Source organism: Arvicanthis niloticus, chromosome 4 (genome assembly GCF_011762505.2).
Source record: "Arvicanthis niloticus isolate mArvNil1 chromosome 4, mArvNil1.pat.X, whole genome shotgun sequence".
Lineage (NCBI taxonomy): Eukaryota > Metazoa > Chordata > Mammalia > Rodentia > Muridae > Arvicanthis > Arvicanthis niloticus.
Window position 1 is genome coordinate 121,169,076 of NC_047661.1, and position 72,089 is coordinate 121,241,164.

The 72,089-nt window shown below is 41.1% G+C and overlaps 2 protein-coding genes across 4 annotated transcripts; one reads left to right on the plus strand and one right to left on the minus strand.

Annotated features, from left to right (window-relative positions):
- The first annotated feature begins 7,980 nt into the window (after window positions 1-7,980).
- On the plus strand, window positions 7,981-39,106 carry Odf2l (outer dense fiber of sperm tails 2 like). 3 transcript variants are annotated; one of them, XM_076933330.1, is made up of 17 exons: window positions 7,981-8,240; window positions 12,307-12,471; window positions 13,412-13,538; window positions 14,324-14,452; window positions 16,518-16,577; window positions 16,700-16,771; window positions 17,534-17,650; window positions 20,119-20,304; window positions 23,391-23,500; window positions 24,307-24,442; window positions 27,418-27,528; window positions 30,768-30,872; window positions 31,819-31,977; window positions 33,524-33,609; window positions 33,867-34,029; window positions 36,327-36,452; window positions 38,618-39,011. In XM_076933330.1, exons 2-17 carry the CDS (start codon window positions 12,365-12,367, stop codon window positions 38,744-38,746), a joined length of 1,923 nt encoding a protein of 640 aa, XP_076789445.1. In that variant the 5' UTR covers window positions 7,981-8,240; window positions 12,307-12,364; the 3' UTR covers window positions 38,747-39,011. The 3 variants fall into 3 exon arrangements, with proteins under 3 accessions (XP_076789445.1, XP_034356271.1, XP_034356272.1); XM_034500380.2 differs by lacking the exon at window positions 31,819-31,977 and having other exon boundaries at window positions 38,618-39,106; XM_034500381.2 differs by lacking the exons at window positions 30,768-30,872; window positions 31,819-31,977 and having other exon boundaries at window positions 8,097-8,240; window positions 38,618-39,106.
- Window positions 39,107-49,646: 10,540 nt separating this feature from the next.
- On the minus strand, window positions 49,647-50,093 carry LOC117707460 (endogenous retrovirus group K member 7 Pro protein-like). Its single transcript, XM_076933469.1, has one exon. It carries the CDS (start codon window positions 50,091-50,093, stop codon window positions 49,647-49,649), a length of 447 nt encoding a protein of 148 aa, XP_076789584.1.
- Window positions 50,094-72,089: the final 21,996 nt, after the last annotated feature.

Sequence of the window (72,089 nt, forward strand, 5' to 3'; positions counted from 1 at the left end):
AAACCCCAAAGAGAAGAGATAGAAGGACAGTGACTGTAGCAATCTGCCCAGCTGGAACTGTCAAGCAGCTATGCTGGCTTCATGGTTCTTTTCCTTCCCAGTGGACATGTTTGTACCAGTTGTATGTGTGGTTGTGTGTGTGTGTGGTTGTCTGTGTGTGTGTGGTTGTGTGTGTGTAGTTATTTGTGTGGTTGTTTGTGTGTGTGGTTGTGTGTGTGTGTGGTTGTGTGTGTGTGGTTGTGTGTGTGTAGTTATTTGTGTGGTTGTTTGTGTGTGTGGTTGTGTGTGTGTGGTTATTTGTGTGGTTGTGTGTGTGTGGTTGTGTGTGTGTGTGGTTATTTGTGTGGTTGTTTGTGTGTGTGGTTGTGTATATGTGTGTGTGTATGTGGAGGTCATAGGACAGCTTGTGGAAATCACGCCTCATTTCACCATGTTCATCCCAGGGATTGGACTTAGGTCCTCAGGCTTGGTCACATGCCCTTGCCCTCTGAGTCATCTCGCTGTCCCGATTTTGCAGTTTTCAAGGAGCTTCTACAAACCTTACTTCGCAAGGCACAGAGACCTGTGATTTCCCACTCTGAGTAAATTAATTTAGGTAGTTATCTTTTCTGAAGGTCATTTTAATGAGGCTGGTTTTGAGCTGAAGGGTTTCTCTAGGCCATTCTAGAAAAACCAGTAGAAGGAACCATGTCATGTGAAAAACAGGAAACATTGGTTGTACTCATTTTTTGCAGAAGTCGGGTCATACCAGGTAAACTACTGAGACTTGGACCAAAACCAAGAGATTCACTACTTTATAGAATTAATTTCTTCCTCCATCCCATTTTTTCATTTTTTGCTTATTTTACTATGGCAATCACTCATTAAAACACACACACACACACACACACACACACACACACAGAGAGAGAGAGAGAGAGAGAGAGAGAGAGAGAGAGAGAGAGAGAACAGAGACAGAGACACAGAGACAGAGACACAGAAAGAGACACAGAGAGACAGACAGACAGAGAGACAGAGAGAGCACACACAAAATTTGCCAAAATGAATGGTCAGTAAACTACTATTAGTAACAATTTAATACGGAGAATTAGAAAAATGATATTAAGTAGTACCATTTGCACGTTTGCAAAGCAGGCATAAAATTACTTTCTATAAAATATTCCTATCTCCGTTTGAACCTGGTAGACTGTAGCATCGTATGGGTATAAATGTTGCTAATATCACTGTAGATACTGATCAGAGGTGAAAAGCAAAGAGCAGGAATGTAGGGGATTTGACAGAGATAGAGTAACCAGAGAGACAGAGAGCAGTGTGCAGAAGCAGCGCAAGGTCCTCTCTACTCTCCAATTCAGTCTTCTTACTGCTCTGACCCTGCCCTCAATATCTGTGGCTTTGCCAGATTCCTAGCTGCCTCCACTCCCACCAAGAAGCACTTTCTCCCAGCCACCCCTGTGAACAGTCAACCAACTAGTTGCAAGACCTGGAACCTGGATTAGGGCTCCCTCCTCTGTTCAAGAGGCGCAGGTATCCTTGTCTCTGAATTTTCAGGGCAAATCTTCAGCGCCAGGAGCTGAACCAGGGACTTCCCTGCCGTAATGCCACAAAACAGATTTCAAGCTTTTTAAATTGTATTGTATTTAAAATGATCTCCTCTTCAAATGCAAGATCTGACTCTGTAAGTCAAGGTGCGTATCAACTGAACTTCCATAGGTCTCCAGTATAAGTGTATATTACTTTATGACTACCCTCTAAAGAGGAAGCATGAGTGAAAAGGAGGTTTTGTGTCTCATCTCTAGTCTCATCTCTAGTTAGTGATCCCTGCCAGTGAAGACCAGAGCAACCAGTATGTAAACACATGAAATGCATGTGTGTGCTGGGGTCTGTAGGTCACACTGGGTGGAGTCTCTGGATCAGAAGAACACTGTGGGGTGGGCACATGGGCACAAATGCATTTCCCATTGTAACCCAGGCACAAGAAGCAGTCCATACTGCTTTAAGTAAGAAGCATCAGCTTACACTAATTTAGAAACTGATGGAATTTAATGTAGCATCATCACATCGCTCCCAATTTCTGTCTTCCCCTCCGCTGATCGTCACCTGCCTCCCTAATAGTCTTCTTTCTACACTTGTGGTTTGTTTGCTTTTTTTTTTTTTTTAAATCTAGATTCTACACGGGGATAATATCTGATATTTTTCTTTGTGAGTCAAATCTATTTTGCTTAACACAACAATGTCTAGTTCTGCTCATGCTTCCTGCAAATTACACATTTTCGTTCTGCAAATCACTATCCTTCTAATTACATAAATTTATTTTCCACAATGCAAAAACACCATTGTGTATATAAACAACATTTTCTTTACCTTTTCATCCATTGAAGGGCATGACTATTTTGAATAGTGCCGTGAGAAATTTGTGTTTTCTACGTGCAGATGTGCAGTTTATCCAATACCATGTGCTCATGGTTTGGTAATTTTGCTGAATCAAATGGCTGTAGATGTGTGGTTTTGTTTCTATTCTACTCCATTAGTCTGCATGCCTGTTTCTGTGTTGGCACCATGCTGTTTTTGTGACAGCCCTGTAGGAGACCTTTAAATCAGATTTTGTGGTACCTCCAGCACTTCTGTTCTTGTTCAGGGTTACTTTGCTATCTGATGTACTTTGTATTTCCCTATGGACTATTAACTTCACTGTCACTGGAGTTTGAATGGGGACTACATAGAAACTGAAGGCCATTTTAGTTGTATGGTCATTTTGTATCATTCAATCTGCCAGTCTATGAGTATGGGAAGTCCATCTTCTGGAGTCTCATTCAATTTTACTCTCTCCTGTCTGTCACATCCTTGGTTATGCTTATTACTAGGAAGTTATTCCTGAGGCTACTGTAAAGGTGATTATTTTAAAGTATCATTTAAAAACACATTTTACCATTTATCAGAAAGGGCTATTTCTTCGGTACTTGCATTGATTATTGATTTTTTTTATGGTGGCATTATTTCTTAAAACTCTGTAAAGAACTGCAGAGTGCCACCTTAATACACACACACACACACACACACACACACACACACACACACACAAGGGGGAGGAGGGAGAGGGAGAGGGAGAGGGAGAGGGAGAGGGAGAGGGAGAGGGAGAGGGAGAGGGAGAGGGAGAGGGAGAGGGAGAGGGAGAGGGAGAGGGAGAGGGAGAGGGAGAGGGAGAGGGAGAGGAATTTTTTTTTAAGACAGCTTGGCCCAGAACTCACAATCCTCTTGCTTTTGGTTCTTAGTTGCTATGATTACAAGTGTTCACCACCATGTGCAAGCAAGTTTTAGAATATTAAAATTCTATTTTTAACATTTTGGTTGTGAGGTCTAGCCTTTAACTGCCTAGCCATCACTCACAGAGCCCTTAAAACTAATTATTTTTTAAACTTTTTATTCTTTGTGAATTTCATATCATTCACCTCAATCCCACTCATCAACCTGTGTTTTCATCTTTCCTCCCGTGCAACTCCCCTTCAAAAGAAAACCAAAAATCAAGCAAAAGAAAAACAAAGCATCTCACCACGAAAGCTGCAGTGTGTCACAGTGTGCCACATAGTACACCTTTTTGCTTAAACAGCTGTACTTGTGAATGTTCATTGCAATGAGTCTCGGGTCTGGATTGAGGCCTCTGGGTTCTATTATGTTATCAGTACTGGATCCTCAACAGGACTCCTTTCCATTATCCTGTTGTTGCCCTGTGTCATGGACATCCTGCAGCTTTGGATCTGAAGGACCAGCTCCTTCAACACACTCCAGCAATTCATAGATGGGGTAGATGTTGGGGTGGGCCAACTCAGAGCCCTGGATCTGGGCCTGGGTGGATGCTGAGTTGGTCAGACTGTCCGCTTTTCTGCATCCAAGCCACCAGGGCAAGCTTTTCTGCTTTGCTGAGGTGAGGGGTGAGGCCACTTCTCTTGCTGTCCTGTGCTGCCAAGGCCAGGCTTGGGATAAGAGTTAGGGGACTGGGCTAGATCTCTTCCCTGCCTCAGGTGATGAGGGTTGGGGTGGGGTATTTCTCCCAGGCCCATACCCTCCAGCTGCTCCACTGTGCTGCCCAGGTGAGTTTCAAGTCCTGCTCTCCCAGTCTCCCAAGTGCTGCAGCCAGTGAGGGGTGGGGCCAACTCTCCCATCTGCCATAAAACTCTATCCTTAATGTACTTCTGTATCGATAAAGTCATACTTCAAAGTCAGTGTATTTATTTATTTTTAAATGGACACATTAGTCTTTTCAACGTCTTTCATTTTTTTAGTAATTTTCAACACATAGCCTCTAGCCAGTAACTCTGAGAGATGTGTCTCATTCATGCAGGGAATTCTCCCATAAATCCTTTTCATTTCCTCACTCATTCATTTAAAAATAAAATGTGCTGACCAGACATTATTTAAACTGTTAAAATAAAGGCAGGTCTTCCCAGCCCCGGTCACTGTTGTCTATGAGTGACAGCAGTTAATTACCCTATGGTCTTGCTTTCATGAGATTTCCATTCTAGAGAAGAAAATAGAAGAGACGACAACATATAAAAGGTGACATCTAGTTGGGAATGCTGGAGGGTTATGGGGAGATGAACAGGTGGAAGTTGGGTTATATGGACTTGTATCAGGTGGTCCATGAACACCTTCTGACAGTCTCATGAGTATCCTAGGGAATCTCAGATAATCATGCCATTATCTGAGAGAAGTGTCTTATGGGAGAGATGGGGCCGAGACCTGCTAGAACTGGAGTGATGTGAACACAGGGATGCACACCATACTGAGAGTGAAGATGTCTCAAGGGTAGCGGGCTCTGTGGAAGGGGGGATCCTGGAAGGCACAGGTCCCGTGAGGCCAGATGCTTAGACTGAAGTTCATGAGACGGGAAAGCTGTGGCTTTGGCTGCTCCCTTGTCAGGACCACTCTAGCTGCTGTGTGGACAATGGGCAGGAGAAACCCATTCGTGAGGGTGGAGCAGAGGCCAGCTGGTGTCTTAGGTAAACCACATCATCTCTGTAAGCAGCTTCAGGTTTTCTGATTGTGTTTTCACTCCGAATTAGCAGGATCCTTGGGTTGCTGACTTCTAACCTTCCCATGTCCCCTTAGTTGCCCCATCCCTGCCTTTCCAGTGGCGGGACCTCAAAGCTCAGATCAGCTCATTTCTATTTCTCCCTTCCTGAATCCAATATAAAACACCAAGCTCCCCTTTCCCCCCTGTGGCTGACGAATGCAAATCTCTTTTCCTTCTAACTGGTTACAGCTAAGGTCTTCCTGTATCCTGCAGACTCTAGCACTCCATGTGACTTGTTTTCTTTCTCTTCTTTTATCTTTTTCCAGTTTTCTTGAGTAACCCACTACTGTGATTATTTTAACAGCTTTGGCAGCAGTTTTGATGGCTTTTCTTTATTCCTTATTACTCAGCAATTCTTTCTGCATCTTCTGTAAGTTTTTCTGTTATCCAAGAAAGACAGAGAACAGCTTTAAAATACATAGCATGTCTCCTTTATCACAGAGCTTTTTACAATGTTCTTTTCATTAGACTATAACTGGATTGGGCCAGGGAGATGACAAGTGAGAACAAGAAAAACACCTGCTGTAAAAGAATGCCAATTGGGGTGGAGTATTACTGGCAGCTGAACACACACACACACACACACACACACACACACACACCATCATGTCCACTACCTGTCCAAATGCATAGACACATAAAAGGGATTTAAAAAAGAAAGCAATGGGACAAATTTGAATAGGAATTCTTATAGTTACATAGATAGGAAACATAAATCAATTAATTCTTTCATGTAACGTTATAGTTGGTTATTAAATAGAATCATTAGAAAAAAGACAGTGACAGACACATCTTGATCAAGATCAAACATTTAAAATATAATATTAAAATATTATTTTCTTTGTAAAGCCATCATTTTGGACAACTGCTAAATTGGGAAGGGGCCCTTTTTCAAGGATCGTTTTGTCCTTTATCATAATGAGCTTTTATGTCATAACCCATATTACATTCACATCTTATCTCTTCTTGGATTGTTATAACATAGTAGCAATGAATCATGCATTGTAGCTTACTTACTAGACTGGGGAGAAAGTAGAAATTTTGAAATTCCAGTATCTAAAATTACATCTTTTTTGTTTGTTTTTTGTTTTTTAAACTTCCACCCTTTCTGCTTTCAGTTACAAAAACCCCTTTTGGCATTTACCTACTGTTCTTGGACAGTTATAATCAGGTAAAAGACGCTTACAGATGTGGTTGAACATGCTGAGAAGTGATAGTGGGAAAATAATAAAAATCTTTATTTTCCACAATTAAACCAGTACTGGGAGACCTGCCTTCAGTGAAGGATCACTCTCCAGCACGGAGCAGCATGCAGCTCTGCCGTGGAGAGTGTGTCCCTTCCTCCCACTAACCCTCACTGTGCAGACAGGTGGCAAGGAGGCCTTAGGGGCTGATTACAGGGGGAGAGTCCTCAGGATGACATCAGTGCCCTTACAGGACACAGGTGAGACCTTGCTTCTTGCTCAATACAGCAAGAAGGCTTCCAACCATCTGTAAGCCTGAGGAACATACAACTCGTTAGCAGGTGGATTGGTTAATTCTTGACTTTTGTCTTCTGAGAGTCCAGAAATGTGATAAATATGTTCTTGTTATTTAAACCACACAGTCTCTGCTGCCTTTTTATACAAGGCTGAATTAAGATGCCTATTAACACTCTGTCTGTGGCTATTCATGTATCCAGAATCTCAACACTGAATGTCCTAGGTACCAGAGAGAGGAGTTTCTTATGCAGAAGAATGCATATTGAAGTGGCTTGTTATTTTTTACTCTGTAATATCATTCCATTGTATTGAATATGTAATCAAGTTTCCTGTTGATAAACATTCAATCTACTTGCCATTTTTAGCTATTTTAAATAAACTTGCTATTTATGATGCCATTTTTATAAAATATTTCAGAAGCATGTATTTTCATTTTCCTCACCCAGGAAAATGCTCCCTATGGAAACCGCATAGGAAGCATAGCATCCATTTGTAAAGCACTTGTACCAGACGTACTGAAGGCTCTACAGTTCTGCTCCTTGCTGCATTCATCACAGCTACCATTTGACTTTATTTACTAGTACTACAAAAGTATGCGCTGCTTCAATACGGTGTTCATTTTTATATTTCTTCCTGTTTAGTGCTCTAATGGTCTCCACTTAGGAGAGTGGAGCCTAAGAACGAGGCAGACTAAACAGCTCGTGCAATAGCCAGCTTTATTCAGAGCGCTAGACAGTTTATGCCCTGAGGGTAAAGAAAGGTCGCTTGAGTATATAATCATAAGGATAAGCTGCACATGGCAAAAACATGATTTTTGCCCATAGAGGCAAATAAATGGATAACAATAGCCAGTTGTACAAATAATCTGAAGTAAAGTCACTCCTATTCAGTATACCTGGAGGAGCATGAAAACACATTCCAAGAACAATGACAAAAAACCCGAAATCTCATAAGGAAAAAAAAAAAGCACTACCAGGTCCTCCCTTTTCCCACTAAGATCTCATTTGGCTAGTTCAGCAGTTTAGAAAGCACAGCAGCTATATCTACGGAACTTGGAACTTGGACAGCATATTGGAGAACTTGCTGACTATGTTATTTAAGAGGAAAAAACCCCAGAGGCCCAGAGAAGGGTCGAGGATAAAGTCATACACTGGAAATCAGGAATCTTGGATATTTTTCAAATCGTATCTGCTAAAAAAGCAAAAGCAGGGAGGTCGTTTTTCGTTCCAGTGTCAAGATATTCGGAATGTACCTTCCTTCCCTGCTAGGATGAGAGAGGTTGAGATTTTCGGTAAGTACACAAAAGCCATGCCTTTTCTCAAAGAAAAAGCTTAGAAAAGTCTCATCAGGGAAACCGGAGCACAGACAAACGCCCCGCCGGCCACGCCCCCTCGCTCCCACCAATCACAGCAGGAACGGCGCTTGCGTTCTAGAGCCCCGTCCAATAAGCTGCGTCGGGGCGGGCCGACGAGGGCGGGGCGTCCGTTTCCACAGAAGCCGAGGGCAGGTTACTAGCAACGTTTGGCTCCAAGGTGGACGCGCTCTGGCCACCGCTGCCTGTTTTGGTGACTCGTCGGCTTCTCCTTCCGCGCTCCCTGCCCTTCCTTCTGGCTTCTTACTCTTCCTTCCGTACTCTCCGCCTGCCGAGGCGACCCAGGGCGGGAAAGACCTCAGAGGCTCCTCGGGCCATTGTAGGTAGTGGCGGCGGCTGGGGATGACGTCAGGGCGACGGGCGGGCGCGAGTCCCGAGTGGGCTCGGAGGGCAAGCCGCGGGTGACCCTAGGCACCCGGAAGTGAAATGTGTGGTGCCTACCCTGCCTGAACAGTGTGTCTTTGGCTTTCCTTAGAAACTCTTGCCTATGGTACCAAGCCTCAGTTTGTATTATTGCCTCTTCAATCCTGAGGCTTCCACTACAATGGAGGCTGCTCTGTCATCAGTGGTTTTCGGGCCTCTGTGCTGGGACTCCAGTCCTGCCATATGATGCCAAACCTCAGCCGCTCTCCGTGATCTCTTTACTCATTCAAAGCCAGAACCATGCAGGAAACTCTTCACAAATTACTAAGCTTAGCTGCTGCCTTACCGCTGGCCACTTATTAATTATAGCTACTTTTACAGCCTCAGCTAACCAGCATCCATTGTAAAGGAAAGATTCTGTTTCAGTGATGTTTAAATGTTGACTCTTCAGTCCCAGCTGACCAGAGCCACAGTCTCTCTGAATCATAAATATCACCCTGTTCCCTCATCACACCCAATCATTTTGATAGCCTTTACTTAGCCTACTTTGGTCATTTTTGCTTACCTGTTTCTAAGTTTCACATTTTTTTTTTTCCCCAACAGTGAAGTCTAAAATGCTATGCAATTACTTTGATGAGTTTTGACTAGTTTCCAGAATACAGAGAATACTTTGTGTTTCCTGCTGGGTATTTCATGGAATTTTTGGATGTTGTTTTAGTAGAATCTGCATACCATTGTTTGAAGTCACTGAATTTTGATTTTCAGGGTTGGTGTTTAGCAAAACAAATAAAAGCTTACAGAGTTCTATGCTTTCTTGTCAGGGAGAGTAGTTTTTAACCATCATTTGCCTAAACTGGTCTAGGTGCCACGATCTTTCTTTTCTAATGTCATTGTTCTTGAGCACCCATTAACACACTTATTGATCAAAATAAGATCAAACCACAGTTCTGTGGTTGTGGCTATATCACCAATGCCATGATCACCCTTGACAGGTTAAAAAAATTCAGACTACTGATGCTTAAGAATTTGCTCAAACTTGTGTAGGATGGGTCTTTGTTTCGCCACTAACAAGTTGTACAAAAGTTCAGTGTTTGTCAGTTAACTGTACCTTGCACATAACTGAAAACTGGGGCAGAACACTCAGTTTCTATACAAAAATGCCTTTAGTGAACTGAAATGAGAGAATATTTTACAAAGATTGGATATTTTATAGATTAAAGAAAAGTGTACCATTTGGTTCAGCGGGCAAGCATTTTTATTTTAAGGAAATACACTTTTTTTGGTTCTAGAATTGTCACAACACAAAAACAGTGACATGTCTTTAGACATGTGCAGTCTTTGTCTTGGAGAGTATGACTTCTCACTTCTGTGAGAATATATGAAGTTCGCCCATTTCTCTGCTTTGTGTTCTGAGGAATCTGGAATGATAATAGAAGTCATTCTTAGATCCCATCCTGCTTTGGTTTCTCTTGCTGTGATAAAATGCCTCAACGGAGCAGTTTTAAGAGAGAAATGGTTGTTTGACTTAAAATTCAGATTACCGCTCATCATCGTAGCCAAGACTGCAGGAGCTTGAAGCAGTCAGTCACACCAGCAGTAAGGACCAGAGGAGACTAAATGCATGCATGCATACTTCCCTTTTCTCTCTGTTTTATTTAGTGCCCAAAATATAGAATAGTGCCACATACACTCAGGATGGTTCTTTCCACCTCAGCCCAACTAAGAAACCCCTGACAGGCATACCCAATAGCCAGCCCAGTTAAGGCCGTTTCTCACTGAGACTGTCTTGCCAGAATTCTAGATTGTGTCTAGATGATAATTAATCATAGGTCCCCATTTCTACCACACTTTAACATTATTTACAATTTAAGATGTAGTTAATATTTATAGGCGATGAAGCAAAAAAAATTGATTTATAATTTGCGATAAAATTTTTAGAATAGTTGTATGTTTGTGTGTGTTTGTGTGTGTGTGTTGGCACATGCACCAATATCCCAGAACTCAGTAGATGAGAACTCACTTAAATTACTGATGCCAAATGATTTTCATTTTATAAAGTATTTTCTAAGAATGGAAGATCCTTAACTTTTCATGCTGATTTAAAATTTTTCTTCTAAGTATAGAAACATCTTTTAACCCCTCAGAAAGGTCAGTCAAGGGATGGATATGTGAAAAGCAGTCATTTATCATATTTGTTGAGAGTATTAAGCCTTGCATACTTTCCAGACATTGCTTAATTCTCCAAAGCTTGTAGGTGTTTAGGATCCAACTATAAATAAGACATTCTTTCTTGAGATTCCAGCCTGTGGAGAGATAAATATTTAAACAGGTGAATGAGAAATAGATAAATGCTAATCCCCCGAGGGGCTGAAGCAGTTACAAAGCAAACAGACCACAGAGGAGTTGGCTGTGACTTCCCAGAGCTTGCTCTTCTTTAGCCTTAGTTTGGCTTTTCATGTGACCTGTGTATTTAAGGTTCTGCTGGAGTGTAAATATCTCCATGTATTCTCTACAGTATGATGTTGTAGTAACAGACGTTACACGACTCAACAGCAAGAAATCCAGGATGAGCAAGCATCACAGGCCTCTGGGTTATTCTTCCTTTTGAATTTTAGCTGCTAAATATTTGTCTCTGCATTGTATATTGAAACATCAGACAAAATTTGATGCATGTTTTGCAGGTTTTCTGGGAGGTTTGTGACTTTGTAATTAAATATTTTGAATAGTTTCAACCTATCATTTCACATGTACCTAAACTAATGAAAAATTCTTGAAAATAATGTATTTTAATATGGAAATCCAAGACTAAATCTTAAATATTTGAAAGCAATGTAGGAAACTTGAAACGTGTCTTTTAATCTTGTATGAACAACCACAACAAAAGCACATATGAGCACTTCTAATGAGAGTTGTGACAACTTAGTCTCACTGTTGCTGATGTGTTCATTCATCACTTTACATGGGGCAATTTGGGAGGAATTCACGTATGAACAGTTACTTGTAAAAAATGACATTTCAGGACTAAATGAGAATTTTTTTGCTAAAGTTCAGAAGTACTTCATTTTTAATTATTATCTTTACCAGCAAAGAGTATTATTGATGGAGCTGGAAATGGGAAGGAAGAAGTGTAACAAGAGAGATGACTTGCAAAATAATGTCTTATTTTCTCTCTGGTGGTTGTTGGGAAGTAAGTACAAGTGTACACTGAGTTTCTGCAGTTGTAAGAGGAAACAGCAGCTTCTGTTGCCGAGGCTAGATGGAACTAGTACACATGCCGTGGTTTGCATATTTGTTTTCTACTCCTTTCAGGTGATTATTGAAGGATTGCTATAATACTTCAGGAAATAGACCAATAAAGTTAACTACATTTGGGCCTGGAGATATAGCTCAGTGGTTAAGAGCACTTGCTGTCCTTGCAGAGGACCCAGGTTCAGTCCTAGTAGCTATGCAAGGTCACTCACAACCCCTGTGTAACTCCAGCTCCAGGGGCCTCTGATCTCCATGTTGCCAACTCCCTAGAACTCATGAGTACATACCCATGCACAGATACAGGATGAAATATAAATCTTTAAAATGATTCTGTGTATGTGTATGTATATATGCATGTATATATACATATGTACATAGACATGTATATGTGTGTGTGTATGCAATCCTTTTGAAAATATGTATGGAAACTTGAAATTGGTAAATTATTATGCAACGCAATTTTGATATTATTTTGAGCTACTAGAATGGTGAATGAGTAGCATTTATAATTTTTTAAGACAGGGCCTCACTATGTAGCCCTAATTATCCTGGAGCTTGCTAGGTAAACTGGACTAGCCTTAAACTCACAGAGATCTGCCTCCTTCTGCCTCTTAAGTGCTAAGATTAAAGACATGCACAACCATGCCCTGATAACAGTTATAATTTGATACTGCCTTTGAAGTGTTTATATATGATTGGGATCTCTAAATCACAGAATAATGAAAGGAAAAAAGCCCTCCTGAAATGATAAATGTGTAACATATGCTTCCTAGTTTTCAGCGACTGTGGGAAGCCTGTTGCAGAAGCGCCTGTACAAGAGTCTCTGAGTTGATGGAGATGCCTACTAGTGATGGAAGTTGTTCAGAGGGCCTGCTTTCCTATCTCATGCAGGAGAGAGGACCTGTCCCACAGTGTGCCACTGAGAAGCACCCTAGCAGGTATCCTTGGTGTTGGCAGAACAAATCTCATCTAACTTGTTTAGTAAATTGTGGTAATCATTCATGACTATCCCTGTCACATTTAGTATTTATTCATTAAAATATGCCTACATAATCTGATTATAAAACTACATATTCAGCACGTTAGAGCAGTTGTCAGTCTTTATTACTTGTTTGTTTGCTTTACTTTTTGAGACAAGGCTTCACAAGCAGCTCAGGGGTTGCTAAACTCTCAGGCTACTTTCCTCAGCCTTTCATGCTCCGTGAATATAGGTGTGTGGTTTAACATTTTCTTTTATTTGTAATGAAAGGAATTGAAAAATCAACCCAACCTATTATTAGCTTGTAAAGTGAATATTATTGTCTGGTATATTGCTGTGTAACAAATGATATCCTATTTTGATTCTTTTAAATGGGAAATATACTTGTTATTTGTGTGAATTAATAACCCCCACAATAGTAATCTTAAAAATGTCATTATTGCTGTTATAGGTTGTATAGACTAGCTTTTCGTTTAGTTTGCAGAAAATGGAAAATGGTATTTCATCAAATATAATTGCTAATTTTTGTGCACATGGTTTTGAATGAATAACACTTATTTATCATAAGCTTTTTACTTTAAACTAGTGGTACTTATGAATAGAATCTTCTCTTTGAAATATCTGTAAGATGCTAAGTGCGTGTGTGTATGTGTGTGTGTGCGTGCACGTATGTGAGATTTGTGCTGTGGAGGTCAGAGGACAATTTTTAGAGTCTGTTCTGTCTTTCTGCCATATGAGTTCCCGAGTCTGAACAGATCTCTGGTTGTAAAGCCTCCCCCAGGGACATCTAAATCTAACCCATGTCAGTCCAGAGGCAGGCTTGACTGTTCTTGTCTTACACTAAAAAGTCTCCAGTTTGTGTGTTAGATTTAACTTTAAGCTTATTTGTCTGTTATTAGGTTCAAGCAAGACATCACAAAGATGGAATTGGAAGCAACGCTTAAGGAAGCTGAGTCGGCATCCTGTTCAGTTGAATTACTTTTGCCATTATTTAAGAACACTGTGGAAGAAGTTAGTTTAGAAAATGTGAGTGTTGGACTTAGAATGGCTAGTGAGCTAGAAAGTGAGCATAATATTCAGAATGCCTTGTCCAAGGACTCCTATCTCAACTGGATGCCAATGAATGGGTACCTGATACTAAATATGGGTTGGGGGCTGAGTTCTTCTCATAAAAGAGTCTCAGCCTATAGTGCACCTAGTAAGGGACTAGACTGGAAACTGCAAGTCAATGTGTGACTCACCTGGCCTTGAACTAGAGAATGAACCTTTCTGAAGGGTGGATTTAAAGCTGAAATTGTGGTCTGCAGAGATAGTTCAGTGGTTGGTCTCTTCCTGAAGACCATTTCTAACTCCAGTTGACAAGAGATGATTTGCCCTTCTGGCCTCCATGGGTACCAAGCGTACACAGTGCACAGACTTGCAGGCAAAACACTCATTTACGTAAAATAGTAATCAATAAATCTTTTAAAACTAAAACTCCCCGAGAGATGCTGTGTATCTGTTTTCTGTGGCATCATTGGAACAGAATGATTTTAAAATTTCAAATAATCTTCACTTTGGAACAAGAACAGCCTGTGCTCTGCATATTAGTAGAACAAGTAGTGCAAAGCTATGGGGATTTACAACTTCCTTTCATTGTAACGTAACTACTGTGTAGTACATTCTGTCTACTATTGGTGAACTTGCCAGGGCTTACTATATGCAAAATAATGATTTTGACACTAGGAAATAGTTCTTCATTGATAATATTCTAGGGCGTTTTACTTAATGTTATCTTAACATGTAGATATGTGCTTCTTTTATTTTGTCAGGCTAATCTTTCTGCATCCAATTTGAAGAAGATTTTTGAACAGAAGGACATATTATCAAAAGAATTAGACACTTTTAACCGTGTGAAATTAGCCTTAGAACATCTTATTAAACAGACAGACTATGAACAAGTAAGGCTCCTGTGCTGTGTGCTCCTGCTGTAGTGATGCCTCCCATAAGGCATCTGTGCTGTGTGCTCCTGCTGTAGTGATGCCTCCCCTAAGGCATCTGTGCTGTGTGCTCCTGCTGTAGTGATGCCTCCCCTAAGGCATCTGTGCTGTGTGCTCCTGCTGTAGTGATGCCTCCCATAAGGCATCTGTGCTGTGTGTTCCTGCTGTAGTGATGCCTTCCATAAGGCATCTGTGCTGTGTGTTCCTGCTGTAGTGATGCCTCCCATAAGGCATCTGTGCTGTGTGTTCCTGCTGTAGTGACGCCTCCCACTTGGAGGAAATTTTATTTCTCTAACTGTGAATATAAAATTTTGGAGTATTGAAACAAGTAATTCTTTGAATTTTTGTTTGAAATATAATTATTAAACTTCTTTTAATGTTAATTTAGCTGGCTATAGAAATGTTTAAAATTCTCATAATTTAAGTGCTCATATGTATCATTATTTATACACACTTTCTCCCCACACAAATAAAAGGTGCAATGCATGGTCTTTTTGTTTCACCCTTCTGTGAAAGCATGCCAGCCCTTCTGGTCCTTTTCACAACTTAGTACCCAGGGATTACCCTTTCCCACTTCTCCCTACTCTGCCTACTGTCTCTGACATATGATGACTACTTTTTTACCCTACAATTTTCTATAAAAAATTCTATGAGATCAATTGTCATATTCCACATTTAAGTGACATGATCTTGTTCTTTTGTATTTGTTCTATTTTACTAAACATGATTTTCACTTTCTTCATAGTAAAGCAAATGACAGGATTAATTTTTTAGTGGCTGAATGTATTTCATTGTGTATATATACACATACATGTTATCCACTCTTCTATCAATTGATAGACACTTCAGTTGTCTAGGCCGATTTATATCCTTGTTAGGGCAGTAGCATATGCAAGTTCCCTAGTCTCCATGTCCCTGCCAGCACTTTGTTACTCCTCATCTTTTCAAGCTTTTGACACTCAGTGTGGCTTTGATTTGATTTTGTCTGATGATCCATGATGCTAAATACTACACTGTGCCTATTAACTGTCTGTGCCTTTTTGAGAAATATCTATTTAGATCTATTGATAATTTTTTAAAAACTTAGTATCTTATTCAATTTATTCTATTTTATTTTGTTTAATTAGCATTTTAATTGTTTTAATTAATGGGTTTCATTATGACATTTCAAACGTGTATAATGCATTTGATCATTCAACTGCCTATTACCATATCCTGTTTCCTATCCCCACTGCTAGAATTTAGAGATATAATGCCTCTTTCTAAATAGCATTCTGAGACTCTTTAGAACATAGGTGAATGTGTGTGTGTGTATGTTGTATGATTTTTGTATATCATTAGCCTTTACTTTCTGAGGCATTCTTTTGAGATTAATTTAGCAAAGTAACTGATCACAAATTATGTACAAAATAATACTGAACACTTCAGGCATCAGTCTTAACTAAGAGAATCTGCACTGTTCATAGCAGCTGTCCATGCTTGACTTTTAAGGGATGCCTGTGTGCTATGTTTTATTCTTTCCATTCAAAGTACATACACACAGTGCAGGACTACACCTACCATTTCTGAGGTGTATGTATTTCATATTTCACACAGTCCATCTGAAGAGTTCAAATTAAGGTATAGTTAATAATTTAAGGGCCAAGGATGTAGTTTATTGGCAGACTGATTAACTGTCATACACCATGCCCTGGGCTCCATCTTCAGTGAGGGAGGGAAGAGAATGACTGTGTATAGTGGAATTACTTAGGACACTGGCATGGATAAAGGATTTTTTTTTTTTTAAAGATATACAAACTACAGAAACCAAAGCAAAATATTCAAATGTAATTATATCAAGCTAAGAAGCTTCTAAAGTAAGATAGCACAGCATAGGGGCAGTCTCAAAATAACAGAAAATATTGGCAGCTTTCTTCTTACAGAGCATTAATATCTGTAGAAATTGAGCCCCAAAACTTGACAGACAGTAATCAGGCTTAAAACATGCTTAAAACGGTGGTTTTAACATTGATGGTCTTTCTTACAGATAGGAGACAGCTCACCCTGCTTGTTGAAGGATCTCAGTGACAGTGAGAGTGAGAACAGAGTAAGCTTTTTCCATTTGTTAGCCATTCTTTCTGACATTTTTTTTTGCTTTGTATGCTGCTCAGTTTTAGCTAGTATTATCTAAGTTGTGAATTTTCTAATTCTTACCTGTATTTCCTGAAGAACCTTGAGAAGAAAGTACTTGAAAAGGAGACCTATATCCAAGAACTTTCATGTCTGTTTCAGAATGAAAAGGTAAACATATTTTGAGCTTTTGACTTCAAGTTCTATTTTGTTAGCACTGACCCCTTTCCCTTCCTCCCTCCCTGTTTTCATATCCTCAGATTTAATCACAACTAAAGGCTTTTTGACCGTTTAAATCAGTATTAATTAATATGTATCAAATAGAACAGCTTAAGTTTTTGTTGGTTTGTTTGTTTCTGGATTGGGTGATGGGTCTGTCGGAAGACCAGGACCTGAGTTTAGTTCCTACAACCCTTATAATCCTGGTCCTGGAAAGAGCAGAGATGGGAAGATTCCTATGAATCACTGGCCAGCCAGACTAGTTTAACTGGAGAGCTCCAAGCCAATGGGAGAGCCTGTTTCAGAGGAGCTAGATGATGGTCCTGAGGATGGCACCCAGGGTTGTCCTGTGATCTCTAAACACATATACATTGTGTGTGTGTGTGTGTGTCCCCAAACCTGTACATAGCTGAAAATAATTATATTTTATTTTTTTTGGCAAGATTAAGTAATTTGGGATTTGGAGGAAGACTTTTGACATACTTAAAGTTTTACTTGGGAGGAGAGATGGAAGATTTGTAGGAGATGATGAGAAGGCATTGAATACATGTGCAAATTTTACATGAAGTTTTTATGAAATGCATTCGTGAGGCCATAGTATATGGACAGGGATGCTCTGTTTCCCCATCTGCTCAGGTTGAGTCTGATTGCAGGGGGCAGGGTCTAACAAAGACAGAGGGAACACAGTAACTTGCTGTTATTTTTCTTATACAGGAAAGTGCTTTGAAAGCAAACCGGTTTTCCCAGTCAGTCAAAGTAGTACACGATCGTCTACGTCTCCAAATTCAGAAGCGGGAAGCAGAGAATGAAAAGTTAAAAGAACATGTGCAGGTTATAAGTATTCATTCTTATAGTTAAGTAAGAAAAGTAACGGAAACTAACTATAACAGCACTGCTGAATTGTGGAATGGAGTGATCTGGAGACAGCACAAGGCAAAAATCCTGAGCTCTGCTGCAGTGTCCTTGTCCTGATAGTGGGTGCAGCTCCCCCAGCACTGCCCTGCAGAGCAGGAGACAGAAGCCACTTTAGGCCCTCACTCTTCTGCCTTTCTTCTTATACACACTCTGATTACACCTTGTATTTATTTGTATAAGTTAACTATACTACTACTAAATAAATAAAATACATAAATAAAGTATGTAAATAAGTATATAAATTGTGGAATTTAAAGCAGTAGATAATGTGAAGGGATTAAAATTTACTCATTAGATTTTGTGTTTGACAAGGTTGTTTTTAAAGTGTAAAACCAGAATTTAGTCTGGCAACATAAATCTTAGGTTTTTATTGTTGTCATGCAGTAAACCTTTTATAAATTTATATTTTAAATCTTTCAGACCTATCCTAAAGATGATTTGAGTCAATTTTTTTCTAAGTTTTTGTAGTCTGCCAGTTGGAGTTAGAATATTTTTAGAGGAGATGAATAATGATCTGTATAGCACATTGGTTTTCAACCTATGAGTCATCAGATACCCTGCATATCAGATACTTACATTACAGATCATAACAGTAACCAAATTACGGTAGTAATGAAAATAATTTCATGGTGGGGGAGGTCAACACAACATGAGGAACTTTCTTCAAGGGCCACAGAATTAGGAACATTGAGGACTATTGGTATAGCATGATATATATCCTGTTGTCTCTATACTCACATATACACACAAGGATTATGTGTAGTCTAGAATATAACCTAATGTATATATGTACAATGTGCATACATATCCTACTGTCTCATATGCATTCATTCACTTGGCAAATGACTGAAGGTTTTTTGAAACTGTAAAAATAATTTGCCAATTTCATTCTGTCCCTGGAGTACTGAAGAGTAGGGTTTGAAAATTTCATAGCTTTATATTCAATATATTTTGATTATATTCACCCCAGCCACTTCTGCCCTCCAACACAGACCCCTCCTAACTTCATTGTTTTTCTCTTTTTTAAAAACCTTGGTGGGTAAGAAGTTTTTAAGCAAATGTAGAAACTGTTCACAGTGTGGTGGTGACACCGTGTGGTCATCTAGAGCAATGACTGGTGTGTGTCTTGTGAGTATGTCTTTCCTCACACACAGACTTAGCTTCCATTTGTTTTTTCATGTACTGTAGTGCTCCATGAAACGTTTTTTTTTTTTTTTTTTTTTTTTTTTTTTTTTTTTTTTTTTTTTTTTTTTGTCTGTTTGTTTAAGATAAATTTATAAAGGCTGCTGAAGAGGGAGTTGCTGCTTCATAGTTTAAGCTAAGACGTCATTTAGTTTATACTTAAACTTAGTTTAGACTAAGTCTGCAGTGATGGAATCCAGAGGCGGGCTTCTTTATTTCAGTACTAGTGGAAGTGAAGGGAAACACAGCTTTTGCACAGGACTAAGTGGAAAAGCCCATCTTCTCCTGTGTGTACTAAGTTTATTTTCTGTTGACATGGTAGTCCCAGGAATGGGAATATCAAACACAGATTCTGTAATTTTAGATTCTTGAACATGCACATCATTTTCAAAATAAAAAAAATAACAGTCTTTAGTCATTAATTTTACATACTTAGTGTTCAATAATACTCACATACAGCCCTTAATGCTCAGATACTTAGAATAAATTGAAAGAAAAATGTCAGGTTGTCACACTAAAGCAGGTTTCTCATGTGTCAGAGGTCTAAGGATTGTCCTGCCAGTTAGCACCATCCAGTCCCAGGACTGCACTGAGACGTCGTTTGGCCTGTTCATCATTTTGTGGACCTGGTAGCCAGTGATTTAATTGCATGGCTTTGGAGCCCATCATTTGCTGAGTCTACCACTGTCAGAAAAAGCAGTGCTTCAGTCTCCTGGCTGGAAACTTGTAACATCGCACATGGCTTCTGTTCCTAACATTAAGTTTGCTCACTGCCTCTCTGTCTTCATCCTCCATGCCCTGTGTATCCTGGAAACCTGAGGAGCTCTTGTGTCTCAGGAGAGCTGCCAGTTCCTTTCCAGCTTTGCATACATACAACTGAGGTCATACTTCCAACTTGTGTTTTTTAAACTGTTCTGTGTCATATTTCATCACAGGGGCTTTAAGTAAGTTGGTGTTTCTGTTACAATGACAAATGTTGGTCTCTTTAGTCATCGTTTTTTGTAGACTGAAGTAACTTGAATTTTTATTTTTTAACTTGTCACAAGAAGCTTTGGTTATATCACCCCTTATCACTATAACTTTTAAATCAATCATGATTAGCTGTTTTGATAAAATATGTGTGGAAGATGATGTGTGCTTTTTGTAACATTTACATAAACATTGAAGCTCTGAGGTAATTTAATTGCTTCTACATTTTTTAGAACTTGGAAACCCAAATAGCCAAGTGGAACTTGCAGGTGAAGATGAATAAGCAAGAGGCTGTAGCCATCAAAGAAGCAAGTAGGCAAAAAGCTGTAGCTCTGAAAAAAGCATCGAAAGTGTACAGACAAAGACTGAGACACTTTACGGGGGACATCGAGCACCTCACTTCCCAAATCAGAGATCAGGTGAGTGTGCTCTTCTAGACGGTGCTTCCTGTGCTTACGTATGGTCATCCGCTAGAGTCAGGAAGACACAGAGTTAGGGTTAGCATAGGGGGTTAGATAGCATAGCCAACTAGCAGATAGCATGGTAGTTAGGCAACATAGTTAGAGCATAGGGGGTTAGATAGCATAGCCAACTAGCAGATAGCATGGTAGTTAGGCAACATAGTTAGAGCATAGGGGGTTAGATAGCATAGCCAACTAGCAGATAGCATGGTAGTTAGGCAACATAGTTAGAGCATAGGGGGTTAGATAGCATAGCCAACTAGCAGATAGCATGGTAGTTAGGCAACATAGTTAGAGCATAGGGGGTTAGATAGCATAGCTAACTAGCAGATAGCATGGTAGTTAGACAACATAGTTAGACAGCTTAGATGAGAGAGTTATGTGGATAGCATAGTTACCATAGTTAGTATACTTAGTTAGGTAGCATAGTTAGCATAGTTATCACACTTAGATGACCTAGTTAATGAGTGTAGTTAGCATTGTGAAGTTTTAAATACTGGTGTCATTCTTACCCATGTCACTATTAATGTTATAAAATTTGCCCATCTTTTTTGTTTTGGACTTTTATTTTGAATTGTATAGCACATTGGGGGCTTACGGAAAGGAGATGTGAGCGCATGCCACACCCAGTCCCCAACACACATTAAAAGCCTATGGCAGCTAAGGGTAAGCCTTCTTCCATCTTGCCTACTGGAAAGTTACAGTGCATATTAGCATACTAAAGGCCCTGAGAAGGCTTTCAGAATGTAGTAATGAGGGCATGGAAGTAAGAATTTCCCACACTCAACCACAGAACTCTTCTTGTACCCACAAAACTGCTCTTGGAAATGGTTCTGAGAAATATCAGTTTGGGAAATGCTGATTTATGTTATTAGACCATATGACTTTATTCAGTAATTCACTTCATTTAACCTCTGTAATGCATTTGAAACCATATGCTGACGTAAACAAAACATGTGAAAGATATCTTTGAGTATAATACAGAGCTGAAAAATCGGGTTAGTGCTTTGTTCTTAGCAAATCATTATTCTTATTCAGTGGCCATCCAATAATATATTCTTTGTTTCTGTGTCTTACTGGTATCCCACCTCTTCAGAACGTATGCTAAGGCTTATAGGTTTATTAGCAGCTTCTGGGAATGAAAACAGACTTGTATAAAAGCTTGTATAAACAAAACAAGTTAATATTTTATAAGCTCAAATGTTACCATTTTAAGGCTCTAATATTTAACTTACTTACGTTCACTTGAGTATAACTAGATATTAGAATTGAAGACTAGGCTCAACTTCTATAAGACTGTGACCTGGCTGAATACTTAGAGATGCTTGGAGTGGTGGACTCTAATCCTGGCATTGATGCTCTTGAGGTTTTCCCACCAAGGTAGCATCACCAAGTCCCATGTCAATTTAGGAAAGTTCTGTACTGGTTAAGCCTTGCGACCTTATAAAGGGCACTTAACCTCTCTGACCTTCCACTTCTTTATGAGCTGGAGGATAATAGCACTGCTTACCTCCAGTAGCTGCAGGAGCATGTGTAAGAAACAGATGGGCTGCTACATGCTGTCTCCTGTGCACCCCTTAGTACATGGAGCTGGCTGCTCTGTAAATGTGCTGCTGCCTCTGGCTATAAGTGCTTCTTGCTCTTTGTCATTGGCTCTTTTCCCTGTTAACCAGTGGCTCTTTCTCCAGAGAAGGTCTTCCCTTACTACTTTTAAAATAGCAAACCTTTAACAATTAACCATTAATGTCTTAATTTTTATGGTATGTATTTCATTCTAAAGCTTCCTCATGTTTTACTCCTTCTCCTCCTCAAGTGTATCTTAAGCTTGAAACACAAATGGATTCAACACTGAGACATTTCATTGGGTTCCTGTTTGCTTTGTTGCATGTCTACATGCATTACAAGGAGGATGTGGTTTGCAAGGACGGGACTGTGAAGTTAATTAGGAGGCTGCGGCAGGACTAGTTCCAGTGTAGTACAAGCTGAGGGGCTCTTGCTTTGTGTCTTTTTCTGAGGGAAGGTAAAAGAAGAATAAGGACTTTAAATAGCTAATATACACATTTCTTCCTCATTTTTAATTCCATGTTGTCATACATTGTATATTATAATTGAAACTAACTTTACAGTATATGTTATACATATCTCTTACTTCATAATTTATACCAAAATTTATTTTATACAAAATATGAAATCTGGTTCTGGTCTTTAGTATAATAAACATTGCTGTGAAAAACATAGACAATATCTTATATATACAAGATGACCAATAAGCTCTCTTCTATGCATCAATGATAGAAGGACAGAGGAAAATAGTATGTTAACTGCTGTCCAGACTCTTTCTGGTCCTCTGGTGTGTGGGTAACTGGCATTCTTATAACCAGAGTTTCTCTGAGGAATGTGGACAAAGCCAGAGAGGCTAGAGCTCTGAGGTTAGATCTGCCGAGAGCTACGAACGTTTATTTACTGAGTGTGTGCTGTCTTCCTGGAACCATTCAGAACCCTACAAACAGTGATGAACAAAACAGATAAAAATCCACCTTTATGAGTCTCACATTCACACTGGCTTAGGCACTACTGCTGCTCTGTGCTGACAGCAGCAGTGTTGTTAGGCTGACTGGTGACCTCTGGAAAGACAGATGAGCTGATCCGAGATGCTGTGGGGCTGGGAAATTGCAAATGGTTTCTGTATATCATAGGAAGTTTGTTCTCACATATATGCAGTTCTTCTGTATAAAGAATGGAAAATGAAGATGCCTTCATACTTTTCATAGAAATTATTTTAATTAATTGTGAAATATTACTTATAACTAGTCACATCAACTTTTTAAAATAGTAAGTTGGAATTTCACTGTTTGCGTATAATGTAATAGTCATGTAGGTATTTTATTAAACCTTACTTTAAAATTTTCCTATTGAAACCTGCACACTAAGAAAAGTTGCATGTTTACTAGAAGAGTATTTTCAAATTTATCATGTATTTGTATCTAAGACCTGAAAAAAAATAACGTCTAAGCTACAAACTGAATGCATTATGTATTTTTTAGGAAGCCAAGTTGTCTGAAACAGTTTCAGCTTCCAAAGACTGGAAAAGTCATTACGAGAAAATTGCAATAGAAAAAACTGAACTGGAAGTTCAGATCGAAACAATGAAAAAGTAAGCAAGAATTTACACTGATTCCTCTTCAATGTTACATGTTTTGGTTTTTCTGGATACTATGTAGTGAAGTTGCTTTCAGTGTATCTTCCTCTAATGTAAACAGTGCGTCGACTGATATATTCCCATTCTTAAAGGTGAAACTTGCAGATTAGTACTTTGTGCTTGTGGATGTATTCGTGTTACTTCTTATAAATATAGATACTTCGTTCTAAATGGAAGTGATATTTCTCAAGTAAACAAGGAAACGAAAGTAGCAAACTTTATAAGTACTTTAAAATCCCCAAATAGTAATTCAAGTGACTAAAATGCATAATAGAATATTAATGAGTAAAAATACATACATTTTGTTCTTTGACACTGCTGTTAATAGAACAATAACAGACTGTAATATTTAAGTTGTGTTACCATGTTGTTATGCTTTATTATGGAAAACTAACTTGTAATTTGCTTCTAAAGATGAAGTGTCACTGCCTGGTTTGATTTACAATTGCACGTGTGTGTGTGTGTGTGTGTGTGTGTGTGTGTGTGTGTGCGCATGCGCATGCACACACATATGTGTGTATGCAAGGGCCAGGCAGACATGCATCCTGTGGTAAGTAAGCTAGACGGCATCAGCAGTAGGTGCACATTTATAACCCTGGTTGATCTGAGTGTAGCCCTGGGTACCACTTCTGTTCCTTGCTCTGTCCATTCTGCTACCTTTCTGTGCTTTTTAAATTTTAATCAGTGCACCCTACCAGAATAATTTAAAATACACTTATTATTTGAATGAAAATTTCTGTGTTTTTACTTACTTTATAAAGGCAAATCACTAATCTTTTGGAAGACTTGAGGAAAATGGAAACTCATGGGAAAAATTCATGTGAAGAAATTCTTAGAAAACTTCACTCACTGGAAGATGAAAATGAAGCCCTAAATACTGAGAATGTGAAATTAAAGGTAGTGTGTGTGTGTGTGCGCGCGCGTGCATGCATGCATACATGCATGCACTTAGCAGCAGCATTGTAAAGACAGGATTGGCTGATGCTCCTGTATCATTTTGTCTCTCATGTTTCTCATGATAATCTATTATTAAGGTAAATAATTTCTAGATCTGTCAGGTATATCTGTATAAAGTATGTATACGTGCTTATATTTATATAAATTTTAAGATTTTTAATTGCATGTACAAAAATGTTTAAATTTCATTTAGCAGGACAAAGCTTATGAGGCTGAACAACTCTCTTTGTCTCAACTTTAAAGCAGTTTATTTACTCTCTAATTTAGCAGTGAGTCATCCAAAATTGCATTAGCTTCACTGCACAAACGTATTTGTAGGTGTCATGGTTACCATATGATACAACATCAGGCTGGGTCTGTTTGAAACCAGAAAGTATGTTCTTGGCTCCTCCATAACCAGAAAGAATTTCCAACTGAGTCAAGTCCAAGGAGTAATTGGTTTATATGTGTCCCAGAGAAGAGATGGGGGAGGGAGATTTTAGACTTTGTGAGAAAAAAGAAACCCGAGTTCTTAGACAACAGACTTGCCTGTGGCTGAACATGAGGGCGCCTTTCTCAGCTCCACAAAACAGAATTAGAAAAGAAGCACTTGTACCATGAAATTCACAATCACAAAATCCTCCCAGATTCATGTTCCTGAAACAGATAGAAAGGTTTAGGAAAAGTAGAAAGGATTTGGATGTAACTCCCTTCCCCACCCCTCTGCCAAGGAGGGAACTTCAGCAATTATGAAATTCAAAGTCTGGAATTCCATCATTTTCCAAAATCCTTTTCTTTGGTAACAATATTTACATTTTATATCTTTCTCATTAGTAAATCCCTAAAAAGTACATTGCAATTTCCCCTAATGTGTACATAATTGTAAACATCTAGTAATCATAATTATTTCAAGAAAAGAAAACAAGTGAGTTTCTAATGCCAAGAAAAGAAAGTGCTTCATTTCTTAAAGGAGGAAGATTCCAGAAGTTCTTCATATTTATGTTTCTGAAAACCTATTTTCCACTCTTGTCATTGTGGGAGCTCCTCTGTATCCCTGGCTAGCCTCATTGGGCTAGCCTCATTGGGCTGGTCTCCAGGTGTCCTGCTGGAGTGTCATGGCTGCTGCCCCATCTCCTGGAGCCTGTGTTGCATAGCTTAGTTCCCCTCGTTTTGTTAGGATACATCTTCAGAACATTGTTCTAACCTTAAAAATGAGAAAACAGGAATAAATATGTGTGAAGGTTTTTTGCGTGTGTCTGAAAATACCTTTATTCTGCCTTCATTTGCCTGACTTCAAGTGGATACATCATTCTAGGGAGAGGCGATCTTTGTTTGAGTGTCTTTTGCAATTGAAGTTAACAGAAAACCTTTTGCCAGTCTGATTCTTAGACTGTGGACTTCAAATTTATGCTGAATTTCCAAATATTCCTTTATCTTTGCTTTGTTAACATTTTGTACACATTTGTGTAGGTGTGCTGACTTGGTGTGTTTTGGGGGAATGCTCTCTCTTCTTTCTCTTTCCATTTTTTTGAGGGGGGTCCAGGATGCACTGCTGACTGTACTAATCAGTTATTGACCTAGATTGATGCCTGTTTTTAGTCTCTGCTTTTGTTCAGCTTTTGGAGATAGGTAGTTTTTTTTTCTCTCTCTCTCTCTCTCCTTTCCTTCCTTCCTCCCTTCCTTCCTTCCTTCCTTCCTTTCTTTCTTTCTTTCTTTTTTCTTTCTTTCTTTTTTTTGCTTAAATACCTCCCAGGACCACTTGCCTGGGGATGTGCTGCCTGCAGTATGGGCCTGGCCTCACCCTCCTTCATCAACCAACCATGACAATCCCTCGAAGGTGGCTGCATAGGCTAGCTTGAACTAGGCAGTTCCTCAGTTGTCTGAAGACTGTGTTGAGAGTTAAGGCTAATGAGGGCAACATCTTTAGAAAATGCCTATAGTTTTCTTTCATGCAAAGAACAGATATGCTCTCTGTCTATTATGAGATACTTGATTTTTAAAACTCAGCTTTGCCTTTTTCTAATACATCCCAACCCATCTGTAGCTGTCATCACATCCTTTGTCTTACCCTATTGGACATGCACCTCAGGAAATTGACACAATGCCTATGGTTTTGCTGCTACTGCTGTGAGTAGTAATGTCCTCTGCTTCTGGCCCTGTCTGTGCCTTCTGCTAGCATCTATGACACTGTGGAAGGCTAACTGGTATATGCCCTAGGAGACTATTCTTGTAACTCTTTGTGCTGTTCTAAAAATAACATAACTGTGTTTTCCCTAGTGGTTTAAAACCTGAAGTTGACCATATTTTACATTTCTGTGTATTTTTCTTTTCTGCTGTCTTCTATGTTCATAGTATCTTGACAACTTACTTCTTTATACATTTAAGTATCTAGTAGGTATGGTTATTGTTTACTTAGTGTCATCTATATATTATTTGGTCTTTGTATTGATTCTTTCAAATGAGGTTTTGCTTTGATACTGGGTTTTATTAAGTAGCCCCAGCTGACCTAACCTTGCAACCATTTCCCTGTTTCTGCTCCGTAAGCATGGGGCTTACAGTCCTGGACCACTTTGTCCTGCTATCATCTGAGTTTTGAGTTAATTTTGTCATATCCCCTTCAACTGTTAAACTTTCAGTGGAGATTGAGAAGTGTTAAATGAATGTAGAAAACTTGACATGCCAACATTATTGATTCTTCTTTAGAATACAACTTGTTTTCAGCTCTCTTTTTATTTGTCAGTAATAAAAAAAATCCTGTCCCATGTACCGATTAAATTTATTCATGAGTATTAGTAATTAATTTTAGATGGCAATTATATGCCATCAAATGATTACTTCATTGCTGTTAATGGATGAGTTATGCTTTAATAATTCTTCAGCCAGGACTGCAATGTTTTGATGGCTAGAAACCCCATCAGTCACATATTTCTTTCTAGAGTACACTTGATGCCTTGAAGGATGAAGTTGCTTCTGTTGAAAATGAACTTGTAGAACTGCAAGAAGTAGAAAAACGACAGAAAACCCTCGTTGAAGGATACAAAACTCAGGTGACTTGGATCTGTTTTAATGTTTGTTAAAATCTGTGGATGACTGAGACTCAGGTCATCAGAACTGAAGTGGTGGGGCAAATATCTGTGATATAATACAGTGTCAAGGATGCCAACCATTTCTTAAGACCCCATATGCCTTCATGAGGTTGTCTTGCCAATTCCATATGCTAACTCTACTTATGAAAACATTATAGATATTCCTAAGAGGAAATTTAAAATTGATTGCATAGGCATAATGAGAAACTTGTTAGTATGTTTAATGGCATTGATTTTAAATAATGACTACCATCTAGGGCCACTAATCACAGCATTCCTCTTTTCCCAATAAATAATGTATAATTCAAATTTATTCACATGAAATAAGTGGAAAGAAACGTATGAGGCTTGGTGAGAAGACACAGTTGGAATTGCCTAGAACACTGTCTGTGTCCCGCCTGCTGGTTTGGGTTTAAGGCCTCAGCAAGAATGTCTTATCTGAGTATACTATGTTGTAGCTGCCAGACAGTGTATACAGTTCACCCATGTTATTAGAATGAGTTTTGGTTTGGTGCAGAAAATTATTGAAATGAGAGTTAGTCCCAACCCCTATTTACTAAAAATAGATTTTTTTTTAATATAATATATCCTGATGATATTTTTCTCCCTCTACTCCTACTGGTTCCTGCCCACTTGCCCTCCAACCCAGATTCACTCCCTTTCTGTCTCTCCCATTAGAAAAAAAACAGGCTTCTAAGGGTTAATAATAAAACATATTAAAATATAATAAAATAAAACAAAAACTAACAAATCAGAATTGGTCAAAACAATTAAAAAGAAGGAAAAGAGCCCAATAGAAGGCACAAGAACCAGAGACCCACTAGTTCATACTCTCAGGAATCCCATCAAAACATTAAACTGGAAGCCATAATAATACGCAAAGGACCTGATACAGATCTGTGCGTGTGGCTTCAGTCCGTGAGTTCACGTGATCTTTGCTCATGTTGATTTAGATGGCCTTGTTTTCTTGGTGACCTCATTCCCTCTGGATCTTACACTCTTTTTGCCTCCTATTTTGTGGGCTTTCCTAGGCTCTGCAGGAACACATTTGATGAAAACATCATGTTTATGGCTGACCATTCCAAGGTCTCTCACTCTCCTCATAATGTTTGGCTGTGCGTCTCTGCGTTTGTTCCCGTCTCTGCTGCAGGAGGAAGCTTCTCTAATGATAGCTGAGCAAAGTGCTGATCGATCTATGGATATAGCAGAATGCCATTAGGAGTCTTTTTGTTTGTTTGTTTGTTTTTGTTTTTGTTTTTGTTTGAGACAGGGTTTCTCTGTATAGCCTTGGCTGTCCTGGAACTCACTTGGTAGACCAGGCTGGCCTCGAACTCAGAAATCCTCCTGCCTCTGCCTCCCAAGTGCTGGGATTAAAGGTGTGCGCCACCATTGCCCGGCAGGAGTCATTTTTAATGCTAATTTTTTGTTTGTGTAGAACAGTAGTATTTGGTTTTGTTATAAGTCTTTGGACATCCAGTATCTGGCTCTTGGTCACCAAGCGTTGTTAAATATGGTTCCATATCATGGAGTAGGTCTTAAGTCAGATCAGATATTCATTGCTCACTTCCACCAGCCTTTTGCCACCACAGTACAGTGGTTCTCAACCTTCCTCATGCTATGCCTCTTTAATACAGTTCCTCATGTTACAATGGCCCCAACCACAAAATTATCTACATTGCTACGTCATGACTATTATGTTGTTACTGTTATGAATTATATTGTTTAACATTATATAATGAATTAACATTTTTGGAGTCAGAGGTTTGCCAAAGGAGTCCCAGCCCATAGGTTGAGAACCGCTGCCCTAGTGTATCCTGCGGGTCGAATACCACTGTAGGTCAGAGGGTCTGTGGCTGGCTGGTGTTTATGTTTCTCTTTTGATACTATGCAGAGTACCCTCCTGTTCTAGAAACTCTGGAACATATAGGTGAAGGCTCTGTTTAGGCTCCAGCTCAACCCTCCTTGTTCAATGGGTTGTGTAGGTGTTGTCTTCAGCAACGAGCCCTTGCTGTCAGTTTGTGATGTGTTGTTTTGGCAATAGCCTGAGTTATTTGGAGATTCCCATGGGACCCCTTTGGCCAGTAACTCAATTAGATGTAACCCAATTCTTGTGCTGGAAGCTTTGGTGACAAGAGATGGCCGATTGGGGCTTTGTCTCCTCCGTTATTTGGAGTTTTCATTAAGTTTGCCTTCATATGTGTTTGTGCTTTAGGAAGCCTCTCCTGTATTACGTACGCTTCCATACTGCCCCTCAGACGGCCTGTAATTTTAGCTGCCTCCCCTGTATTCCCTCCGTGTTGCCCTCTTCTCCCCACCCTTGATCTCCCTGTGTCGGCTCTCACCCCCATCCATAAATATCTATTCTGTTTCCTTTTCCTAATGAGATTGATTTGTTCCCCTCTTACTCTCTACCTGACGTCTTTGGTTCTATGGAGTGTAGCTTCATGATCATTAACGTAACAGCTAGCATCCACATGCAAGCAATAGTTATCATACTTTTTTTGTGTGTGTCTGGGTTACCTTACTCAGGATGATTTTTTTTTTTTAGTCCCACCCTTTGCACATTTCATGATTTCACGTTTTTAGTTGTGAGTAATACTATATCATGTAAACGCACCACCGTTCCTTTATGTTCTTCTGTTGATGTCTAGGTTGTTTCCAGTGAGGAGAGCAGTGGGGGCTGAGCAAGCATCTCTGTGGTAGGACAGAGCGTCCTTTGGGTGTATGCCCAAGAGGGATATAACTGGGTGGTGAGGTAGCTGGGTGTCTATCTTCCTCAGGAAGTACCACACTTACTCACAGAGACGTGCAAGTTTGCCCTCCCACCAGCAATCTAGGGGTGTTCCCCTTGCTCCACATCCTCACCAGCATGAGCTGCCACTTGTTTAACTGATGTTAGCTGTTATGACAGGTGTTAGGTGAAATGAGAGACTACTTTCTTAAAGTAGCAGTGACCTGGAAGTGAAGACCGATGTAGTCTTCAGCTCGGGTAAAGTATGAGAGCATCGGTTGGAGAAGACAGGCCAACAGTGGAGGGATGAGCTGTAGCTGAACACTAAGAAATAGTGTCTGGAATAATGGTGCATGAACATGCCGAGAGTGTGGGCAAAGAACTACAAATTCAAAGTGAAATAAATGCAAATACACATTACACTTCGAATCATATGTGGTACTTTATAGTCTGTGGTTTTTGTTTTTAGGTACAAAAGTTGCAAGAAGCAGCTGAAACGGTGAAAAGCAGATGTAAAAATTTACTACATGAAAATAACATAATAATAATTAAAAAAAACAAAAAGTTAGAGACGGTGAGTTTGAAATTGAAGTGATGAAGTGTTTTCTACGTGTGCTTCCATGTGACTCTGGCCGTGACCCCAGCTAGCGCACTACTTGTCAGTCATCCCCCAAGTGCACGCCTAGGGCTGGCTCTTTCCAGGCTCTGCGGGAGTTTATTCTTTTCTCCTTGAAGATACGATGTTCTCCCATGCTTGAAATGTTATTTGTGTGAACATCTTTTCACTTTTTTATTCATATTTGAGAAACAGCATAAATGCCTCATATTTTGTTATGAGTTTAAAATTTAAAAGGCCCAATTATTATCACTGAGGTCTACCAGCAATAAAATGCAAACTAGTGTGTCTCTCTCTTTCTATTTTTATATCTTTAGTATCTAAAAGAATTGCAAAGTAAGATATTCTCTGGTAAATGCATTTTGGAAAAAAAAATGGTATCTTGCAAACTCCATCCTTTTATTTATTCCCATTGCGACAGAACAAGGAGAGCCAGCATTGGCAGGTGATGTTGTTTTTGTGAATAGTTTTAAGTTTTTAGATGGAGCCACATTCTCTTTTGGATTTCACATTGTTTTGGTAAGGAAAAAAATGAGAGTCATAGGATACTGATTCCTGGCCGAGAGGTCAAGAGCATTTGTGGTTAGGCGCAGAGTCCATGGCTGCTATTGCTGCATTGCTGGCCCATTTCGAGACCGGGAATTAAGAAGGAGGCACTGCTGTCAAGACAGGGTCAGCCTGAGCCGGCCATCAGGCCAGCAAATAAGGCAGGGGCTGTTCCTAGAGCTGTCTCTCACCTGTTTTAGCAGATTTAAGAAGCTGCCATTTCAAGTCTATGTTGTTTCTCATCAGACGAACATTTGTAAGGCTCTTATTAATAGCAAGCATGTCTAGTCTTAGATAGTAAGAACATTCCTGCCAAATATATGACCTTGCATTTATTTCCCCTAATGCCACACCTCAGATGAGAGGCCAGGTGGAGTCTCATCTGAAGCAGGTAGAGCGAGCCCGCAACTCCTTCACGTCAGCCGAACAGAGACTTCAGGAATGTCAGGAGAATCTGCAGCGCTACAAGGAGAAGTGTGCAGAGCAGGCGCTCACCGTTAGGGAGCTTCAGGGCCAGGTGTCCATCGCTCTGAGTCTGGAAGATGTGTTAAAGAAACATTTGACAACATCATGTCAGCAGTTGAGGGCGCGCGTGCTGGTTACACATTTTATTCCGTCTAAATCATTGATGCTGTATTTCTATGCAGATGCCCTACTCTTTATCTGTAGTATTTCCTGGTGACACTGACCGTAGAGATAGCTTATATGGATGGTTTATATGCACTTAGAGGACATAGTGTGGGGATGTAATGAGAGGAGGGGCAAAGCTGGCCTTCCTGTCTGTTTCTTGATATCAGCATAAGAAAAATAATAGTTTGCCTTGCAAAAATTAGAACACATTTTAATCAGAATTTTGCATCACACTTAATGGGGTGATTTTATCCTTTTACTTAATACCTATCAATCCATCAGAGTAGGGATTGTGTGTGTCCTCATCACCGCACATCTCCCTCCTTCCTCAGTGTGTATCACAAAGAGAACACTAGGGTTACTTCATGTTTTCTTAAAGAAGCATGTCTTAGTCTGGGAGCCAGACATTTCCAGGAAGAATTCACTCTGTGGCTTTCAAAAGAAACTTATTTAGCTTTTAAAAACACAAAGCAAATTTCCAAGAAGAAATTCTACTAGAAAAAATTTACTACTTTAATGAAAAAAAATTATTTTTTATTCTATGTATATGTGTGTTTTGTCTGCATTTCTGTGCTCCACATGCATGTAGTGCCCAAATTGGCCAGAAGAGGGCATCAGTCTCTGGGACTGGAGTTATGGGATGGTTGTGAGCTACCATGTAGGACTATAACTGGGTCCTTTGGAAGAGAAACCAATGCTGGTGACTGCTGAGCGTCTCCCCAGGCCTGAAGAGAAATATTCTTATTACTATTAAAGTCTTTAAATCAGACTGTGAAGCAGTGGGAAGAATAGTCTGTTCTGACCTCAGCAACGTTGTCTTTGACTTATTTGACTTGTACTCAGTTAGCATTGTCACGGGTAGTTATCTATCAGTATTTTAAGTGGAACATTACTGATATGAGAAACATATCAATTAACATGAGAAGCATAACAAATTAACTAATGAACAATGTTTAAATTTTTCACATACATAGTTTTTAAGCTTTTGTTTTGTTCTTGTTTGACTTTTATTTTGGAGGCAGTGTTTCTCACTCGGTCTGAGGATGGACTTGAATTTCTGGTCCTCTTTCCTCTGTTTCCTGACTGGGATTGCAGGACAGGCTTTCTGCAGTGCAGGGTTTGTACATGCTGGGAATGGGCTGCTAACTGAGTCACATCCCAGCTCCTGAGAAGCTAAAGTCTCTTTTCATTATAACATTGTTCAGGATATCTTAATTACCATCACCCAGAAATGTACTTCATTTTGTAACACAAACAACCTCATCTTTTAAAACTCTGTGAGGATTTGGAGAACTTGTGTATTAGCATTGTAAACATGGCTTGATGTCTTCTTGTTTCTTACACTTCTAAATAAAATACGTAATTTCCTTGGAAGTTGATGAAGACAATAACTGAAAAAATCTGTCTTTTTCTTTTTTTAAAATTCCACTTAGGTTGATGGAAACCAAAGCCTTCTGACCAAGCTTTCTCTTGAGGAGGAAAATCATCTCATTCAGTTAAAGTGTGAGAACCTTAAAGAGTAAGTGTCAAGTTGACTTAAAACTGATGTTACAGTCACTGTAACATCATTCATTGTAATCTATCTATGTTTAACATAGGTATATTTGTGTATGTGATATGTATATGTGTATATATGTGTGTAATATGTATATGTGTGGTATGTGTATATGTATATATATGTGTGTATAATATGTATATGTGTGGTATGTATATATATATGTATAATATGTGATGTATATGTATATATATATGTGTGTGTGTGTATGTGATATAAAGGAAATTAGAGCAGATGGATGCAGAGAATAAAGAGCTTGAGAAGAAGCTGGCCGACCAAGAGGAGTGTCTCAAGCACAGTGACCTGGAGCTGAAAGAGAAGGCTGCAGAATACACAGCACTGTCCAGGCAGCTGGAAGCTGCTTTGGAAGAAGGAAGACAAAAGGTACAGATGGCCTTTATTTAGAAACTTTTTAATTAGTTTGCCAGAGTCGTTTCCCATTGCCAAGCCTGCAGTTATTGTTTGTATGCTGATGACAGGGTAGAGGGAGCAGCTCCATTTTTGTTCTTTACTTAATTTTCCCTCAGAGCAAAACACAGATATTACCGAGACAGGACGGCTTTTCCAGACACATGCTGATGTGGCAGGGGAAGAATGGGCAGAGGTGGAAAGGACCTGGGGAGTGTGACCCTCCACACACCTGCATGTGTGTGCGTGGGGGGGGGGGGGAGCATGCATGTCATGTGTGTGCGCGTGCACGTCCGTGCGCATGTGCTCGTGTGTGTGTGTGTGTGTGTGTGTGTGTGTGTGTTCGCGCTCATGCGCGCATGTGTGTGCTCCTCTGTGTGTGCATGTGTGTGTGTTTATGTGTGTGTATAGTTGAATAAATAAATAACTGAAGGCTTTGGTCTTGATTGGGATCCAGTGAGCTCTAAAGCTCAACTCTGTGATAAATATTTGTTGCACAAATAAGTGCATATAAGAATTATATTCCAGTTAAATCTGTTAAGCGTGCATTCAGCTTACCTAGCCTCTTGGCATGTGGTCACTGCCATACTTCTTCACAGACAAAGTTGAAAAGGCTAGACATGACTTCTAGAGAACTCAGTGTAGTAGAGATGTCACCCTACATGCAGGTTCTGTAGTAGACATGGAGAAAAAGCTGGTATTTCAACCAGGGGAAAAGGGATGATGAGAAGATCTCAAAGAGGACATGAGTTTATTAAACAACTTGAAATCTCATCTTGAAAGATCATAGGGTGAGTCCCAGCAGCTGATTTGAATACTGGCTCTGATGCAAAGTACCCTCACCCAGGGCAAGCTGCCTTTCTAAACTTTAGTTTCCTAACCAACAAAATGGGGCTTATAATATTTCTTGTAGGATGAAGAAATATTATAAGAAAATTTATAATTATAAATTATAATATTTCTTTGGGCTAATTCAGTAACCAGCTCCACCCTGAGGACTCTCATGCTAACCTCACTGAAGTCTATTTGGCATCTCCACTTAACCCTGACCTGCCAAACCTGACATGTCTTAAGCCCAATTTTAAATCTTTCCTCTTAACTCTCTTTTATTTATTGTATTCCTCAAAGTCCTTAGGGTCAGGTCTGTCAAGACTAAGCTCCGAGACCTCCCAGGGTTCTGATTTTTGCTCTGAGAAACCAACTTAAGTTGATTTTAAGGGACACATAATTGAATAAGTTAAGTAAGAAGGAGTGGTGCCAGCTGTAGACCAGCTGCAGACTTCTCAGCCTGACTAACCTCAGAAAGGTTAGCCCTCTGGAGGACTTTACCTTGAGTTTAGGATAAAACCTTGACAATGCCAGGTGCTCTCAGCCTTTATTCCAAAGTGGTCAGAGTCCCCAGACGATGTCTGTCCTTTCCTCTGTCCTGCAGCAGTGGAATGTGGCCATGTCTCTCATTTCTGATCATGTGACAAGGTCCACCACTGCTTTGTCACCCTTGTCCACATGGAGGTTGTGGATGTTTCCCAGGGACCCGCCCTTTCCTTCCTGGCTTTAGAGCTCACTGCTATCCTTTCTTGCTGCATTCGTGAAGAAGTCTGTGAATTGGTTCAGATGGCTTAGAACCAGTCCACATAGTTCTGGTGGAGCTGTCCTTTCTGCTTAGCTCTTTGTTCTTGGGCTAGCCTCTGCCTCTGCTCTCATGCTTGTGGCTTCAAACCAATGTAACATGGGCAACCAAGAGATGTAGAAAACTCACATTCAGGCTACACTGAGAGTGAATGACAAAGCAAGTGCCAATCTTGTGCATCTGTCTAGGTGCTGTGTGTTCACTGCCCTCCACTGTCTGTCTGATACGTGGTCTGTGTTCAGTGAGCTCCAGCTTTGGTCCACCACTGTTAGAGATACCACAATGAATGTAAATAAATACTATAAACAGTGCAAGCATGCACATCTGTCCATCCCAAGTGAATTTTCCAGATACATATGATACTTATATACACAAATATTTTAAGTACTTTTCCAATTTAAACTCTTCATTTTTCCCTTTGTAGTACTGAAATTGAACCAAGACCTTGCACATGCTAGGAAATCAATCTCCTACAGAGCTGTATCCCCAATTCAAGATAAAGTACATTGTAATTTCTATTGGAGTTGTCATACCCCACTAATATCTACTTGGGAAAAAAAGTATACTATGACTATTTCAGGGCTTTAAAATATATTTAAAGGAAAACACATTTAGTTATTGTATCTCTTAATGAAAATTACAGGTGTCTGAAGAAGTAGAGAAAATGTCATCTAGAGAGAGGGCTTTACAAATTAAAATATTAGATCTGGAAACTGAGCTTAGAAAGAAAAATGAAGAACAAAACCAACTTCTTGGCAAAATGAACACTGTAAGTATTCGTGTGGCTTGTTGTGAAAGTGAGCATTTAACGCGCATTCCATGTATCTTAGTGACATTCTTAACATACAGTGGAGGCGGGTCAGGGCTTTCATTTTACTGTGAATATTAGGAGTGACAAACAATCAAAATGCAACACAGAGTTCTCCTCACCCTGCTCTGTGCAGCTTCAGTCACATGGCCTCCAAGTCTCATCAGGCAGATCCCTGAACAGCATGTCTGTAACAGCTGCTCAGGAAAGACTCCACACAGAAGCTACTTATGTTTTATTTAAATTTTATTTACTTAAATTTTCATCTTTTAGAGATACAAGTTGAAGTTTTAGAGATGCAAGTTGAAGAGTTATAAGCTATATTTTTATATGTGCCTTGTTTAATGAATATTATATCTTAGAAAGATAGGATTTTAATATTTACCATTGTGCAGACTGCATGAGGGATGGATGCTTTGATCCACTCAGACATGAAATGAGAATATCAAGTTGGCTGTGTTTAATTAATGTCTTCTATTTTTTCCCGAATATTCATGCAATAGTCTGTTGGCATAAGATATTCTTGAAGCTGGCATTAGTTGTGTTTAATTACTTGATAACTGACTACTTGACAATTTCATAGAGAATGCTGGTATTTTATTTTTCCAGGAGTTAGAGACTCTGCTAAAACACCTTTTTCATTTCCAAGTTGTAAATCTAAAGGGCTAAAAAGTTAAATTATTTTGACTTATACTGTTTACTCTTATTGTCTAATAAATTTTCTGGGTTTCTAAACAAAAGCAAACAAACAAACGCCTCCCCATCAGGATCCCTGACATTGTAAAATATGTGTGATGTTCTTTGTGCAGTTGCAGCCCCTGCCTCAGAGCTGAATTCTCTGTTCTGTGTTTAGTGCTTTGCTAAAGCTACTAAAATAATTAGGTTAAGATCTGATGTTAAACCTGATAAACGTTGTGCGAGTAAACAATCTAGAATTCTGAGCCTAATTTAGAAATAGCTGGAAGTAAATGGATTTCTTGGGTGCCTTCCAGGCAGACAGTTCAGTGAGTACTTAGCGTGCGCATGCACATGCATGAGCCAGACTGAGCTGAGTGCTCAGACAGCCTGACCCTCACCCTGGCCACACCACTGTCTCCAGTGTCTCCCTCAGTACATGGTGGGCCCTGCAGGCCCCACTTGGAAGGGTGACCTCACAGCTCCACAGCCATGGCAACCCTACTGAAGCCACAGTGTCCTTCCTTACTGTCCCAAAGCTCATTTGCATTTACATTCTGCCCTGCAGTGTGTAATTGTGTAGCTACTGTTCTCTCCAAAGTGATGCACCATAAAGCTCAGCTCCATTCATTCTATGACATGTGCAGTCCAGTCTAGGCCTTTGTCACACAATTCCCTGCATCTCCTGCTGTGCACTGCTCAGTTTCAGGTGCTGGTGTCAATATCTGCTATGAGAAACTCAAAAGGCCTCTGTTCTTGGAGTGTGTGGGTTTTAGCTGGAAACCTGTCTTATCTAAAGCATTTGCTGTAAGCAGCCCACCTAGAAATCTGTACACAACCATAGTTCAAAATTTATATGAAGTTATTAAAGCTTCTCCCTCAATGGACATGAATTAAGTTCCGTTTACGTTTTAAAGAGTTTAGGAGAAAATGTTCACGTTATCAGAGCTGGAATTCTGTCCGTTTTTTAAAACACCTTCTTTTCTGAATGTGTATTCTAATGGTACAGCAGGTTATTGCACTTTGGGTATGGCTAATTTTGGTTGTTTGGATTTTTATTTGCAAGGTTTTTTTTATAATAAAAGTTTATAAAAATAAAGATTAGGACAATTAAGGTCTTATGGGATAATACATGGTATTTTGTCAAAAAAAATGGCAAAAAGGAGTAAGAAGATCTGTCATGGTAACATAACAGGAACTAATCATGGTGCTGTAAAGCCATCCTAGTCACATTATATCTAATAACTTAGGGCAGGGTTACAGTTGCAGTGAATTGTCAAAGTAGAACGATTAATCATGTATGCTTTAATCACTGAAGATACTGTTCTAAGGAAGATGATATTTAAAATTTCTTTGGGAAAACTGGTATATTCAGTTATTACATATATACTTACAAATCTTTATCTTGCACATGAATGCCATATTGATCCTCTGTCTCTCTCTTCATTTAGAAAGCCCAGCATCAGGATATATGCTTGAAAGAAATCCAGCACAGTCTTGAGAAGTCGGAGACTCAAAATGAGAGCATTAAGAATTACTTGCAGTTTCTTCAAGTTTCCTATGTAATGATGTTTAGATAAATTGTTGAATTCCTCTGATGGTTATACTTTATGATTTATAGTTAGCAGTATTAGAATTTGTATGTGAAGATACTTGAAACATAATTTATTATCTAACTGAACTTTAAGAAACAATAGCTCTTACTATTCCTTTGTGGTAGATAATTTGCATTGAACTCTGGTTTCATGCTTTTTAAAAAATATATATTAATTTTTAAAGTATTTTTCCTATTTATACAAAAATCAGAATTATTCTTATGAATCATTAAAGTAAATTTGTAACAAATCTAGGCCAATCATAAGCCAAATACATGGCTTTAAATAATGTATTTACTTGTTTTATATTGTAATGCTAGATAAATAAAATATTCAGAAATTTAATTTTAATAACAGTATAAGCTTTAAAGATAGCCAGTGTCTCACTGTACATAATATTACTTCCAGTATATGTTGAGTTTCCATCATCATTTATATGAGATTTTAAATATAAGATATTAGATCACAGCTCTTCAGTGCCAGGTGATGGTAACAGAGGGAAACATGTTGGCAGCCCTTGTCTCTATTTGTAGGCATCCAGGCTGTCCTGTGAGGCTGGAGCTGCTGCTTCCATTTCGTGGTAGGGGTTGTCTGATATGATTACTACAGACGCCCTAGAACCTTGGTGTTAACTGCAGGGTCACAAGGAGAACAAGCTATTCCTCCCTTCCCAGGAAGATCACATGGAATGGTTGAAACTAGGCATTCTCAACACAAAGCAGCTTTGGGATAAGGCCCTTTATTCATTTTATTTTAGAGATTAGAATTTAATTACAACATTTCTCTCTTCTTTTTTCCATCCCTCCAAGCTCTCTCTACTCTCCTTCAAATTTGTGGTCTCTCCTTTTTACCAATTGTTACTGTGTGTATAACACACACTGTTACTGTGTGTTACTGTGTGTATAACACACAGTTACTGTGTATGTGAGTATATGAGTAAACAGAAGTGTGTATGTTCCTAAATATGTTGTGTGTGTGTGTTCAGTCTACATAATGTTCCTTGTATGTATGCTGTCAGGGTTGTCATGTTGTGTGTGTGTGTGTGTGTGTTCAGTCTACATAATGTTCCTTGTATGTATGCTGTCAGGGTTGTCATGTTGTGTGTGTGTGTGTGTGTGTGTGTGTGTGTGTGTGTTCAGTCTACATAATGTTCCTTGTATGTATGCTGTCAGGGTTGTCATGTTGTATGTGTGTGTTCAGTCTACATAATGTTCCTTGTATGTATGCTGTCAGGGTTGTCATGTTGTGTGTGTGTGTTCAGTCTACATAATGTTCCTTGTATGTATGCTGTCAGGGTTGTCATGTTGTGTGTGTGTGTGTTCAGTCTACATAATGTTCCTTGTATGTATGCTGTCAGGGTTGTCATTTGGCACTGAACATCTAGTTGGTGAGCCTTTCCCTGGGAAAGACCATGTTTCCTGCTCCCAGCTTCCCTCAGTTGCCTTTGGGTAGAGTTGTGCCCCATGGACTTTCCCCTGTCCACTTTGGCATGACCAGTGGCGTCATCCTAGTTCAGCATATGCTTGGTCAGTCATGTTGGTGAGGACCTGATGGGTACAGCCTCCGATATTTCTAGGAGACACAATCTCATAGCAAACTTCTGCATCATCCTGGCTCTTACAGTACTTCTGCCCCTCTTCCACAGTGTTCCCAAGCCTGAGGTGCATGAGTGTTTTATAAATATAAACTCACCTAACTGCTTGGTACTAGTGAAGTCACGGAGATTCTACAACTGCTAATTTACTAAACTAGCGTAATTCCTGACAACCACCTATAGACATTGTCCTTCTACCACAGAGAAGTGCAGTCTTCACTTGTCAGCAAGGAAACCTCTCCTTGCAGCAGATGGAGATCACAACAGAAAACCACAGCCAATCAGGATGGAAGATTGTGGCTCCTGGTCCCCGTGGGATACAGTCTTTATGATTGTTAGTATGAAGTTAAAGAAAGACCAAGGATCTGTTGTTTCCTGTCGTTTCACCCACCAAGTGCTACTGTCAGGTACTTAGAAAGGGGGTGGATATAACTTCCAGGGATCACGTGGTTGGCACTCCTCCTCTCTGACAGTGACTTGAGAGTATTGCTTAAAGGAGGACTCACTCGTAAAAAATTATTCAAGCTGGCTTTATTAGTATTCTAACTGCTCTGGAGGCTGAGTCGGGAGGATTGAAAATTCAAAGAATAGAAGGAAAGAGAAGAGAGGAGAGAAAAGAAAGGCAGGCAGGCTGGACAGACAGCTCAGCAGTAGATCTCTTGCCTACCATGTAAGTTCTGGGTTCAATCCTCAGTACCACAAATAATAAATACAATAATAAGGATGACGATGTTAGCAGCAGTAGTAGAGTCATTCATAGAGGTGAGCAGGTCTCCCTGTGTAGCCCAGGCTGGTCTTGAGCTTGTAGCTCTCCACATTTAGCCTGCTAATTCTTGGAGTCAATCATTTTCTACCTCATACAGCTTCTGTTTTAGTTAAAGTAACACAATATAGACTGTCAGAAACTGGTTCCCCCCCCCCCCACAGTTGTCCTTTTTCTTCAATTTACCCCATCTGACTCCTTTGTTGGTTCTCCCAAGGCCTTAAGAACTGCTCCTGAGCACTCCCTACTCTCTGCTGGCCAAAAGCAGACATGCATGCTGTTCCTGTTGGTGTTGTGGGTCCTATGGAATGCTTTGCTCCCTACTAGGTACTCAGGTGATGGATGTGGAAAGAGACGGCTGCCCGTGTGTGTTTTAGAGATGAAAAAAACACAAACATGGCGGAATTAACAGCCATGGCTGCAGTGTGAAACCAAACTCTAAAATTGGCATTTGAGCTTGTCTGAGGCTCCGGAATTCAGGTTGTGCATGCAGAACGGGCTTCCTGTCGTAGGCACAGGAGAGCATGGGGTGGCTCTTAGCTATTAAGCACTTGCTTCACTTTTGAGAAAATGGAGGACTTAGAAGTCAAGCCACTCATCCTCCTCCTCACACAGCCGGCGTTTGGGAGACATCGCTCTCCACGAGGCCTCTGCTAGCCTCATGGACATTTAAAAATAAAGGTAGTGACTTCTGTAGCAAGGATATACTTATTTATGATTAGTTTCTGGTTATGCCCTTAACTGCAGTTTCACCAGAGTAACTTAAGCCCATAGCCTCTACATACCTGTCTGTGCAGTGTTTAAGCTCCAGTGTGGGAGGAAGAGACACAGCGTCCCTGTAGTTGGGTCTTTGCCACCAATGATCTAGATATAAGCCAGCCATGGAAGTTTGCCAGATCCCAGGAATTTCAGTCTCTCTGCTTCATGTTTCCCTGTGAAGCCCTGGGTCCCAGCACCTGTGGGCCCCAGAGTCAGCACCCAGTGTCCCTGAGCAGTTACTGTTTTCTAGCTTTCCACTCCACCAGCTGTCTCCCCACCCCCAGTATAGTAGATCTGAGGGATTTTCTCTTCTTTATCAATATCCAGGGCCTCACGACTTACTAAGTTACATAAGTTTTCTTCTACTGTTCAGTTATTATCACTTCTTCCTGTGTTCCTCTCTTCCTAGTTTGGTTCTCTGGATCTGATCTCTATGGGACTTGGCGTTTTGTCAATACAGGATCTTGTTAGGCATCTTATATGGTCTTCCATCTGATTTTCTTGACCACGAATAAAGTTTTGGAAGACATTAATTCCCCTTTTTGATTGGAATGTTGAATTTTTAATCTAAACCTTGTGTTTCTCAGTTCTTGAAAGTACTTACTCTTTTGAGTTATGTAATTCTGTCCTATTTTCAGTTCGTGGGCCCTCCTCTGTCTACCCATGCTTCTACTTAAGTAGGCCTCTCTTCTGTTGCTCTCCAGCCTGCCTGCCATCCAAGCCTCACAAGCGAGCTTCAGGTTTCCTGCTTATGGCTGTGTGTGTTCAACACCAGCCAGCAGCCTGTGGAGCACATCTGCTGAGTAGAGGCAGACTGAGTGCTGACAGGTGTGGGGACCTCAGTCCTCATGGGCCTGTGAGCCACATTGCCATCTGCCAAGTTAGTGACAAACTCTTCTGTCTGCACTCCTTTTTGGTTATAAGCAGCCATTCTTTCTCAACTACAAAGATTGGAAACACGTCACTAGAGAAGCTTCTTCAAATTTTTCTCAGATCAACGGGTCTAGTAAGGCACACAACAAATGAAGTCTTCTTTCTTTAGAAGTGAGCATGGTCAGTTATGACTTAAATCTACCTGCTGACTTAGGATTTATTCTTTTTTAAAATTTTAAAAAATATCCCCAAAATTTGTGATCATAATGAACACAAAATATTTTTGCTTGCATATGTAATTTGACAGATGTTTGGAGATTCAGGGATGTGGACAAGCCTGCATGTCTTGGTAGGCTGGGGAAACTACTCAACTTCCTGTTTGTTTTGTTTATTTCAAATTTAGCAATTTTATAATTTTTATGTTAATTTTCTGCTCAGATAAATAAAAATCTCAAAGACTGCTTAGGTGGAAGGGAGTTGGGGAGTTGTTAGTGAGAGGCCGTGGTCTAAGAAGGAAGATCCGGGATGTGATTTTCAGAGCTGAAGTAAATTTAGACAAGAGGGAAAGAGCAGGCTTCCTGAGATCAAGATGGCGGCTACCAGAGTGAGGGTGAGGGTGATGTGAGGCCTGGGGCTGGTAAAGCTGGTTTGCTACGCCAGGAGTCAGAGTAGAGTGCAAGTGCCTGTGGTGATGGACTGTGAGGAGAAGCACGTAGCGGGCAAGGAATGGAGTTGTGAAAATTCCTCTGAATCTCTGTCCTCAGCATGATCCCTGAGGGCTGCATGGTCTGCTGCTGCCAAACACCCTCTTCTTCACAGCAGAAGCAGCTTCCGTCTTCCTTGAGAGCCAAGCTTTCTCCTTCCTTCCTGCTCTCATCTCCAAAAGCTTCTTCCCCTACGCTTGCCTTGCTGAAATTTCGTTCCTCTCAGGTACCTTCCTATTCTTTTATGATTGACAGTTGCTGATCTGTGTGGCCATTTGTTCCCACACTTCTCTCTTCACTGCTCTGGCAGTGTGTAACGGAGCCTGGCCTACAGCATGGAGCACATACAGGGCTAGTGGATGGAAGAGTAGGTAGATGGATGGAGATGCCAAGAAAGTGGGGAAACTCCAGTGTGAGAAAATGATTAACTGTATGCCCCCTCTATCCAGGAGGTAGTCAGTTCTTCCAGGGCTTTTCCTCTGACTATCCTCCAAGAATGGAGTGGGCACAGTCAAGAGTGGACCCAGGAGTTTTATTTGCAGGGATTAAAAATCAAATCGGAAGTAGAAATTTGAATGGGAAAGTAGCAACAGGGTTTCAATTGACAGAAGCCAAGAGTTACTGCCTTGTGCTCCTGGGAGACATGCTGCCAGGTGTGACTACTCTAAGCTCTCACAGGGCTTCAGGAGCAACTCCAGAGGTCTGGTCATCATGGAACATAGCAAGAGAGCAGCTGTTCTAACTCTGACAAATCTTGAAGACTGAGTCTCCCTGCTTGCTGCTAAAACAGCAGATCTCGGGCCTCTCTGCTCTCAGAAGTAGTCTTACTACTAGAACATCCCAGAGCCAGGATGAGAGCTGGTTTGTAGAAAAGTGATGCTGGCCTTGTCTTGCCTAGTTTTATGTCAGCTTGACCCAAGCTGAAGTTATCTGAGAGGAAGGAAACTTGCTTTTAAAAATGCCTCCTTAAGAGCCAGCTACAGGGCATTTTCTTAATTAGTGATTGATGTGGAAGGGCCCAGCCTACTGTGAGTAGGGCCATCTCTGGGCTGGTGGTCCTAAGTTCTATATGGAAGCAGGCTGAGAGCCGAGTGGTAGAGGCATATACCTCTAATCCCAGCACTCAGGAGGCAGAGTCAGGCAGATCTCTTGAGGTCAAAGTCACCCTGGTTTACAGAGCAAGTTCCGGAACAGCCAGGCTACACAGAGTAACCCCCAATCTCAAAAAACAAACAAACAAACAACAACAAAATAAACGAAAGCAGGTGGAGGCTTGAGGCTGAGCAAGTCATGGTGAGCAAGCCAGTATGCAGCATCCGTCCATGGCTTCTATCAGCTTCTGCCTCCCTGTTTTTTCCCTGTTTGAGTTCCTGTCCTGTCTTCTCTTGGTGATGAACTGTACCTCTAAGGGTAAGCTGAAATACACCCTTTCTCCTTTGAGTTGCTTTGGTCATGGTGTTTCATTGTAGCAATAGAAACCCTAACAAGGACAGGCCCTATTGTGTAAGTCTATTGAGTTGTGATTGGCTGGTGTGTGTATAAAAATGAAGTATAAAAATGTAACCAATCAGGAAAGAGCTGTCTAACCTGAGAGGAATAAGAGAAAGCCCACCAAACCCTAAGAGTGTCCTCAGGGATACCCCTCCTGAACCCACACTCACTCATGTCGGAACATGCATAGGGAAAGTGGCAGGCAAACCCCTTGGTTTCCATCCTTCCCACCAGAGCTCCAGTTGACACCAGGTGAAAGTAGCCTGTTGTGCCAGAGATTCAGTTTGTTTTCAGGTTCCTGGTTCCTGGCTGTCCTGGGGAAGGCTATGTTTGATCACAGACCAAGGCTCAGATGTTAAATCTGCTGTGACTGTTAAAGTGATAGCCTGTTGGTCGCAAGACCACTTCTGTGAGGGTCCTACTACCTTCACCTAGGGTTATCAAATGCCGACTGGGCTGCTATCACCAGTGTCCAGATCACCAAGGGCTAATTAACCCTCTTCAAAAGGGTTAGTTAGCATTTGCTTTCAGAAGAGAGATTCAGGATTCATGAGACCTTTTCTAATCTGATAGCTATGGGTGAAGATGTTTGAATCAGCTGTGGGAGGGAGCCCTGAAAGTAAGTAGAATCCATGGCTTGAGAAGTGCTACTTCCTCACCTCTGCTGCCCCTCCCCCTTTCTTTCTCCTCCTCTTTGGGCCAGATAAGGCACCAATAACAGACCAAAAAAAATAATTCTACTGAAGTCCAGTTTGACCAAATAATGAGTTTAATGAGATTTCTGTTCAGTAGTACAGTGACTTAAAGGCAGCCACATCACTGAAAAGCCTACTCCATTGTGAGTGACAGCCCCAAGTAGGAACCCTGTAGTCTGCACAACATGCTTCCATGGGACAGGTCAGCTTTTTCTCTTACCAGCCCTCTACTGTTTACATAAACATGATGGGAGGCAGGGAGCTTGTGATTCTTGCAAGTTTGGGGGAGTTCCTGAGACTTGGGAGTTGTTTACTTCCTAAAGTGTGCCGCGCCGACCACCCTGACCAGCAGGGAAGAAAGACTAGCACACCAGTTCCTTCCAGAGACAGTTTTACTCAGGAATTGCCTTTCAGTTACAAGATCAAGGGGTGTGCCCCCATGCCTCCCGTGAGTGCAGCTTAAGTAGCCTCCAATGGACTGCCCATCAGCCCATACTACGTTTTGCTCCACCATAGGTTCACACTCATGACGAGAGATCAGGCTACCGGCAAAGTGCAACCTCCTCACCAAATAAGGACTTCTTCCCCCAAGAGGGCTAAGGCAGTAGGCACCATCTTTAGGGCACAGCAGAAGCTTTCCACATCTCCCCCTTTTTTTATTTACTGCAAAAGCAAGCATTGCTTGATCAAGCAGGCTCCATTCCGTAGGAGCTCACGATCGAAAGCAAGCAGCTAAGACTAGAACACTCACTCTACTGGGTGCAATGGGTCAAACCCACCAGGTGCAAGAGCTGAGGTCTACACAAACAGGTAGGACACCCATCCCATGTGCAATGAGATCACAAGTCTCCAGGGGTACAAGGGCTGTCCAATCCTGAATATAAGGGGTTATAGAGAGTTACTGCTTCAAAGCCGTCAGCCAAGCTTGAGGTGAGACACCAGCCTCAATGGCTTGAAAGGCATGCACCACCAAGGCTCTCCCTCGTCTTTGAGATCTAGCCATACGACAGAGACAAAACAAGCAGAGCAGACAGACACCCACTAGGGCAACTGCTAACACTGCTATCCCCGCATACTCTTTCAGATGTTGAACTGCTTGCAGGATCAAGCCATCTGCCAATGATAGATCCATTCTGGTCGAATTCACCATGGTGATGGACACACGAAACTCCTGCATGAGGGAATCAAACCTCCTTGACCAATTTCCTAGCAATCACTGAGATAATTGTATAGATAAATTGGCATCTCTGGACATATTATTATAATGCAAAGGTCTGTCATTTTCCATTCACATCCCAATTGAGCCAACTGCCAAAGGGTATCTACTTGTTATTGTGGCAGCTGTTTGATTATACATTAATATAAATACTTGAGCATCATGCCTTATGGGCATCGGCATCAGGAATGCTGATAGGATCCCCCATCGCAATTCCGTCATCACAGGATTCACCAGAGGCAGCAGAAGCAGGAGAATCAGCAACATTGCACCGTCGGACCAAACGTTCTGGTACCCACACCGGCTCTTCACGGTCCTGCGGAAAAACGCAAACAGAGCCTCGGGACCAGGCCAACACTGGATCCGGGCCACACCATAGGCCTGTAAGCACATCCTTCCATTTAACAAGGCCTTGAGCTACAGGCTTCCAGGTGGCATGACGCTCCGCTGCCGAGCGGCCGTCCACATCTAGTTGCAAAAAATTTAAAGTAAATAAGGCAAGGGATAATCTTTCTTTTGGGGTGCGGCCATAGCCAATTCCCCCTTTCTGTTTTTGCAGACTTTCTTTAAGGGTGCGATGTGCACGTTCTACAATGCCTTGCCCTTGGGGATTATAGGGCAATCCATGTTTAAGATATACATCCATCTGTTTACAGAAGCTCATAAATTGCTGAGCTGTATATGCTGGGCCATTATCAGTTTTAAGCTGCTGTGGCTTCCCCCACGCAGCCCAGGCCTCTAAGCAATGATTTATGACATGGCGTGCCTTTTCTCCACTCAAAGGAGTTGCATGAATAATGCCAGAGCAAGTATCCACCGAAACATGAACATATCTCAATGTTCCAAACTCAGCAAGATGAGTCACATCCATTTGCCAGATTTTCAAAGGTAAAAGTCCTCTGGGATTGACTCCCACACCTGGGGGGTGGTGAAAAATAACACATTGAGGACAATTAAGGACTACTTGTCTGGCATCAGCTTGAGTCAAATGAAATTTTTGCTGTAATGTCTTAGCATTAACATGGAAATCTTTATGAAATTGAACAGCTTGATCAATGGCAGAATTTAAAAATATACATTCCATTCTGGTCCAAGCATCTGCTACGGCATTCCCAGCACTCAACGGACCAGGTAAATTTGTATGAGCCCTAATATGGCAGACATAAAAATGATGTTGTCTCTGCCAAATCAACATTTGTAGTTGTTTCAATAAATTACACACTGTACTGGTATTTTTAATGGGACCAGCCAATTCCAAAACTTTAACTGCATTAACCACATAATGCGAATCTGAAAGCAAATTAAAGGGGAAATTACATTGTTTAAAGACCTCTATCACTATTTTCAATTCAACGATTTGAGGAGAAGTGATTTGAAACTGACATAAAACTGGTTTCTGACCCTCTACCATATAGGCTCCACAGCCAGTTTTTGATCCATCTGTAAATATGTTAGATGCCCCCTTAAGGGGAGCACTACCTGTAATCTTTGGAAAAACAACAGGATGTTCCTTAAAAAAGGACAAAAGGGGATGTTTGGGATAATGATTATCAATATCACCATCATAACTACATTTTAATATTGCCCAATCATCTATTGTGGCACATAATACTTTAACTTGTTGAATGGAATAGGGAATAATTAAGCTTCCTGGTACAACTCCAAAAAATTGCACACATTGTTGAATACCATGCATGGCCAAAGTGGCAACAGCTGTTGGATAATGCTCAATGGCTTTGCTTGGAGAAACATGTGAATAAATCCATAATAATGGACCTTCCTGCCATAACACCCCAGAGGGTTGCTGATATGTGGCCAAAATACACAACATAATTAATTGCCCTTCTTTGTATCTCTGTAAAAAGGCACCCTGCAACTTTTCCTCAACTTTAATAAGGGCCAATCTAGCTTCTGGAGTTAATTGGCGGGGGGAGTCCAAAGCAGAATCACCAATTAAAATATTATATAGGGGCTTTAATTCATAATTTGGCAAATTTACATAACCTCGTATCCAATTAATATCTCCCAATAATTTTTGAAAGTCATTTAAAGTTGTTAAATGATCTTTCCTAATTTCAACCTTTTGTGGTACAACTTTCATATTATGTATCCTGGCTCCAAGATAATTCACTACCTGATCTCTCTGTACTTTCTCTGGGGCAATATACAATCTTTTACTCTCTAATAATAAAATTAATTTTCCAAAAGCCAATTCTAGTACCTTTTCATTCGCAGCAGCCAACAAAATGTCATCCATATAATGAATGCACCTCATTTTTGGAAACTCTCTTCTCAATGGTTCAATGGCTTTTCCTACAAATAACTGACACATAGTTGGACTATTTGCCATCCCTTGGGGCAGAACCACCCATTCATACCGCTGATCTGGTTCTTCATGATTACAGGATGGAACAGTAAAGGCAAAACGTTCACTATCTTGGGCACATAATGGAATAGAAAAAAAGCAATCCTTTATATCAATAACTATTATAGGCCAAGAAGCAGGCAATGCCGATAACAATGGCAATCCCCTTTGCACGGGGCCCATGATCTGCATTTGTTGATTAATAGCAATCAGATCATGTAATAATCTCCACTTTCCAGACCTCTTTTTAATTACAAAAATAGGCGTATTCCAAGGTGATACTGATGGTTTAATATGCCCCAAAGAGAGTTGCTCTTGAACTAATTGTGTGGCAGCTTGTAACTTTTCAGAGGATAATGGCCACTGAGGAACCCACACTGGATCCTCTGTCTTCCAGATTATGGGAATGCCTTCCTCAGTGGCCCCTAGGAAAAACCCAGGCCCTTTCTATCATTCCTTGGGACATTTTCTATTGGCTGTGTTCTCCCTTGCAGATGTTTTCCTAAGCCCTTAGAGGGATACCACCCCATGTCCTGCATCATCCTTTGAGAAGGCAAGGAATACCCTTCATTAGTAAGGCGATAATTCATGTCTTTCAAAAGATCTCTTCCCCAAAGGCTGACAGGCAGTTCCAACACATAAGGCTGAAAACGGCCTCCATGTCCTTCGTGATCTTTCCAAGGGAGCTCTCTTGCACTCATGTCCGGGGTCTTGGCATAACCTAACCCTTGCAATGTTTGTGAGGATGATTGAACAGGCCAGCCTTTAGGCCAATCCTTTAAGGCCACAATGCTGCGGTCCGCTCCAGTATCCAGCAATCCTAAGATTGCCTTGCCATTTACCTGAAGCTCCACTAAAGGGCGTTGATCCATATCGAGGCTAAGGAACACAGAATCTACTCCTGTGGATCCAAATCCTCGATTTCCTCTTTTTTGGTCTCTAGAAGGAAACATATCATGCAGGCTGGGCAAAATGAGAAGTTGTGCAATTCGGTCTCCTGGAGATATTGCCGAAACTCCCCTAGGGGAGGAGACTAAAATTTTTACCTCTCCTTCATAGTCAGGATCGATAACTCCTGGATGAATGACTAATCTTTTCAGGGCTGATGATGATCTACCAATTAATAATCCTACTGATCCCGAAGGAAGAGGCCCCTTAAAATCTGTAGGGATAAGCTGCACTCCCATTTGTGGTGTTAATACGACTCTGGCGGTGCAGTGGAGGTCCAACCCTGCAGAGCCCGCTGTGGCCCTCCTCGGGGTTTCATATTGGGCAAGTTGCTCTCTGGACTGCTCTGATCTTCCATGGCCCCATATATTCGAGGGCCCTGAGGCCTGGGGCCCTGCATCCCGTTTTTTGAAACAGGATAAGTATTTATCTGTCCAAGAGGTTGTCCATTGATATCTTTCACTGACCTGCATTCATTTGCCCAATGATTACCTTTCCTGCATCTAGGACATAGCCCAGGAGGACGTGTCGTGGCCCCTTTTCCTTTATCAGGACACCGACGTTTCAAATGTCCTTGCCTACCACAGGAAAAGCAAGCTCCAGGAGCTTTGGTTTTGCTTTTAGAATGCTGCACTATCCCCTGTACCACTGCAGCTGCTAAGCCAGTATTAGAGAGAGGACCGCCCAATTCCCTGCATGCCTTCATCCAGGCTGTCAAACCTTTAGACTTCCATGGAGTTATTGCTTGTCGGCACTCTCTAGTACACTGCTCAAATATGAGCTGTTGTATCAGGGGCATAGCGGTATCAGGATCCCCAAATATTCTGCCTGCAGCCTCCATCATTCTGGCTACAAAATCTGAGAAAGGCTCTGTAGACCCTTGGACAATCTTTGTCAGATTACCTGATACTTCCCCTTTATTTGGTAAGGCCTTCCATGCTTTCACTGCCATAGCATTTATCTGTGCATATACTTGTGGTGGATATGCTGTCTGATTGTTCAGCCATTGGCCCTGCCCCATTAACATATCAAGGCTCCATGCAGCCTGACCTTGAGCTGCATTTTCTCGAGCTTGCTGTTGAGCAAATTCTGTATATAAGGACTTCCAATCAAGGTATTGTCCCATGGACAGGCAGGCCTTCACAAGAGACATCCAGTCTGTCGGTGTCATGGCTGAGTTAGTAAGCCTTTCTATCTGCGCCTGAGTAAAAGAGGCATTGACACCATATGTCTGCACAGACTCAGATAAATTTTTGAGAATCTTAAATTCTAGGGTCTCATAAGACCTCCCATGATTAGCATCCTCAAAGACAGGGAAGGCGGCTGCCGCCTCCCACCAGGTCTTGGGACAAAACGTACAGGATGACTTTGGAGCTGTCCAGCCCTGTGCACCTTCTTGTTCCGCATAAGGCGGCGGCGCACTCGGTTCTATCCTGTCTGCCCTGTCCCACCCTGCTTCCACTTTTTTCTTGCTAGGTGGCTTCTTCTTCCTTTTGGCTATAATATCCTCCATCTTAGCTAGCAGCCCTTGTACTGCCTCTTCTAATTTTTCTATTTCATCCTCTGAGCTATCCTCTGACCCTGACTTCAGGCTTGGGTATAGCCCTGGTAACTCTCCCTTTTCTCTCTCTTTTGACTGTCTTGAGTTGGTAGATCGAGTCTCTGACCGCATCTCTTTCACTTGCTCTAACGCCTCCGTTGTTGCTTGAATGGCAGGAACACACTCCTCACTAGTCAAGCAGGTTCGAATAACCCTCCAGATCCCTCGCACCCCGGTCTTTCCCTTTTTGTCCTGTAGAGTACCCTCCTCCCATGCTCGGTCCAGATCCCTTCCTAACTTATCCCAGCAGGCTAATGACAGGTTTCCTGACACTGCAAACCATGGAGCCACTGCTTCCACCTCGCTAAGAAATTGAGCCAAAGCTCGATCTTTAAATTTCAAGCCCTTACTATCAAGAAGCTCATGAAGAGCTACCTTCACTGGGCAAGACGGCGAGGTCCCCATTTTAGTGGCTACGCTTGCGGCGCACCAAAACCACAGCTAAGAAAAGGATCCCTCTTGGACTTTCACTTTTATTCGCCTCCTTCCGAGGACCTTAACAAATGCCGCCTCCTTCCGAGGACCTTGTCTGTTGATGGTCCCCACTTACCGGCCACTTACCGATCGATCCCCCTGTCTGTCCCTGGTTCTGGAACTCCGGGAACTCACGCAGAGAAGATCCCCGTACGGGCCACCAATTGTGCCGCGCCGACCACCCTGACCAGCAGGGAAGAAAGACTAGCACACCAGTTCCTTCCAGAGACAGTTTTACTCAGGAATTGCCTTTCAGTTACAAGATCAAGGGGTGTGCCCCCGTGCCTCCCGTGAGTGCAGCTTAAGTGCAACTTAAGTAGCCTCCAATGGACTGCCCATCAGCCCATACTACGTTTTGCTCCACCATAGGTTCACACTCATGACGAGAGATCAGGCTACCGGCAAAGTGCAACCTCCTCACCAAATAAGGACTTCTTCCCCCAAGAGGGCTAAGGCAGTAGGCACCATCTTTAGGGCGCAGCAGAAGCTTTCCACACTAAAGCTTAATAGTCTTCCACTACTATGCAATGTTTCAAATTGGACTTAAGGATATTTCCTCCAGGTTGGAAATGTTTCAGTTCAGAAATTATTGCTATAAAACTTCCTTCATTCCTCCCCTCTCTCCTTCCCTCCTCCCCTTTCTCCCCCCTTTCCTTTCTTCCATCTCCTTTTACTTTTTTCAAGGATGAAAATCCTAGTGGGGGCAGGGGCTGGAGAGATGGCTCAGTGGTTAAGAGCACTGGATGCTCTTGCAGAGGACTGGGATTCTGTGACCATCACCCATAGGTGGTTCACAAGCTCTGTTAACTCCAGTTCCTGCTGATTTGATGACCTCCCCTAGTCTCTGGGGCACAAGTATGACATGATGTGCATATGCACATTAAACAAAACACCCACGTACATAAAATAAGTAAAAAAATAATAAAAATCATGTGTGTTACACATATTTCCCTTTTTGATATTACTGAAGAAGCTGCTTGGATCTCAAAAGATTACTTAATAATTTGGGCTTATTTACCATAACTAGTTATGACTCATTTTTCTTAAGTTTTGCTTAAAACTTCAAAATTTAAGATATATTTAAAATATATTTTTCTCACTTTATTTATACTTTGACTTTATTTTGGTAGGTGTTAACAATAGGAGAAATATTATTACTTGATGAGGTTGCTACTGGTAATTACTATTAAAAACATTAAATCTGAGGTTTCCTATCATATAGCTTAGTGACAAGAATATACCATTGCAACTTTATTTATTTATTTATTTGCCCAAAATATGTGGACTTACACAAACTAAGGCAACTGACATAAGTAGGTGAAATAACCTTAGTGGGCTACACTCACGTATGTGGTCTCTTATAGAACAAATGTATTGTGTAACTATTTAACTAGAAATGCTGTAACTGTATACTTGGTGCCCTCCTTTTTTAACAACTTAAAAATTTTCTATAACTAAATGTAAAAATCACTTTTTAAAAAGGAACATAAGAGAAAGGGCATCTAAAGCCAAAGCAAGGAGGTGGAAACAGGTGTCTCCAGTATGACAGTGACAGGCTAATGGCTTTCTGTCTGTGTCCAGCACACTCACTGCTGCATTATAGCGCCCCCCCCCCCCAACAACTACGTTTTAGACGTCAACTTTAGTATAAACTGTTCCATTTGCATTCTTTGGATTCCACTTGTATATTGTCAAGTGTTTTAAATTTCACTTTTGTTTTTAAAAGGTCATAAGAGCTACAGATGTTATCCTGACCCTTTAAAACAGGACATAGTTTCAGCGAGGCAGGTCTCCCTTTGGGGGTCTGGGGAGGCAGTATTATGCAGATTGTGTAAAGAAGGACTGATAATTTTAACACAATGATTGGATTAGACGATGTGTGGCACCTTATATGTCGAGGCCTAACCCCCAATGTCTTGGGATGTAACTGTATTGAGATTGGGCCATCAAACAGTAACTAAGTTAAATGAGGATGTTAGAAAGATTGGAGTACAACCTAATTCAATCTGTCAGTAGAAGGAGGAGATGTCAGGCCACTCAGGAGAAGTAAAGGAAGGACCAGACATGTTCAGCCCAAAGGATCCCTATGTGAGATGACAGGAAAGACCAGGAGAGACCAAACCGGACATTAGCTCTTATTGTTTGGGTTTTTTTTTTTAATTTTTCAAACACTATATTTTGATCATATTTTTTCCCCTACCCAACTTTTCCTAGACCCTTCCCACCTCCCTAGCCACCCAATTGCATGTTCTGGTTCACTTTCTCTGTTCTGTTTCTCAAAACAACAACAACAAAAACCAGTAAGAAGAAAAAGTTGTCACAACAAACCAAACTTAAACAAAACACCCGTTCAAAAAGTCTATTAAGTTTATTTTGTGTTGATTAACTACTTCTGGGTATGGGGCCTGCCCTGGAGTGTGGTTGATATATCCAGGACAAGGAACCCGATTTCCCTTTTCTTAGCAGGGATCACTTGCTGACAACTTGATTGGGAGTGTGACCTGTTTACAGGGTGTGACCTCATGTTCACTCTCCCACCACAGTCCTGGGGCCTTGTCTGATTTGAAATGTGCAGACTTTGTGTGTGTGTGTGTGTGTGTGTGTGTGTGTGTGTGTGTGTGTGTGTGTCAGTTCAGATGTGCTTCAGTCCTGTTGTGTCTGGAACAATCTGTATTCCTGGAGTCACCTGTTACCTCTGACTCTTAAAATGTTTTCACCTCCTCTCTTGCAGAGATCCCCAAAACCTGAGAGGTTTGATAAGATCCCATTTAATAGTAAGTGCCCCAAAGTCTGTTGCTCTCTGCATGTTTTCCGTTTGTGGGTCTCTGTTGGTTACCATCTGTGTAGGCAGAGGCTTCTCTGATGAGGCCTGAGTGATGCTAGATTCCTGTGCTTGAGGACTTTGATAAAATAAATCTCAGCAGCGCTGAGTACTTTCCTTGTTATAGCATCCCTAACAAACTATACATCCACTTCCATATTTGGAGCTGCATTGTTGTCTTCATTAAACACATATGATCTTTGGCTAACTGTATACAAATGGTGTGTTCTTTAGGGATTTGGTCTGAATGTCTAACAAGTTGTCTTTCCTTCAGCTTTGACAGGGCACATGCAATTCTGCCCTGTTTTTTTGTTTTTTTGTTTTTTTGTTTTTTTTTTGTTTTTTTTACAACTTTCCAGGCTAAGACTTTAGCCAGTTTCCCCAGACAGTCTTGATTTCTGCACACATCTTGTATGTTCAAGACCAGTATTTCAAGACCGTGAGCTGTGTTTGTCTTCAGTCTTTCCAGTATTCCAGTCCAACCACCAAAGCCTCTGCTGGTTTCTGATATCTTTTGCCCTCCAGAGGTGGCCTGTGCCAAGGGCCAAGCCTGGTATCTCAGCTTGTAGTCAAGTCGAGAACTGATAGCTGTACCCTCGGAAAGTGGCAACTCCCTCCAAAACTCCCAGCCCTTGCCTCCCATTTGCTGGAGGGCTCTACTCTCTGTAGGTCTTTGTCTTTCATCGCCGTGGTCCTGTGAGTCTGTATGAAATTATGCTTTGCTTTTCTGTGGTTTTCTGCTTAGCTCTTTAGTCTCCTACCCTGCATAGCTTCTGAACCTGACAAATATGTTGAAGTATAAACCAGCCATGCATTTGCTTTGTCTCTGCCTCCAACTCTAGCCATGTGAGATCGCCAAAGTTTTTGCCAGGGTGCTGAGCCCCATCTGTGGCTCCATGCCTGGCCAAGCCAACAGTTTTAGCCTGTGACCGTTCTGGAAAAACGCAGCTGAGAATCCTTAGATCACCTCTGAAAATGAGTTCCTTTAGTTATTCTTGCTTCCGTGGCTCTATTGCTTTTTGAAAGGATTTGTATAGTTGATTTGGGCTTTCTCGTTCTGATAGTGGCCACCTATCCAGGCTTGCTTAGGAGTGAGATGTATCTTGGGATTGAGGGTTTTCAATGTCAATACTGGGAGGCTTTGGAGAAACCAGGATGGTTGAGTGACCCTAAAGATCCTTAAGAAGTCTGGATGGCTGCAAAACTCTTTATCCCTGCTTGGAACAGGATGTCTAATTACCATGAAATAACTCTTCTCCCAGCATTAGGAAAACCAGTCCTACTGCCCCATACTTTTGAGCAATGAGAAGGAAGGGCAGTTTTCAAAGACAGAAGCTTTGATGAGAAGGCTTTTAACTAAACAAGCTCTTCTGTGCTGTCTCCATACCCATGAAGTTGCCATGGCTGTTCATGCTGAAAATAGGGGGAGTGAAGGTAAAGCGGGAGGGTTGTTGACGCAAATCTTAATTCCAATTACAGATATGGAATATAAGCCACAGGAGGGAGTGGTGACTCCTTTATTTTCTGTACCATCAGACTGAATAGGAATAAGGAAATGGGAAAACCCTCGGAACATGTTGTGTGCACATTGCTGGACTTGATGATGAACATGGGGAGATAGGGCTTCTTCCTGTGACTTATGATAAAGCTCCTAAAACATTTTGAAAACCATGGCACAAAATTTTAAAATACATATATTTTAATGTAAAACCAGGCTTTAAAAAGTTCATGTGGTTGTACATAGGTAGGCAATCTGGCCCAGTTCTCTAGTCACCGTGGGTGGGATTATCCAGGCGATTGCGTACTCCACCTGAGAGTAGTGTCTTTCACAGTCATTACCTAATTGTGTGAATCCATTCGCTGGCCTTTCCTCTTATGTTCCAGGTTTCTGTAGAAGGTATGTGGACATCTTCTCACATGCCTAGGGAAGGTATGGTACCAATCCATAGCTTTGACCCAAAAGAGGGTTTTAAAGCTGAGATTGAGGTGTATGTGTGTATTGCGTATGTGTGTGTGTGTACATAAATATGTGTATGTATATATACATATATATGTTTTTTCTTTTCTCTCATTCCACCATAACCTCCCATCCCCTCAAACACACATACACACACACCACACACACACCACACCACACACACACACCATACACACACCATACACACACACCACACACACACACACCACACACACACACACACAATACACACACACACATACCCACACACCACCACACACACACACAATATACACACACACACACCACACATCACACACCACACACACACACACACACACACACACACACACACACACAGAGTAAGCATGATCCTTTTACATTCTTTACCAGTCTGGCTGGACTCCAATGGCACTTCTGTACCACTCACCTAGTCACACAGAAGAAGGAACCATTCATTGTCTTATCAGCCTCTTTCTGCCTCGGCCCTGTCTTTTCTCTCTCCACACAATCTATATTAATCTGAAAAGACTGTATATTCAGTATTCTTGATTACTATGCAAGTTTGAAGACCTGAGTTTGAATCACCAGCACTCACAGAAAAGCCAGCACTATAACCTTGGTCCTAGAAGGCAAAAATAGGCAGATTCCTGGGCCTTGCTGGCCAGCTAGTAGACCCTGTCTCAAAAATATGATAGAGAGTGATAAAGGATGACATCCAACATTGACCTCTGACCTCTGCCTGAATAATTGAGGACACTGTATAAACACATCACCATCCACAAATAATAAATGATGGGTATTAATGTGGTACTTAGCTGAGGAAGATGTGCAAGATTGACAGCATATATCCACATATAGAAAGTCTGTTGGTTTGATATGATATCTTTTGTAAGATACATATGTAGGGAGAGTTAATTCTCTCTCACAGGCTTGATTCTGGGTAGAATTAGATTGTGACTGACAAGAAGATCATACAGACACTTAAACTGAACAGTTGGAATGGCCCCGGCAGTAAGGGCCCATAGCAAATCTATAGAGCTGGTGTTAATGGGAGCCTTGTGTGTGATGGGCTGCATAGCTATGCTAGGAGCAAGCCTTAGGCAAATGCTGCCTAATGAGGCAGGGCCATAGGGAATGGTAAAGGCTACATTCCCATATAGAACTCGACATGGCTGCAGTGACTTCCTAGTCCCAGTGGCCACAGATGAACAGCTTCATGCTCATCAAATGTGGAAGGACCCAGTTGTGATTCTCCAACTCCTGTCATTCACTGATTCTGTAACCATGCTCAGGACATGACTTTGAGACTCCTAGGTAAAGTTATGTTTACAAATAAATAAATAAATAAATAAATATGTTGCTTATAGTATTATATTCATAAATTGGCACAGATAAATTATAATGTGCACAAAACAGATTTCAATATTTAATAATGTTTTAAAGATTTATTTTTATTATTTTTAACCATATGAATGTGTGTATGTGTGCATGTGTGCATGTGTGTTTGTGTGTGTGTATGTGTGCATGTGTGCACGTGTTTGTGTGTGTGTGTGCATGTGTGTGTGTGTGTATATGTGCATGCGTGCATGTGTGTTTGTGTGTGTGTGCATGTGTGTTTGTGTGTGTGTGTGCATGTGTGTGTGTGTGTAGCATGTGCACATGAGTGCAGGTCCCTGTCGATACCCTTGGATCTCCTAGAGCTGGAGTTACAGAAAGTCGCAGACGCAAGAAACGGAATTTGGCTCTTCTGCAAAAACAGGAAGTGTCCTTAACTGCTGTACCATCTCTCCAGCCTGATGTTTAAAGGTTTTGAGGCAATTAAGGGAGAACGTATAGACTCGGGTTCCTTAAATGTTACCAGTATACTTGTTCAGTTCCACTCCAACTGCGTATGCCCACCTACTGGTAAAAGTGTCGCCTGCATCTGTGGTTTTGTGCAGATAGTGTTCCTTCCTGGCTCACAGCTGCTCCCAGTTGCTCACGTTTGTGGATGATCTTACCTTGTAGGCACATTACTGCTTCACGTTGTCAGTCTTCTGATGGAGTTTCCATGTCTTCCATACGTGGGTTATCCAGATTGTAATGATGTCATTACCATCACACTGTCATTTAGCCTAAGTTCCGAATATCCTTACAAATGGGTTTGCTCAGATCAGGGCCTAACATGCTGCCCTGGTAGAAAAAAAAATTGTCATCTGTAATCATGCTTGCCTCTATTTTCAAGACCTTTACTGGATCATTCACTATATACAATTTCCCACAGTCTGAACTTGGTTATTTTATTCTTATGACATTGTTTTAGTATGTGTCTTCATCTCTATTTCCTGTAAACTAGTAGTTAGGGCCAAAATCCTGATTGAATTCAGGTTTACTTTTTTATTTTTTATTTTTTTCAGAAATACTTCCTAAGTATTTCTGTGCTTCTAGTCCCCGGTGTATCCCATGAGGGGCACTATGGTATCTGGTTGTCGCTTCCATTAGTGTTAAAATGGATGTGTTTTAGGTGATGTCAGACTGACTGGCTCATTAAGATAATTAGGTCAGACTTTTGTACCTAATGCTTTTAAGCAGCCACTGCTAATTTTTACCCAAATCCATTATTTCAGTAAGAAGTAGTAGAATGGTGATTTTTTTTTCTATTATTGCTTTACATTTATTTATTGTGCTTTATCTTTTGGAAATGTTCTTCATCAATTGGCTCTTCTGACATCAGGACTACAGGAGGAAATTCAGACTGATGGGCTATATGACTTAGCTGTAGAGCATTGAGCACCCCTCCCCCCATGACATGCTGTGTTTATACTTCGTTTTATTTTGGTGAATTGCTACAAATCAGGGAGTAAAGACAGATTCACTTCAGTATATTTTTATTCCAACTCAAAGTAATACTCGAAACTTTTCTTGTTTGAATTTTGTCCCATCTTGGGTTGGGTTTGTTTTGAAATGTGTTTATTTGTGTTCCGTGTGTAGCAATTTTTCAAGGTCTGAGATGTTAGCTCCGACTTTCTCTCTGGATTTCCACTTCCTCAGTGAAGTTTAGCTCTCCCAAAGCTTGGGACTTCATTTGCTGTTAACAGTTATGAAACTTTTGTTTTTTAACTTGAAAATAAATGGAAATAGCACTAAGGAGCGATTAGAGAAGTACATGGCCCATCAGCTGCTTCTCACCTCGATTCCAAGGCCCTAACCAGCTGCCACCGTGCTTCCCTAGTGGAGAAGGTTCGTACTCTGAGTGGTCTACTGAGGGGGAGAAGCAGAGTCTGCCTCACTTATAAGGGACCAGGAGCTTCAGGGACACCCATGTTTGAAACTATGAACCCTGGAAGTGAAGAGATTGACAAGTGACATCATGGCAAGTGATCGCTTTCTCTTTTACTTTCCCATTGTCTCCTCTGAATCAGAGGAGAGACTTCACTTTGAAGGACAATTTTCTGTTTCTGATAGCCATAACAGGACCTTCTGTCCACACAACGTAGAATTTTAGTCATCTGCATCTATTCAAGAGTGTTTATCAGAGACATTGTAAGTTGTTTTCATCTGAATACAATCCTTGTAAGGCCATGCGTTACAATGCTGAAGCCTTAAAGTAGGCTGTGTACCCAGCATGCAGGGCCTTGACTTTAATTGTTTCCTCACCAGAATGTCAATTACGCCAAGTGCTTTTCAATTAACCATCGCCCACACATCTATTCTTAGTAAGAAACACGCCTTTTACAGAGGCAGGACACTCCTCGGCAGCAACAGTCAGCTCACCACTTAGCAGCCCCACCCATGAAGAAAGGCTCTGTTGATTAAAAGCTACTAAATTAAGCATGTATTTTTAACAGCTTCAATTTTAAAGTCAATTTTTGGCATAAAAGTTGAAGGTTTTTTTTTTTTTTTTTTTTTCTTTTTCTTCTTCTTTGTACAAAAATGCTATGTTGGCATTTCAGAGTGTTTCCGGAATGCAGCTTTTTGTTTGGGGCTATCCCTTTTACAGAACTTAGGAAGTTTCTTAGAGCAAGATTTTCTTTGTTCTAAAGGGTCAATAGCTAATCAGTTTGCCCTATCTCCCTTTTATTTTTGTACTATTTTTTACAAAACAAATTCTGAGCCAAGAAAAATAATAATAGGAAAAGACTGTGTGTGTGTGTGTGTGTGTGTGTACAAAAATGCTATGTTGGCATTTCAGAGTGTTTCCGGAATGCAGCCTTTTGTTTGGGGCTATCCCTTTTACAGAACTTAGGAAGTTTCTTAGAGCAAGATTTTCTTTGTTCTAAAGGGTCAATAGCTAATCAGTTTGCCCTATCTCCCTTTTATTTTTGTACTATTTTTTACAAAACAAATTCTGAGCCAAGAAAAATAATAATAGGAAAAGACTGTGTGTGTGTGTGTGTGTGTGTGTGTACAAAAATGCTATGTTGGCATTTCAGAGTGTTTCCGGAATGCAGCCTTTTGTTTGGGGCTATCCCTTTTACAGAACTTAGGAAGTTTCTTAGAGCAAGATTTTCTTTGTTCTAAAGGGTCAATAGCTAATCAGTTTGCCCTATCTCCCTTTTATTTTTGTACTATTTTTTACAAAACAAATTCTGAGCCAAGAAAAATAATAATAGGAAAAGACTGTGTGTGTGTGTGTGTGTTTGTGTGTGTGTGTGTGTGTGTGTGTGTGTGTGTGTAAGAAACAGGGAGACATGAAATACTAGCTTGTGGAAGGCAGGAGCAGAAGGATAGGGAAGTCCAAGGCCATCCTCAGCAACACAGGAAGTTGGAGGCCATCCTGGGCTACAGGAGACCCTATCTCAAAGATCAAACAACACTCCCCCTCAAAGCCCACCAAGCAAAAACAATGAAAAAAGTCGAGGGAGTGATATTCATTCATAAGGCAGGGCTGTAGGAGGGAGATTGATATTCATTCATAAGGCAGGGCTGTAGGAGAGGGAGTGATGTTCATTCATACGGCAGGGCTGTAGGAAAGGGAGTGGTATTCATTCATAAGGCAGGGCTGTAGGAGAGGGAGTGATGTTCATTCATATGGCAGGGCTGTAGGAAAGGGAGTGGTATTCATTCATAAGGCAGGGCTGTAGGAGAGGGAGTGATGTTCTTGATATTCATGCATAAGGCAGGGCTGTAGGAGAGGGAGTGGTATTCATTCATAAGGCAGGGCTGTAGGAGAGGGAGTGATGTTCTTGATATTCATGCATAAGGCAGGGCTGTAGGAGAGGGAGTGGTATTCATTCATAAGGCAGGGCTGTAGGAGAGGGAGTGGTATTCATTCATAAGGCAGGGCTGTAGGAGAGGGAGTGATATTCATGCATAAGGCAGGGCTGTAGGAGAGGGAGAAAGGCGGTATGTGCAGATGTGGTTGGTGAAATGTCTGACTGAAGTGGAAATCAATGAAAACATTAAGTACAAACTGAAAAGATAAAGAGAAAAAAATCACACAACAATACTAGTTTTGTTTACTATATTTAATTTTCAGTAATGGGAAGAAAAACATTTTTTTCCAGATGTAAATCCAGATGTGTAGCATGCAAAGCTGGGGAGATGCTTGTACAAGGGACATGCATGTAAATGGTGTGTTCTTTTGCACCTATGACATTTAAGGCTCTCTTTACCATCCACAGTCTGAACTGGAACAGGAGTAGAGACCATTAGCCCCATCAACACCTGCTTTCCGAGCTTAATAAACAGGCCGGGCTGTTTCTCCTTGTCTTTTTCTATTATAGGTGTTGCGTTAGCCGAATATTCAGTCTCCCCAGAATTTCTTACAAATGAATACTGTATGAATAAGCAGAGGGAAGGCCATTGATGCCGCACTGCAGTCTCTTTCCAGCATGTCTGGAAGCTCTGAGGCTGTCTGGGGCAAGGAGCAAAAGAAGGACCTTGGTCCTCAAGTGTCTCAGTGATGTCACCAACAGCATCTGTATATCGCCCACGATGGGATTTCTTGGAGCATGAAATAAGCAAACCACTGGTAGCTGCATGTGTTAATGAGGAAAAAATAATTAAATGGCAATAGGCATATTGCAAGGTCAGATTTCAAGTTGTGGTGGTCACTCTCCAAGATAGGTCACAATGAGCACTGTCTTCTTCATACCCAATGTGGTTCCTCCTCCATTCTGTACCTGGGCCAGCTTGTGGGCCCATAGCACAAAGCAGCAATGAGGGCGTGTGACTTCTGACTTCTAATCCAGCTGGCTATGGAAGTCTACAGTCCTCTCTCTCCTGGACACCCCTCTCCCTCTTCTCATTATTCACTCTAGGGAAACCGACCGCCATGTTTTGTGAGCACCCCATAATGCCTGCCACCATGGAGAGATCCTGTAATGAGAAGCTGGGGCCTCTTGCCAAGGCTGCCTGGAAGAACTGATTCTGTGGTCCTTTCAGATGCCTGTTGCCTTGGGAGAGACCCACAGACCGGGGTCTAGAACCACACAGCCAACCTCTCTCAGATTCTTGACTCTCCCTCCCTGTGACATAACAAATATTGTGAGAAGGGCAGTTTACTACTCACCAGTAGAGAACTAATAAACTGATGGATTTATTATCTTTCTTTTAATAGTATTCTTTTAAGGTATCCAATTTATAAACATTTGGGTTAGAGTTCTCCCATAGGACATGCAGGAATGGTTCAGGAAATGGCCATATCCTGTGTGCTACAGATGCTTTTGTTCATATGAAGATGCATTCCTTGATAGGCTGCTGCCAACAACATCCACCTGCTCAGTGCTGAGCGATCCGCCATCTTCCAGCACCTGTGTTCACCAGTCAGCTCAGAAATTCTGTTTCAATGTGGAAGGCTAATCCCTGAACATGCTGACAAGCAAGGCAGCTTCTCATGGCACCAATCACTGTGGCAGAATAAGCCACAGAACTGACAAACTAGGATACGGATGACTTATTTAAAGAGGGAACAATTTTATATAAACCTGAGTGGGCAGAAGACAACACACATGTGACAGTCATTCCAACCACAGGAAGGAAGGAGTTCCAGGACCTCAAGGTAGGTCCTAGCTTGTTCAGGCAGTGGGAGGCAAGGAATTGTGGGTAAAACATGGTGAAGGAGGAAGAGAGTGAGGGCAGGTGATGCTGTTGCAATAATTAGAGATGAGGCTTTGTGGGAAATGGAGCGTAGCCTTTCCCAGCTGCCCCCAGCTCATTTGTGCTGATTGAAACCCCATTTTAGCCTGTTAGCTTTGGCCAGGAAAGAAGAGTTAATTGTATCTATTCTTGCCGGCTTACCTTGTTAGCTTTATGCAATTGTTAGTTCGGGTCCAGGACTGAAAGGAAATGTATCTTTTAGCTTTGCGGTTGGCGTTAAGTCCTCCACACTGCTCTCTTGGTTCATCTCTGGGTAGTGTTGGGTGTAACTTGTGGAAAGGGAAGCATTTGAAAGTTTGAATTCACCTCCTGGAGCATCCACCTCCTTTCTGAGTTCTCTAACCACATGCCTATGGTAACAGGGAGTAAAAAGCAAGAACACCTAGGAGCTAGCTGTGCTGAGCACATGGTAGGAACCGGATGAATGAGTAAGTAAAATTGTTGAAGTCAGACCAAGAGTGACGTGCCTGGGTCAGTGTGATGGTTGTGGGGATATCATTTGACCTTTATGATTTTATGGGCAGATTTTCCCATTTATTTTGGGAGTTTCTATGATTTGAATATGAAATGCCCCTTCAGTTACACGCAGGTTTGAACACTTATCCTCCAGCTGATAGTTGTGTTTGAGAGGTTGTGGAAACTTTAGGAGGTTGGACTTAGCCACGCCTATCTGAGAAACCCAGTGCAGATGCCTTTGTATTAAGCTGGGCCAGGATCAGCAGAAGAGAATATAATTGGGAGAGAAAAGTTCCCAATAGTCTTAAAAGATCTGTGTTGTTTTCAGTGCAAATTGTACTCAGAAAACAGAGCTGGGTAGTTGTCCACCTTACTATAAGAGGTCAGGGCAGAAGTAGTAATCCCAGAGTCGTTACAGATGTCAGAGAGATTCATGGTATTGACTAGTTTATCACAGATGTCCAAAAATCAGAGTTAATGTTGTGTTATGTCAAGCTGAGGAGAGCCATTGTAACGGATACGAACTATGCAGATCATGGTAGATCACAGTACTTATGATGTCTAGCTCAGTGGTACTGCAAAAAAAAAAAAAAAAAAAAAAAAAAAAGCACCCCAGGGTCTTCAGGAATGCTCTAACTTGACAAAATATGTGCAAGTATTTTCATATTTCAAATATATACATAATTCAATGGAAACACTGAATAGTTCATGCATCTTGCAGATCTCTTCTGTTGTTGCTGCTGCTGCTGCTGCTGCTGTTGAAACTTTTCCTGTGTCTCAGATTTGCTTTGGCTCAGCCCCAGCATCAGACAGACATGTGTCCTTCCATGCCTCCTGAGATTCAGTAGTCCTCGTTTCCAAGATTGTGTGTGGTTTTTATTATTTTAAATTAAAATTTTCATTGTTGAGATTATGAGTATATGGGAGTATGGGTGCAGGCATGCCACAGCTCGTGTGTGGAGATCAGAGGACAATGTTAAGAGTTTAATGGAAAGAGTTTCCTCTTTCCATAGTATGTCCCAGGGGTCAGAAGCAGGCCACCAGGATTGCAGAGCCAGTGTGCTTTAAGCTGAGCCATCAGAACAGCCCAATTATAGTTGGTTTTGGATTGTTTGTGTGTTCAAGGAAGGTGTGGAGAACTTCTAGATCCAGCCGGGGTACGAGGGAAAGAAGCACATGGGAGTGTAAGCACTAGACTTACAGTACTGCCTGGTTCAGATCTGTTAGCATCAGGGAGCTGTAGCTGCTCACTGCAGGTGGGATTCGAATCCTCGGGTGTTTTTTGCATATCTGAGATATGTGTGTGTGTGTGTGTGTGTGTGTGTGTATGTGCATATATGTGTGTGTGTGTGTTTGTGTGTTGTACATATATAAATGTATTTGGCATAGCTGTACACACCTTCTGCAGTTTTCCAACTTTCATGCTCATCTGGAGTTAAGAATCCTTACTTAAAATATTTAGCTTGTAGGATGGAAATAAGTTGTTTACTGGAAGGCAATGGAGGTGTCTAGACCACCTACTGAGAGCAACAGAGTTCACTGACTGGAGATAAAGCACTTCTGGGATGTGGAGTTAGAGAATCACAGCCAAGATACCTTGTACAGGTACATAGGCTAGAAAAGCCCCCACTGTGTGCAACTTAATTATAAGAATGATTTCAAGGTATCGATGAGTATACATTACATTCAGAGATATTTGCAACAACCAGTGAAAGGATGTGTATGTCTGTTTACTATTGGTGACACAATCAGCTTACTCTGTTCATTGTAATGTGATCTGAATTGACATGAAGGATTCAAAGAAAGGCTGAATGTCAGAAGTTCCTGAAGATAGAGCTGAGGAGGCAGCTCAGTGGGAAGAACGCTGAGCTAACCTGCACAAGGCCCTGCATAAACCAGCATTTCATAAACCAGCAATGGTGACCCATGCCTGTAATCCAAGCACTGTGCACATAAGAGGACAAAAGCTCAAGGTTATCCTTGGCTGCATGGAGCATTCAAGGCCAGCCTGGGATAAATGAGACCCTGTCTCAACAAAGTTAGTGAAAATAAATATCTCATTTCCCTCTCCGCTTACATTTACATGCTTATTCACAGACCCTTGTCAGCCCCTTGGCTTCAGAGTAAACTAAAATATTATTCTTGGCCACCGTAACATTTAAAATTCTGCCCTTTAAGGGGCCTGTACTTTTATTGCTCCCCCCAATTTAGAGCAAACTAAGAAGACTAGGTCCTGAGATAAAAATACAAGTCAGTTTGCAAGGATTTACTGCAGATGGAGCTATATGAACGAGCTCGTAGACCCTTAATGGATTCAGATTCTAACATCTGTGAGGTGGTACCACCTAACCTTCCCCTGCAGTCTTGACCAGAGAGAACCACTGATAACATTCCTCCAGCACACGGATTCTTAGTCTCCTCTCTGCAGACACAGTGTATTTGTAATGTGTAATCTTATTTTTTAGCATAGCAGATCGGTTCCCGTTGACACGATAGTTCCTTAGGCACCACTGTGTCTGTGGCTTTTCAGTAGTGTTAACAGTGTTGAATCCCATCCAGAACCAATAGAGGTGGCATCTTGCTGAAAACTGGTGTCAAGCTGTTGAGAGGATTAGAGGAGCAAAAACAGGTCAGATGGGTTCATCTAGAATAGTCATGCCCAGAAGTCATGATTCTGTGAGCATTGAAGAGGCAGAAATCAAGATGCTTGCTACCTAGAGCCCACCCTTGTTGTGTCCCTGAGGCAGCTGGAACTCACTGAGATCATAACAGGAAGTTGGCGGTAAGTGCTCTCACAGGTGTCACAGGGTCCCAGAGACCTGCTTGTCAGCTGCTGTCACTATTGTCCAGGACCATGATGTGTGTGGCCCTTGCTCTCATGTCTTCTGTCTAAACCATGGTGACTGAACAATGGATGTTCTGTGTTTCCCACTCACTCTCTGCTGCTGTGTGTGTCAATCCACTTACAGAAGGGAAACTCTCCTCCTCTCTAGTCTCTGACACCTTCCTACCAGCAGGTTGTCCCTGAGAAACAGCTGAGAAAGATACGTGGAAAAGACAGGAATAGGACAAGGTCCCTTTCGCCTGCACAGGAGGGTGAGAACAGAGACGAGAGGCAAAGGCCAATGAAATACCAAGTTCCCGAACACTTGGAGCAAAGCATGTCCCTTCCCTTCACATTGCTCCTCACCATGGTTCTTCACGGATAACTAGGTTTTCAGCCCAACAGCACAGGGAGGGAGTTGGGATGGACATTGGGTATCTTTTCTTGCTGTTGCCATGATATAAGCAAACAAAAGCAACTTACACAGAAAAGGGTTGTTTCTAGATTACCTTTCCAGAGGGGTCCAGAGCATCACATAGAAGCAGACATTATAGGAATCAGGGAAGTCATGGCGGCAGGAGCAAGGAGGCTGGCTGGCTGGTCACACTGCATCCAAGCAGAGGTAGGTAGGGTCTTGCTGTAAGCCTCAAGGCCCAACTGCAGTGAGCCACTTCTTGTAGTACGGTCCCACCTCCTGAAGGTTCCATACTTTTCTGAAATGGTCCCACTAGCTGTGAACATGTGTTCAAGCGCACAAGCCTATGGGGCATTCCATATTTAAGCTACAACACTGAAGAAGGCAACCAACTTCATCTCCATAACACCTCCCATCATGACTCTGGCAGAACAGTGGTATCCTAAGTTGACCATGTTAAGGCTGGACTTGGCTCATTCACTCCTCTGCCCCAAGCTCAGGATACAAGGCCTATCACTGACTGTAATCACAATTGGCTATTTTTAATACAGTCTAATTTCTAACATATTTTATAGTGTACAATGTATTTCCATAGTTCATATTAGCTGGTGAGCATTACTAGTAGAAATTTCACTTGTAAAAATATAGTGGATAGAGGAACAAAATTAGATTTATGAATTGTGCTTGATGTTTTTTCTTGTATTGGGCATAGCTAAGATAAACATGGTACCATATGTCTACCATGCGTAGTGACTTAACTCATATATTTAGCCAGTATAAAAACATTAATAATGCTATTCCAAGCCACAGAGACACAAGCATGAAATTAAGCTCCTTCCAGTCATCACCTTTTAATGTTAAGAAATTGAAATTAATTTCAAAGAGAACATGTCTGGCTGAGGTATTTTAATGGTGGAGAAATTACAGAATAGTCTATGGAAGGATCAGTTTTATATCAAACTAATGCCCCAAAGCAGAACCAAGTTGGACTTTCCACCACCTCTCAAATGGAAAATATTTCTTCCAAAACGTTTTAATTTAAAATTTTCTTGGGATATGTGTAGATAGAAAACATTTTCTTTTAATTGTAGAGAGAGAAGGTTGACGTTTTGACCTGAGATTTTCTTTCTTTTTTTCTTAAAAAGACTTATTTTATTTATAGGAGTACACTGTAGCTATCGTCTGACACACCAGAAGAGGGCATCAGATCCCATTACAGATGGCTGTAAGCCACTGTGTGGTTGCTGGGAATTGAACTCAGGACCTTTGGAAGGGCAGTACGTGCTCTTAACCACTGAGCCATCTCTCCAGCACCCTGAGATTCTCTTAGTGTTTGAAATCCTGTAGCTATGGTTTAAGTGGTTGAGAACATGGTTAGAAATTTTGAGGGCCTGACCTAAAGTGAATCAGGGAGGAAAACCATACCTCTCAGATCTTCCCTACCCAAATGTACTATAGAGCTCTCTAAAAGGATCAAGAAGATTGGATAAAGCCTAAAATCTTAGAAAGGAGACCAGGACAGGGTAATATTAGGTAACGAGGAAGGCTAGGGGGTGGGCAAGAGGGCACACAGTACTTGAAAGAGGAGAGAAGAGGAGTGGTGGGTATGGGGGAGAAGAAGAACCCCAAACACACTTGGTTCAAAGTATCACAGTGATATAAAACACATATGCTTAATCTAAAGACGTCAAGGGAGGTGGAGCCAGGAGGATAGGTCAGTTGGTACAGTGGACATCACGAGGGGCAAACATAGGGGCAGGGTAAGAGACCAGCACATGCTGTTGATCCAGCTATGCACTTTTAGTTGCTGTCTCTACTGTTAACTGTGGACTGTAGCTGTCTTAGGACGTGTCTTTTTAGTTAGTGATATTGATGACTGGAAAGCACCTAACACTTCTGAGTCTATGACAGCTACACAGTCAGGGGGCAGGGTAGATATGTGTCACACCTGAGACCTGAACCCTATCAGTTCTGAACTGTGCACTCTGAGTAGAGGCTGGGTTTTATTTAACCTTCATGAGCAGCAACCTGGTCCGTGAACAGTGCCAACTCAGAATGAGGTCACATTTCTTCCTTAGAAATATATTTATATAATAAAGAAAATTTCATGTACGCAGTTGTCTAATGAAACACATAGAAATGGAGACCTTTATGAAATATGGAGTGCCACCACCCAGTCCCTCCTCAGTCATTCAGAGGTGGTGTGAAAAGTCTCATCTGGGACTCCAGATGACAAAGCCAGGACCTCAGCTGAGATTTGGGAAGAGCTTTTCAAAAGCCTAGTCATATATGTGAAGTCTTGGAGACCAAGAGTCTAATTCACTGAAGAGCCACTTCCCTGAGTTTTCTGGATACATGTCATTGTTCAGTTTCTGTGTGCCGGTTTCACTTGCCCTTTGTCATAATAGTGCTTGAAGGACCATTGAAGGACCAGTGGCTTTGTTTCTGATCCAGCTCCTTGTGCCTGTTCTGAGTGCAGCAGAGGGGAGCTCAGAGGAAGGAGCAGTCAGCACCTAGCACACCTCCTGCAGGAGACAAGAGACTAGAGAGAGGGGAAGACATGGGATTGAGCATCTGGGGAGCAGAGGAAGGGAGAAATGGGGGGGTGCTTTAGCTTCAGGAAAGAATCTGTATGTGAGACATCATTAGATTTGAGAGTATGTTCTTTGTGGATATAGATCTCATGAATGTATCTGCTTCCACCAGCCATGGCTTCTTTCTCTCTGGAATCAGCACCCTATGCTGGCCCTCCTCTTCACGCTCCCCTCAGAGATCTTCCCTCTGTCAGCTCTGTCCTTTTAGCTATGGCATCCCAAAGCTGGGCAGAAACAAGATGCCTTAAAAAGGTGTTATGAAAACTGGTCAACTAAATATTTACGAAAATCTTTAAAAGCTATTAAAACTATTGATCCAATGTAAATTGTTGTAAACTTTATAAATAGTCCCCCCCCCAAAATGACAATTTTGTTTTGTGGAAAATTTGCTTTCTTTAGTTGATTTTTGGCTAATTGACCTTGAAGCAGACTCAAAGGATTAATGCACATTTACTTAGCAGGGATGGGAAGGACTTGTTCTGGGTGTGGAAGACTCAAATTGGAGAAGTAAACAAGGAATAAAAATTTTATTTCTTTATCAAAGGTACCACAGCACAAATGCAGAACATGTAAACAAAGTAGCAGAATATTGTAAGCAGTGATTTCATGAACTTTTCTGTCTGTGATAGAGGAAAACCCATTAATAAAAAGCAATTAATTAATCAGTGAAGAGTGCTTATTTCTATAGATACTAATGGGTGAGATTCATTATTCTCTCTACTAAAAATTTATGGTAATGAGAAAAAAACGTACATGATATAATAATAAAGATTTTTTGCAAAAAAAAAAAAAAACTACAAACACAAGACTGTGCCTATTACTACAGACATTTTCACTAAAATGATGGCCAAGGCACACACATAAGTATTTAGAGCACCTCATTGTTAGCTTCCAGGCCTCTGATGGATTGGCATTCTGTACCCCTATGGCATTAACATTTGATTCAGTTGTTTCTGCCAGAAGTGACATATGGCTCTGTTAAGACCTTGTCTGGTGGTGGAGACTCCTACTGCTCCCTCCTGTGATAGTAACAGAAGCATATGTTGACATGGTATTCACAAACTTCTAACTCTTGAGGGACCACGATGAACACTCGTGCGTCTGAGCTGAAGATGGCTATAAGGGAGAAAGATGCCAACCTATCTAATAGATGGGTAGGAGATCTCCAAGGAGTTCTGTGCTGCCTCAATCTATTGATTGTACTGGAGTCCATGCTCACCTAGGATGAAGTGTAATTTATATTCATTAGGCATGATAGGAGGCTCACAATAGTCATAAAAATACTACAATCATAAACAATATATAATGATAATAGTTATTTCATATCTATAAATGACCCATGAAGTTTTCCATGGAACATTTCCAGGCCAAGTGCAAGGGATTAAAGCTGCAGAGCATGCAACCACACTTAGCACTCAGTACTAGGCACACCGACTGGTTTGTGGCAGCACAACTGTCTTTCCTCCAGATTAGGGGTTACCAGGATGGGGTAATCAGCAATGCAAATTAAACATGAAGAATGGAAAACCAGAAACTTCCTTGTTATTGGTCAAGAGTCTTAAGATGATCTCCTAGGTCAGGCTAGTAGAGCAGAGATGGCATAGGACAAAAGGCTTGTAGCAGAAATGGAGTTTACTGCCTTTTCAAATTATTAAGTTCAGGATCTGGGTAACTCATGGTGAGGTGCTGCTTGGGG

What these genes read in the sequence shown, in the direction of transcription:
- Odf2l (XM_076933330.1), top strand. Translation starts at nt 12,365, where the DNA reads ATGGAGATGCCTACTAGTGATGGAAGTTGTTCAGAGGGCCTGCTTTCC. An exon ending in TTAGGGAGCTTCAGGGCCAG is followed by an intron (nt 31,978 to 33,523) that starts GTGTCCATCGCT and finishes AATTCCACTTAG; the next exon opens with GTTGATGGAAACCAAAGCCT. An exon ending in AAGTGTGAGAACCTTAAAGA is followed by an intron (nt 33,610 to 33,866) that starts GTAAGTGTCAAG and finishes TGTGATATAAAG; the next exon opens with GAAATTAGAGCAGATGGATG.
- LOC117707460 (XM_076933469.1), bottom strand. Translation starts at nt 50,093, where the DNA reads ATGGATCAACGCCCTTTAGTGGAGCTTCAGGTAAATGGCAAGGCAATC.